At 43.6% G+C, this 72089-nt stretch overlaps 2 protein-coding genes across 2 annotated transcripts; both read right to left on the bottom strand.

Annotated features, from left to right (window-relative positions):
* Positions 1-49105: 49105 nt before the first annotated feature.
* On the bottom strand, positions 49106-53585 carry LOC125505982 (GDSL esterase/lipase At3g48460-like). The gene is made up of 2 exons (XM_087523949.1): positions 52941-53585; positions 49106-49729 (listed from the first exon to the last, which is right to left on the bottom strand). Exons 1-2 carry the CDS (start codon positions 53583-53585, stop codon positions 49208-49210), a joined length of 1167 nt encoding a protein of 388 aa, XP_087380075.1. The 3' UTR covers positions 49106-49207.
* Positions 53586-59486: 5901 nt separating this feature from the next.
* LOC125505980 (UDP-glycosyltransferase 83A1-like) lies at positions 59487-64748 on the bottom strand. Its single transcript, XM_048670874.2, has 3 exons — positions 64266-64748; positions 59939-60480; positions 59487-59861 (listed from the first exon to the last, which is right to left on the bottom strand). The coding sequence occupies exons 1-3, from the start codon at positions 64744-64746 to the stop codon at positions 59517-59519; spliced, it is 1368 nt and encodes a 455-aa protein (XP_048526831.2). The 5' UTR covers positions 64747-64748; the 3' UTR covers positions 59487-59516.
* Between the last annotated feature and the right edge of the window lie 7341 nt (positions 64749-72089).

Genomic DNA, 72089 nt, shown 5'->3' with positions numbered 1-72089 from the left:
GGGATAGTAAGAGTGGAGGAAGAGGCGAGCATGGAAGAAAAAGACGGGTCTGTACCCCTATATAAAGGCTGCAAATATCAAACGGCTCCTCTCGGGCCTCAAAAACTTGCTTGCTTCCAACGAATTGTATCCAAGCGACGGTTGGGTTACCCACATTCGGGTCGACAGGAATCCCCTAAAAAGGGAGGCACGATCTCCGTTTGGATAAAACACGCCAATAATGCCACGTCCTGGGATGTGGGGCGATGGGCCAACTAAAACGGTTCGCAAATAAAGGCCGGTCGTGGTGTTATATTACCAGAAAGTGGTCAGTGGGTTGAACCCATGAAATATATATTCTCTCCGCGGTTTTGTATGGTGTGAGACAGGTCCAGATACTATCATCGCATCCGAAGACTATTTTGAAGTTCAGATAAAAGGGAACCCGCCTTGCAATGCCGAAGACAATCTGCGCGTCGAACTCCTCATCATTGAAGCCAGATTCAGGGGCTACTGAGGGAGTCCTGAACTAAGGGGTCCTCGGGCGTCCGGCCTACTATCCATGGGCCGGACTGATGGGCTGTGAAGACATGAAGGCCGAAGACTATACCTGAGTCCGGATTGGACTCTCCTTGGCGTGGGAGGCAAGCTTGGCGACCGACTATGAAGATTCCTTCTTATGTAACCGACTCTATGTAAACCCTAGATCCCTCGGTGTCTATATAAGCCGGAGGGGATAGTCCGGAAAGGACACATTCATTACCATAGTCATATAGGCTAGGCTTCTAGGGTTTAGCCATCACGATCTCGCAGTAGATCAACTCTTGTAACACCCATATTCATCAATATCAATCAAGCAGGACGTAGCGTATTACCTCCATAGGGAGGGCCCGAACCTGGGTAAACATTGTGTCCCCTGTCTCCTGTTACCATCGATCCTAGACACACAGTTCGGGACCCCCTACCCGAGATCCGCTGGTTTTGACACCGACAGCCCCCCCTATAGATCTCATCTAGAGGGGCCGGCCCCCTTCCCCCTCCGCCCTATAAATAGAGGGGTGGAGGGAGGGCAGCAGCACCTCATCCAAGGTGCGGCCCTCCCCCTCTCCAACACCCCCTCCTCCTCCGTTGAGCTTGGCGAAGCCCTGCCGGAGAACTGTGAGCTCCACCACCACGCCGTCATGCTGCCGGAGCTCTTCCCCAGATCTCCTTCCCCCTTGTTGGATCAAGAAGGAGGAGACGTCCCCGGGCTGTACGTGTGTTGAATGCGGAGGCGTCGTTGTTCAGCGCTTAGATCGGAATCAACTGCGATATGAATCACTGCGAGTACGACTCCTTCACCTGCGTTCTTGTAACGCTTCCATTTCGCGATCTTCAAGGGTATGAAGATACACTCCCCTCTCTCTCATTGTTAGTCCCTACATAGATTGATCTTGGTGATGCGTAGAATTTTTTAAATTTCTGCAACGATCCCCAACAGTGGCATCATGAGCTAGGTCTATGCGTAGTTTCTATGCACGAGTAGAACACAAGATGTTGTGGGCGTCGATTTTGTCAATTTACTTGCCATTACTAGTCTTATCTTGATTCGGCGGCATCGTGGGATGAAGCGGCCCGGACAGACCTTACACGTACGCTTACGTGAGATAGGTTCCACCGACTGACATGCACTATTTGCATAAGGTGGCTAGCAGGTGTCTGTCTCTCCCACTTTAGTCAGATCGGATTCGATGAAAAGGGTCCTTATGAAGGGTAAATAGAAATTGGCATATCACATTGTGGATTTGGCGTAGGTAAGAAATGTTCTTGCTAGAAACCTATAGCAGCCACGTAAAACTTGCAACAACAATTAGAGGACGTCTAACTTGTTCTTGCAGCATATGCTGTGTGATGTGATATGGCCAAAAGGATGTGATGTATGAGATTGATCATGTTCTTGTAATAGGAATCACGATTTGCATGTCGATGAGTAGGACAACCGGAAGGAGCCATAGGAGTTGTCTTAATTTATTGTATGACCTGCGTGTCACTGAAAATGCCATGTAATTACTTTACTTTATTGCTAACCGTTAGCCATAGTAGTAGAAGTAATAGTTGGCGAGACAACTTCATGAAGACAAGATGATGGAGATCATGGTGTCATGCCGGTGACGATGATGATCATGGCGCCCCGAAGATGGAGATCAAAAGGAGCAAAATGATATTGGCCATATCATGTCACTATTTGATTGCATGTGATGTTTATCATGGTTTTACATCTTATTTGCTTAGAATGACGGTAGCTTAAATAAGATGATCCCTCGCAATAATTTCAAGAAAGTGTTCCCCCTAACTGTGCATCGTTGCTAAGGTCCGTTGTTCCGAAGCACAACATGATGATCGGGTGTGATAGGTTCTAACATTCACATACAACGGGTGTAAGCCAGATTTACACACGCAATACACTTAGGTTGACTTGACGAGCCTAGCATGTACAAAGATGGCCTCGGAACACAGAAGACCGAAAGGTCGAACATGATTCGTAAAGAAGGTACGATCAATATGAAGATGTTCACCGATGATGACTAGTCCGTCTCACGTGATGATCGGACACAGCCTAGTTGACTCGGATCATGTATCACTTAGATGACTAGAGGGATGTCTATCTGAGTGGGAGTTCATTAAATAATTTGATTAGATGAACTTAATTATCATGAACATAGTCTAAAAATCTTTGCAATATGTCTTGTAGATCAAATGGCCCACGCTAATGTTGCCCTCAACTTCAATGCATTCCTAGAGAAATCCAAGCTGAAAGATGATGGTAGCAACTACACGGACTGGGTCCGTAACCTGAGGATTATCCTCATAGCTGCCGAGAAAGCATATGTCCTTGAAGCATAGCTAGGTGACGCACCTGTTTTCCCAGCAACTCAAGACGTTATGAACGCCTAGTAGTCATGTAGTGATGATTACTCCCTAGTTCAGTGCGGCATGCTTTACAGCTTAGAACCGGGGCTCCAAAAGCGTTTTCAGCAGCATGGAGCATATGAGATGTTCCAAGAGCTGAAAATGGTTTTTCTAAGCTCATGCCTGGGTCGAGAGATATGAAGTCTCCGACAAGTTCTACAGTTGTAAGATGGAGGAGAATAGTTCTGTCAGCGAGCACATACTCAAAATGTCTGGGTTGCACAACCGCTTATCTCAGCTAGGAGTTAATTGATACGTCCATTTTGCATCATGCTTTTATATCGATATTTATTGCATTATGGGCTGTTATTTCACATTATGTCACAATACTTATGGCTATTCTCTCTTATTTTACAAGGTTTACATAAGGAGGAAGAATGCCGGCTGCTGGAATTCTGGGCTGGAAAAGGAGCAAATATTAGAGACCTATTATGCACAACTCCAAAAGTCCTGAAACTCCATGGAATACCTTATAATAAATAATGAAAAATCCTCGCCAAAGATGAAGACCAGGGGGCTCACACCCTGTCCACGAGGGTGGGGGGCGCCCCCCTAGGGCGCGCCCCCTACCTCGTGGGCCCCCCGGTGGCCCTCTGGTGGCCATCTTCTTCTATATGGAGTCTTTCGATGGGAAAAAATCAGAAGCAACCTTTCGGGACGAAACTCCACCGCCACGAGGCGGAACCTTGGTGGAACCAATCTAGGGCTCCGGCAGAGCTGTTCTGCCGGGGAAACTTCCCTCCCGAAGGGGGAAATTATCGCCATCGTCATCACCAACGCTCCTCTCATCAGGAGAGGGCAATCTCCATCAACATCTTCATCAGCACCATCTCATCTCAAAACCCTAGTTCATCTCTTGTATCCAATTCTTGTCTCCAAGTCCGGGATTGGTGCTAGTAGGTTGCTAGTAGTGTTAATTACTCCTTGTAGTTGATGCTAGTTGGTTTAATTGGTGGAAGATCATATGTTCAGATCCTTTATGCATATTATTACCCCTCTGATTATGAACATGAATATGCTTTGTGAGTAGTTACGTTTTTTCCTGAGGACAAGGGAGAAGTCTTGTTATTAGTAGTCATGTGAATTTGGTATTCGTTCGATATTTTGATGAAATGTATGTTGTGTAGCCTCTAGTGGTGTTATGTGAACGTCGACTACATAACACTTCACCATTATTTGGGCCTAGAGGAAGGCATTGGGAAGTAATAAGTAGATGATGGGTTGCTAGAGTGACAGAAGCTTAAACCCTAGTTTATGCGTTGCTTCGTAAGGGGCTGATTTGGATCCATATGTTTCATGCTATGGTTAGGTTTACCTTAATACTTTTGTTGTAGTTGCGGATGCTTGCAATAGAGGTTAATCATAAGTGGGATGCTTGTTCAAGTAAGAACAACACCCAAGCACCGGTCCACCCACATGTCAAATTATCAAAGTACCAAACGTGAATCATATGAACGTGATGAAAACTAGCTTGACGATATTCCCATGTGTCCTCGGTAGCGCTTTTCCTTATATAAGAGTTTGTCCAGGCTTGTCCTTTGCTAAAAAAAGGATTGGGCCACCTTGCTGCACTTTATTTACTTTTGTTACTTGTTGCTCGTTACAAATTATCTTATCACAAAACTATCTGTTACCACTTATTTCAGTACTTGCATAGAATACCTTGCTGAAAACCGCTTATCATTTCCTTCTGCTCCTCATTGGGTTCGACACTCTTACTTATCGAAAGGACTACGATAGATCCCCTATACTTGTGGGTCATCAAGACTCTTTTCTGATGCCGTTGCCGGGGAGTGAAGCGCCTTTGGTAGGTGGAATTTGGTAAGGAAAATTTTATATAGTGTGCTGAAACTTACTATCACTTGTTAGTATGGAAAATAATCCTCTGAGGGTCTTGTTCGGGGTATCTTCACCCCGACCAGTAGAGCAAAGAGTTGCTCCTCAACCTACTGAACCTATTGAAAATGAAATTCCTTATGAGTATCCTTTGCGTATGATAGAAAAACTGCTAGCTAATCCTTTTACAGGAGATGGAACAAAGCATCCTGATGAACACCTAATATATGTGGATGAAGTTTGTGGATTATTTAAGCTTGCAGGTATACTCGATGATGTTGCTAAGAAGAAGATCTTCCCTTTATCTTTGAAGGGAGACGCATTGACATGGTATAGGCTATGTGATGATACGAGATCATGGAACTATAGAAGATTGAAATTCGAATTCATCAAAAGTTTTACCCTATGCATCTTATTCATCGTGACCGCAATTATATATATAATTTTTGGGCTCGCGAAGGAGAAAGCATCGCTCAAGCTTGCGGGAGGCTTAAATCAATGTTATATTCATGCCCCAATCATGATCTCCCAAGAGAAACAATTCTTCAAAAAAATTATGCTCGGCTTTCTGAAAATAATCGCACCATGCTCGATACTTCTTGTGCTAGCTCTTTTATGATGAAGAATATTGGATTTAGATGGGATTTATTGGATAGAATTAAACGCAACTCTGAAGATTGGGATCTCGACAAAGGTAAGGAGTCAGGTATGACACCTAAGTTTGATTGTGTTAAATCTTTTATGGATACCGATATTTTTTGTAAGTTTAGCACTAAATATGGACTTGATTCTGAGATAGTAGCTTGTTCTGTGAATCTTTTGCTACTTATGTTGATCTCCCTAAGGAGAAGTGGTTTAAATATCATCCTCCCATAGAAGTAAAAGTAGCTGCACCTATTAAAGTTGAAGAAAAGACTGTCACTTATAATGATCCTATTGTTCCTACTTGTTATGTTGAGAAACCACCTTTCCCTGTTAGGATAAAGGATCATGCTAAAGCTTCAACTGTGGTTCGTAAAAGCAATATTAAAACGTATACACCTCCTGAGCAAGTTAAAGTAGAACCCAATATCGCTATTGTTAAAGATCTCTTGTCTGATAATATTGATGGGTATGTTATTCAGTTCTGTGGTGAAACTGCTAGAATTGCTAAACCTTGTGCTAAAGATAAAAATAGACCTGTGGTAGGCGTGCCTGTTATTTCTGTTAAAATAGGAGATCATTGTTATCATGGCTTATGTGATATGGGTGCTAGTGCTAGTGCAATACCTATTGACTTATACAAAGAAATTATGCATGACATTGCACCTATTGAGTTAGAAGAAATTGATTTTACTATTAAACTTGCTAATAGAGATACTATTTCACCAATGGGAATTGTTAGAGATATTGAAGTCTTGTGTGGGAAAACTAAATATCCTGCTGATTTTCTTGTTCTTGGTTCCCCACAAGATAGCTTTTGTCCCATTATATTTGGTAGACCCTTCTTGAATACTGTTAATGCTACCATAGATTGCAGAAAGGATGTTGTTACTGTCAGCTTAGATGGTATGACTCATGAGTTTAATTTCTCTAAATTTAGTAAACAACACTGTGAAGAAGAATTGCCTAGTAAGGATAAAATTATTGGTCTTGCTTCTATTGCCGTACCTCCTAGTGATCCTTTAGAACAATATTTGCTAGACCATGAGAATGATATGTTTATGAATGAAAGAAGGGAAATAGATGAAGTATTTTTAAACAGGAACCTATTCTGAAACACAATTTGCCTGTTGAAATCCTAGGGGATCCCCCTCCACCCAAGGGTGATCCCGTGTTTGAGCTTAAACCGTTGCCTGATAATCTAAAATATGCTTATCTTGATGAAAAGAAGATATATCCTGTTATTATTAGTGCTAACCTTTTAGAGCATGAAGAAGAAAGATTATTGAAAACTCTGAAGAAGCACCGTGCTGCTATTGGATATACTCTTGATGATCTTAAGGGCATTAGTCCCACTCTATGTCAACATAAAATAAATTTGGAAGCAGATGCCAAACCAGTTCGTGATCCTCAACGACGTCTGAATTCTAAAATGAAAGAAGTGGTAAGAAAAGAAATACTAAAGCTTCTGGAGGCAGGTATAATTTATCCCGTTGCTGATAGTTAGTGGGTAAGTCATGTTCATTGTGTCCCAAAGAAGGGAGGTATTACTGTTGTTCCTAATGATAAAGATGAATTGATTCCACAAAGAATTATTACAGGTTATAGGATGGTAATTGATTTCCGCAAATTAAATAAGGCTACTAAGAAAGATCATTACCCCTTACATTTTATCGATCAAATGCTAGAAAGATTACGCAAACATACACATTACTGCTTTCTAGATGGTTATTCTGGTTTCTCTCAAATACCTGTGTCGGCTAAAGATCAATCAAAGACTACTTTTACATGCCCTTTTGGTACTTTTGCTTATAGACGTATGCCTTTTTGTTTATGTAATGCACCTGCTACCTTTCAAAGATGCATGATGGCTATATTCTCAGACTTTTGTGAAAAGATTTGTGAGGTTTTCATGGACGACTTTTCCGTCTATGGATCTTCTTTTGATGATTGCTTGAGCAATCTTGATCGAGTTTTGCAGAGATGTGAAGAAACTAATCTTGTCTTGAATTGGGAAAAGTGCCACTTTATGGTTAATGAAGGTATTGTCTTGGGGCATAAAGTTTCTGAAAGAGGTATTGAAGTTGATAAAGCCAAGGTTGATGCTATTGAAAAGATGCCGTGTCCCAAGGACATCAAAGGTATAAGAAGTTTCCTTGGTCACGCCGGATTTTATAGGAGGTTCATTAAGGACTTCTCAAAAATTTCTCGGCCTCTGACTAATTTATTAAAAAAAGATATACCATTTGTCTTTGATGATGATTGTGTAGAAGCATTTGAAATACTTAAGAAAGCATTAGTCTCTGCACCTATTGTTCAGCCACCTAATTGGAATTTACCCTTTGAAATTATGTGTGATGCTAGCGATTATGCTGTAGGTGCTGTTCTAGGGCAAAGAGTTGATATGAAATTAAATGTTATCCATTATGCTAGTAAGACTCTAGACAATGCTCAAAGAAATTATGCTACTACTGAAAAAAGAACTTTTAGCAGTTGTATTTGCTTGTGATAAGTTCAGACCTTATATTGTTGATTCTAAAATAACTATCCACACTGATCATGCTGCTATTAAATATCTTATGGAGAAGAAAGATGCTAAACCTAGACTTATTAGATGGGTTCTCTTGCTACAAGAATTTTATTTGCATATTGTTGATAGAAGAGGAGCTGAGAACCCCGTTGCAGACAACTTATCTAGGTTAGAGAATGTTCTTGATGACCCACTACCTATTGATGATAGCTTTCCTGATGAACAATTAAATGTCATAAGTACTTCTTGTAGTACTCCTTGGTATGCTAAATATGCTAATTACATTGTTGCTAAATTCATACCACCTAGCTTCACATACCAACAAAAGAAAAAGGTCTTCTATGATTTGAGACATTACTTTTGGGATGACCCACATATTTATAAAGGAGTAGATGGTGTTATTAGACTTTGTGTACCTGAGCATGAACAGGAACAGATCCTACGCAAGTGCCACTCCGAAACTTATGGACACCACGCGGGAGATAGAACTGCACATAAGGTATTGCAATCCAGTTTTTATTGCCCTACTCTCTTCAAGGATGCCCGTAAGTTTGTCCTATCTTGTGATGAATGTCTAAGAATTGGTAATATTAGTAGACGTCAAGAAATGCCTATGAATTATTCACTTGTTATTGAACCATTTGATGTTTGGGGCTTTGATTATATGGGACCTTTTCCTGCCTCTAATGGATATACACATATTTTAGTTGCTGTTGATTACGTTACTAAGCGGGTAGAAGCTATTCCAACTAGTAGTGCTGATCATAACACTTCTATTAAAATGCTTAAAGAAGTTATTTTTCTGAGGTTTGGAGTCCCTAGATATTTAATGACTGATGGTGGTTCACATTTTATTCATGGTGCTTTCCGTAAAATGCTTGCTAAATATGACGTCAATCATAGAATTGCATCTCCGTATCACCCACAGTCTAGTGGTCAAGTAGAATTGAGTAATAGAGAACTTAAATTAATTTTGCAAAAGACTGTCAATAGGCCTAGAAAGAATTGGTCCAAGAAACTTGATGATGCATTCTGGGCCTATAGAACCGCATATAAAAATCCTATGGGTATGTCTCCGTATAAAATGGTATATGGAAAAGCATGTCACTTACCTCTCCAACTAGAACATAAGGCATATTGGGCTATTAAAGAGCTCAACTATGATTTCAAACTTGCCGGTGAAAAGAGGTTATTTGATATTAGCTCACTTGATGAATGGAGAACCCAAGCTTATGAAAATGCCAAGTTGTTTAAAGAAAAGGTTAAAAGATGGCATGACAAAAGGATACAAAAGCGTGAGTTTAATGTAGGTGATTATGTATTGCTATTCAACTCTCGTTTAATATTCTTTGCAGGAAAACTTCTCTCTAAATGGGAAGGCCCCTATGTTATCGAGGAGGTCTCTCGTTCCGGTGCCATAAGAATCAACAACATCAAAGGCACAAATCCGAAGGTGGTAAACGGTCAAAGAATTAAACATTATATCTCCCGTAATCCCATAAATATTGAAACCAATATTATTGAAACTGTAACCCCGGAGGAATACATAAGGGACACTTTCCAGAACGTTTCAGACTCCGAAAAGCAATAGGTATGTGGTACGGTAAGTAAACCGATTCCAAAACAGTTCTTAAGGCAATATTTCTCCGTTTTGGAATATTTAGAAAAATAGAAAATTAAGTAGTAGTCCGGGAAGGACACAGGGCCCCACGAGGGTGGAGGGCGCGCCCCCCTACCTCGTGAGCACCTCGTGTGCCTTCCGGACTCCGTTTTCTTGCATGATGCGTATTTTGGTCGGTAAAAATTCACTATATATTCTCCCGAAGGTTTTGACTCCCGTATCACGCAAATATCCTCTGTTCTTGTTTTGGGCTGTTCTCTGTCAGGGTTGTCAAGGCCAGGCATCATGTCGTCCCCCTCCTCCAACAACGGTGACAAAGATGCCTGGCTAATGAAGATAGACTTGAAGAGGGAAGAACCCATGGAGATCAACAAGGATGAAGGGATCAAGAAGGCCACGGAGAACCAAGCTCCGGCAACAGAAGACATCCTTCAACTTGATCACAAGTCTCCAAAGGTACATGTTGGGTTGGCGTATTTCAAGATTAGGATTTGTCACTCCAATTGTCGGAGAGGTATCTCTAGGCCCTCTCGGTAATGCACATCACTTAAGCCTTGCAAGCATTGCAACTAATGAGTTAGTTGCGAGGTGATGTATTACGGAATGAGTAAAGAGACTTGCCGGTAACAAGATTGAACTAGGTATTAAGATACCGACGATCGAATCTCGGGCAAGTAAGATACCGATGACAAAAGGAACAATGTATGTTGTTATGCGGTCTGACCGATAAAGATCTTCGTAGAATATGTAGGACCCAATATGAGCATCCAGGTTCCGCTATTGGTTATTGACCGGAGACGTGTCTCGGTCATGTCTACATTGTTCTCGAACCCGTAGGATCCGCACGCTTAAGGTTTCGATGACAATTATATTATGAGTTTATGAGTTTTGATGTACCTAAGGAGTTCGGAGTCCCGGATGAGATCGGGGACATGACGAGGAGTCTCGAAATGGTCGAGATGTAAAGATCGATATATTGGACGACTATATTCGGACATCGGAAAGGTTCCGAGTGGTTCGGGTATTTTTTGGAGTACCGGGGAGTTACGGGAATACGGGAGAAGAAGTATATGGGCCTTATTGGGCTTTAGGGGAGAGGGAGAGGCAGGCCGCGCGCCCCCCCATTGACTAGTCCGAATTGGACTGGGGAGAGGGGCGGCGCCCCCTCCTTCCTTCTCTTCCCTCTTCCCCTTCCTTGTCTCCTACTCCTACTACTTGGAAGGACTCCTAGTTGGACTAGGAAAGGGGGAATCCTACTCCCGGTGGGAGTAGGACTCCCCTAGGGCGCGCCATAGAGAGGGCCGGCCCTCCCCTCCTCCACTCCTTTATATACGGGGGCAGGGGGCACCCCATAGACACACAAGTTGATCCTCGTGATCGTTTTCTTAGTCGTGTGCGGTGCCCCCTTCCACCATACTCCTCGATAATATTGTAGTGGTGCTTAGGCGAAGCCCTGCGACGATAGAACATCAAGATCGTCACCACGCCATCATGTTGACGGAACTCTTCTCCGACACTTTGCTGGATCGGAGTCCGGGGATCGTCATCGAGCTGAACGTGTGCTAGAACTCGGAGGTGTCGTAGTTTTGGTGCTTGATCGGTCGGGCCGTGAAGACGTACGACTACATCAACCGCGTTGTCATGACGCTTCCGCTGTCGGTCTACGAGGGTACGTAGACAACACTCTCCCCTCTCGTTGCTATGCATCACCATGATCTTGCGTGTGCGTAGGAATTTTTTTGAAATTACTACGTTCCCCAACAGTGGCATCCGGGCCTAGGTTTTATGTGTTGATGTTATATGCACGAGTAGAACACAAGTGAGTTGTGGGCGATATAAGTCATACTGCTTACCAGCATGTCATACTTTGGTTCGGCGGTATTGTTGGATGAAGCGGCCCGGACCGACATTAAGCGTACGCTTACGCGAGACTGGTTCTACCGACGTGCTTTGCACACAGGTGGCTGGCGGGTGTCAGTTTCTCCAACTTTAGTTGAACCGAGTGTGGCTACGCCCGGTCCTTGCGAAGGTTAAAACAGCACCAACTTGACAAACTATCGTTGTGGTTTTGATGCGTAGGTAAGATTGGTTCTTGCTAAGCCCGTAGCAGCCACGTAAAACTTGCAACAACAAATAGAGGACGTCTAACTTATTTTTGCAGGGCATGTTGTGATGTGATATGGTCAAGACGTGATAAGATATAAGTTATTGTATGAGATGATCGTGTTTTGTTGAAGTTATCGGCAAATGGCAAAATCCTAATGGTTGTCTCTCTATTGCATAAGATGCAAGCGCCAAATAATTGCTTTACTTTATCGCTATGCGATAGCAATAGTTGCAAGAGCAATTGTTGGCGAGACGACCATGTGATGACACATTGATATAGATCAAGATGATGGAGATCATGGTGTCATGCTGGTGACGATAGAGATCATGACAGTACTTTGGAGAAGGAGATCAAAGGCGCAAGATGATCATGGCCATATCATGTCACATATTTTGATTGCATATGATGTTTATCTTTTATACATCTTATCTTGCTTTGATTGACGGTAGCATTTTAAGATGATCTCTCGCTAATTATCAAGAAGTGTTCTCCCTGAGTATGCACCGTTGTGAAAGTTCTTCGTGCTGAGACACCACGTGATGATCGGGTGTGATAGGCTCCACGTTCAAATACAACGGGTGCAAAACAGTTGCACACGCGGAATACTCAGGTTATACTTGACGAGCCAAGCATATACAGATATGGCCTCGGAACACAGAGACCGAAAGGTTGAGCGTGAATCATATAGTAGATATGATCAACATAGTGATGTTCACCAATGAAACTGCTCCATCTCACGTGATGATCGAACATGGTTTAGTTGATTTGGATCACGTGATCACTTAGAGGATTAGAGGGATGTCTATCTAAGTGGGAGTTCTTAAGTAATAGGATTAATTGAACTTAAATTTATCATGAACTTAGTCCTGGTAGTATTTTGCAAATTATGTTGTAGATCAATAGCTCGCGTTGTTACTTCCCTGTGTTTATTTTGAGATGTTCCTAGAGAAAATTGTGTTGAAAGATGTTAGTAGCAATGATGCGGATTGGATCCGTGATTTGAGGTTTATCCTCATTGCTGCACAGAAGAATTATGTCCTTGATGCGCCGCTAGGTGACAGACCTATTGTAGGAGCAGATGCTGACGTTATGAACGTTTGGCTAGCTCAATATGATGACTACTTGATAGTTTAGTGCACCATGCTTAAACGGCTTAGAATCGGGACTTCAAAGACGTTTTGAACGTCATGGACCATATGAGATGTTCCAGGAGTTGAAGTTAATATTTCAAGCAAGTACCCGAGTTGAGAGATGTGAAGTCTCCAACAAGTTCTATAGCTAAAAGATGGAGGAGAATCGCTCAACTAGTGAGCATGTGCTCAGATTGTCTGGGTACTACAATCGCTTGAATCAAGTGGGAGTTAATCTTCCAGATAAAATAGTGATTGACAGAATTCTCTAGTCACCATCACCAAGTTAGTAGAATTTCGTGATGAACTATGATATACAAGGGATAACGGAAACGATTCCCAAGCTCTTCATAATGCTGAAATTGATGAAGGTAGAAATCGAGAAAAACATCAAGTGTTGATGGTAGACAAGACCACTAGTTTCAAGAAAAGGGCAGAGGGAAGAAGGGGAACTTCAAGAAGAATAGCAAGCAAGTTGCTGCTCAAGTGAAGAAGCCCAAGTCTGGTCCTAAGCCTGAGACTAAGTGCTTCTACTACAAAGGGACTGGTCACTGGAAGCGGAACTACCCCAAGTGATTGGCGGATAAGAAGGATGGCAAAGTGAACATAAGTATATTTGATATACATGTTATTGATGTGTACTTTACTAGTGTTTATAGCACCCCCTCAGTATTAGATACTAGTTCAGTTGCTAAGATTAGTAACTCGAAACGGGAGTTGCAGAATAAACAGAGACTAGTTAAGGGTGAAGTGACGATGTGTGTTGGAAGTGGTTCCAAGATTGATATGATCATCATCGCACACTCCCTATACTTTCGGGATTAGTGTTGAACCTAAATAAATGTTATTTGGTGTTTGCGTTGAGCATGAATATGATTTGATCATGTTTATTGTAATACAGTTATTCATTTAAGTAAGAGAATAAATTTTTGTTCTGTTTACATGAATAAAACCTTATATGGTTACACACCCAATGAAAATGGTTCATTGGATCTCGATCGTAGTGATACACATATTCATAATATTGAAACCAAAAGATGCAAAGTTAATAATGATAGTGCAACTTATTTGTGGCACTGCCGTTTAGGTCATATTGGTGTAAAGCACATGAAGAAACTCCATGCTGATGGGATTTTGGAATCACTTGATTATGAATCACTTGGTGCTTGCGAACCATGCCTTATGGGCAAGATGACTAAAGACTCCATTCTCCGTAACAACGGAGTGAGCAACAGATTTGTTGGAAATCATACATACTGATGTATGTGGTCCGATGAATATTAAAGCTCGCGACAAGTATCATTATTTTCTGACCTTCACAGATGATTTAAGCAGATATGAGTATATCTACTTGATGAAACATAAGTCTAAAAAGTTCAAAGTATTTCAGAGTGGAGTGGAAAATCATCATGACAAGAAAATAAAGTTTCTACGATCTGATCGCAGAGACGAATATTTGAGTTACGAGTTTGGTCTTCAATTAAAACAATGTGGAATAGTTTCACAAACTCATGCCACCTGGAACACCACAGCGTAATGGTGTGTCCGAACGTCATAACCGTACTTTATTGGATATAGTACAATCTATGATGTTTCTTACCGATTTACCAATATCATTTTGGGATCATGCATTAGAGACAGCTGCATTCGCGTTAAAAAGGGTCACCATCTAAGTCCGTTGAGATGACACAATCTGAACTGTGGTTTGGCAAGAAACCAAAGTTGTTGTTTCTTAAAGTTTGGGATTGTGATGCTTATATGAAAAAGTTTCATCCTGATAAGCTCAAACCCAAATCGGAGAAATATGTCTTCATAGGATACCCAAAGGAGACTATTGGGTACACCTTCTATCACAGATCCGAAGGCAAGACATTCGTTGCTAAGAATGGATCCTTTCTAGAGAAGGAGTTTCTCTTGAAAGAAGTGAGTGGGAGGAAAGTAGAACTTGATAAGGTAATTGTACCTTCTCCCTTATTGGAAAGTAGTTCATCACAGAAATCTGTTCCTGTGACTACTACACCAATTAGTGAGGAAGCTAATGATGATGATCATGTAACTTCAAATCAAGTTACTACCAAACCTCGTAGGTAAACCAGAGTGAGATCCTCACCAGAGTGGTACGGTAATCCTGTTCTGGAAGTCATGTTACTTGACCATGACGAGACTACGAACTATGAGGAAGCGATGATGAGCCCAGATTCCGCGAAATGGCTTGAGGCCATGAAATCTGAGATGAGATCCATGTATGAGAACAAAGTATGGACTTTGGTTGACTTGCCTGATGTTCGGCAAGTCATTGAGATTAAATGGATCTTCAAGAGGAAGACGGACGCCGATAGTAGTATTACTATCTACAAAGCTAGATTTGTCGCAAAAGGTTTTTGACAAGTTCAAGGTGTTGACTACGATAAGAGTTTCTCACTCATATCTATGCTTAAGTCTGTCCGAATCGTGTTAGCAATTGCCGCATTTTATGAAATCTAGCAAATGGATAAACAAAACTGCATTCCTTAATGGATTTATTAAAGAAGAGTTGTATATGATGCAACCAGAAGTTTTTTTCAATCCTAAATGTGTTAACAAAATGTGCAAGCTCTAGTGATCCATCTATGGACTGGTGCAAGCATCTCAGAGTTGGAATATATGCTTTGATGAGTTGATCAGATCATATAGTTTTATACAGACTTGCGGTGAAGCATGTATTTACAAGAAAGTGAGTGGGAGCACTACAACATTTCTGATAAGTATATGTGAATGACATATTGTTGATCGGAAATAATGTAGAATTATTCTGCAAAGCATAAAGGAGTGTTTGAAAGGAGTTTTTTCAAAGAAAGACCTCGGTGAAGCTGCTTACATATTGAGCATCAAGATCTATAGAGATAGATCAAGACGCTTGATAAGTTTTTTCGATGAGTACATACCTTGACAATATTTTGAAGTAGTTCAAAAATGGAACGGTCAAATAAAGAGTTCTTGGTTGTGTTACAAGGTGTGAAATTGAGTAAGACTCAAAACCCGACCACGGCAGAAAATAGAAAGAGAATGAAAGTCATTCCCTATGCCTTGGCCATAGGTTCTATAAAGTATGCCATGTTGTGTACCAGACCTATTGTATACCCTACACTAATTTTGGCAAGGGAGTACAATAGTGATCTAGGATTAGATCACTGGACAACGGTCAAAATTATCCTTAGTGGAATAAGGATATGTTTATCGATTATGGAGGTGACAAAAGGTTCATCGTAAAAGGGTTACGTCGATACAAGTTTTGGCACTGATCTGGATGACTCTAAGTCATCATCTGGATACATATTGAAAGTGGGAGCAATTAGCTAAAGTAGCTCCGTGCAGAGCATTGTAGACATAGAAATTTGCAAAATACTTACGGATCTGAATATGAAACACCCGTTGACTAAAATTATCTCACAAACAAAACATGATCACACCTTAGTACTCTTTGGTGTTAATCACATAGCGATGTGAACTAGATTACTGACTCTAGTAAACCCTTTGGGTGTTGGTCACATGTGGATGTGAACTATGGGTGTTAACCACATAAAGATGTGAACTATTGATGTTAAATCACATGGCGATGTGAACTAGATTATTGACTCTAGTGCAAGTGGGAGACTGAAGGAAATATGCCCTAGAGGCAATAATAAAGTTATTATTTATTTCCTTATTTCATGATAAATGTTTAGTATTCATGCTAGAATTGTATTAACCGGAAACATAATACATGTGTGAATACATAGACAAACGGAGTGTCACTAGTATGCCTCTACTTGACTAGCTCGTTGATCAAAGATGGTTGTGTTTCCTAGCCATAGACAAAGAGTTGTCATTTGATTAACGGGATCACATCATTAGGAGAATGATGTGATTGACTTGACCCATTCCGTTAGCTTAGCACTTGATCGTTTAGTATGTTACTATTGCTTTCTTCATGACTTATACATGTTCCTATGACTATGAGATTATGCAACTCCCGTTTGCCGGAGGAACACTTTGTGTGCTACCAAACATCACAACGTAACTGGGTGATTATAAAGGAGCTCTACAGGTGTCTCCAAAGGTACATGTTGGGTTGGCGTATTTCGAGATTAGGATTTGTCACTCCAATTGTCGGAGAGGTATCTCTGGGCTCTCTCGGTAATGCACATCACTTAAGCCTTGCAAGCATTGCAACTAATGAGTTAGTTGCGAGGTGATGTATTACGGAATGAGTAAAGAGACTTGCCGGTAACGAGATTGAACTAGGTATTAAGATACCGACGATCGAATCTCGGCCAAGTAAGATACCGATGACAAAAGCAACAATGTATGTTGTTATGCGGTCTGACCGATAAAGATCTTCGTAGAATATGTAGGAGCCAATATGAGCATCCAAGTTCCGCTATTGGTTATTGACCGGAGACGTGTCTCGGTCATGTCTACATTGTTCTCGAACCCGTATGGTCCGCACGCTTAAGGTTTCGATGACAATTATATTATGAGTTTATGAGTTTTGATGTACCTAAGGAGTTCGGAGTCCCGGATGAGATCGGGGACATGACGAGGAGTCTCGAAATGGTCGAGACGTAAAGATCAATATATTGGACGACTATATTCGGACATCGGAAAGGTTCCGAGTGGTTTGGGTATTTTTCGGAGTATCGGGGAGTTACGGGAATACGGGAGAAGAAGTATATGGGCCTTATTGGGCTTTAGGGGAGAGGTAGGGGCAGGCTATGCGCCCCCCATTGACTAGTCAGAATTGGACTAGGGAGAGGGGCGGCGCCCCCTCCTTCCTTCTCTTCCCTCTTCCCCTTCCTTGTCTCCTACTCCTACTACTTGGAAGGACTCCTAGTTGGACTAGGAAAGGGGGAATCCTACTCCCGGTGGGAGTAGGACTCCCCTAGGGCGCGCCATAGAGAGGGTCGGCCCTCCCCTCCTCCCCTCCTTTATATACGGGGGCAGGGGGCACCCCATAGACACACAAGTTGATCCTCGTGATCGTTTTCTTAGCCGTGTGCGGTGCCCCCTTCCACCATACTCCTCGATAATATTGTAGCGGTGCTTAGGCGAAGCCCTGCAACGATAGAACATCAAGATCGTCACCACACCGTTGTGCTGACGAAACTCTTCCCCGACACTTTGCTGGATCGGAGTCCGGGGATCGTCATCGAGCTGAACGTGTGCTAGAACTCGGAGGTGTCATAGTTTCGGTGCTTGATCGGTCGGGCCGTGAAGACGTACGACTACATCAACCGCGTTGTCATGACGCTTCCGCTGTTGGTCTACGAGGGTATGTAGACAACACTCTCCCCTCTCATTGCTATGCATCACCATGATCTTGCGTGTGCATAGGAAATTTTTTGAAATTACTACGTTCCCCAACAAGGGACACTTTCCAAAACGTTTCAGACTCCGAAAAGCAATAGGTATGTGGTACGGTAAGTAAACTGATTCCAAAACAGTTTTTAAGGCAATATTTCTCTGTTTTGGAATATTTAGAAAAATAGAAAATTAAGTAGCAGTCCGGGAAGGACACGAGGGCCCCATGAGGGTGGAGGGCGCGCCCTACCCCCCCTGGGCGCGCCCCCCTACCTCGTGAGCACCTCATGTGCCTTTCGGACTCCGTTTTCTTGCACGATACGTATTTTGGTCAGTAAAAATTCACTATATATTCTCCCGAAGGTTTTGACTCCCGTATCACGCAAATATCCTCTGTTCTTGTTTTGGGCTGTTCTCTGTCAGGGTTGTCAAGGCCAGGCATCATGTCGTCCCCCTCCTCCAACAACGGTGACAAAGATGCCTGGCTAATGAAGATAGACCTGAAGAGGGAAGAACCCATGGAGATCAACAAGGATGAAGGGATCAAGAAGGCCACGGAGAACCAAGCTCCGGCAACAGAAGACATCCTTCAACTTGATCACAACCTTCTTACCCCAACTGAGATCGAAGCTTTCCAGATGATTGAGTTAACTCGTATTCAAAACAACTATCTCACAAGTGAAAATATTTTGTTGAAGGAGCATATCTTTGCACTCAAGGGCATTATTCGCAAGCTAGAGGACCTCTTACGCTCGATGTGCGATTATCCATCACCTCCATCTTCACCAACCAAGGAGATATAATAACATGGGTATGGGCACTCCCCTTGGCAAGAACCAAGCTTGGGGGAGGTGCCCTGGTATCGTATCACAATCACAACTCCTATCTTTACCATTTTCCTTAGTTCGATCCTATTAGTAGTATTTTGATCTAGTAGAATAAAGTTTATGGCATGATCTAGTTTTGAGTTTTGCCTTATGACTTCTCTATGTAATCGAGTCCGTGAGCTATATAATAAGGATTAGTGTTGAGTCAAGGGCTTGATTTTCTTGCTATGATCTTGGGTGAATAAAAGAAAAGAGAAAATGAATAAGAAGAAACAAAAATTCATATTGATCTTATTGATAGTAATGACTTCACATAGAAAGAGTGTGACGATTAAAAGTTGTTGGGAGTTGGCAGACATAGCTTTGGTCATCGTTGCAATTAATAGGAAGTAATAAGGAAAGAGAGGTTTCACATATAAATATACTATTATTGACATCTTTTATGATTGGGAGCACTCATCAAAATATGACATGCTAAAGAGTTGATGTTGGACAAGGAAGACAACGTAATGGGTTATGTTTTCTTATATCTGAGATAAAGTATGTTGTCATGGATCATCCAACATGTTGATCTTGCCTTTCCCCCTCATGCTAGCCAAATTCTCAGCACCAAGTAGAGATACTATTTGTGCTTCCAAATACCTTTAAAACCAGTTTTGCTATGAGAGTCCACCATATCTACCTATGGATTGAGTAAGATCCCTCAAGTAAGTTGTCATCGGTGCAAAGCAATACAAATTACTCTAAATATGAATGATTAGTGTGGGAGAAATAAACTTAATACGATCTTGTGATGTGGAAATAATAAAAGCGACGGACTGCATAATAAAGGTTCATATCACAAGGGGCAATATAAAGTGACGTTCTTTCGCATTAAGATTTTGTGCATCCAACCATAAAAGCGCATGGCAACCTCTGCTTCCCTCTGCGAAGGGCCTATATTTTATTATTATGCAAGTGTCATGGTGATCTTCACCTCTCCCTTTTTCATTTTATCCTTTGGCCAGCCCAGCATGTTGGAAAGAACTTGATATATATATATATATATATATATATATATATATATATCTAATTGGATGTAGGGGGCATGAGTTATTATTGCTGACATTACCCTCGAGGTAAAAGGTTGTGGGGCGAAACTATAAGCCCCTATCTTTCTCTGTGTCTGATTAAAACTCCGTAACCACAAGTATTGCGTGAGTGTTAGCAACTATGAAGGACTAGATGATAGTTGAGTATGTGGACTTGCTTTTTAGATCTGACATAGACTCTTTCTGATGTTATGATAAATTGCAATTGCTTCAATGACTGAGGTTATAGTTTGTTGGTTCTCAATAAGGTTTCTGATTCATACTTTTGCATTGTGAATAGATCATCACTTGAACATAAGTAATCATACGAAAATATCTATATATGTTGCTATTATGAGAATAATCATGATGCCTTCATGTCCGTATTTTATTTTTATCGACGCCTCTACCTCTAAACATGGGGACATATTTATTGTTATCGGCTTTCGCTTGAGGACAAGCGAGGTCAAAGCTTGGGGGAGTTGATATGTCCATTTTGCATCATGCTTTTATATCGATATTTATTGCATTATGGGCTGTTATTTCACATTATGTCACAATACTTATGGCTATTCTCTCTTATTTTACAAGGTTTACATAAGGAGGGAGAATGCCGGCAGCTGGAATTCTGGGCTGGAAAAGGAGCAAATATTAGAGACCTATTCTGCACAACTCCAAAAGTCCTGAAACTCCACGGAATACCTTATAATAAATAATGAAAAATCCTCGCCAAAGATGAAGACCAGGGGGCCCACACCCTATCCACGAGGGTGGGCCCCCCTAGGGCACGCCCCCTACCTCGTGGGCCCCCTGGTGGCCCTCTAATGGCCATCTTCTTCTATATGGATTCTTTCGATGGGAAAAAATCAGAAGCAACCTTTCGGGACGAAACTCCGCCGCCATGAGGCGGAACCTTGGCGGAACCAATCTAGGGCTCCGACAGAGGTGTTCTGCCGGGGAAACTTCCCTCCCGGAGGGGGAAATCATCGCCATCATCATCACCAACACTCCTCTCATCGGGAGAGGGCAATCTCCATCAACATCTTCATCAGCACCATCTCATCTCAAAACCCTAGTTCATCTCTTGTATCCAATTCTTGTCTCCAAGTCCGGGATTGGTGCTAGTAGGTTGCTAGTAGTGTTAATTACTCCTTGTAGTTGATGCTAGTTGGTTTAATTGGTGGAAGATCATATGTTCAGATCCTTTATGCATATTATTACCCCTCTGATTATGAACATGAATATGCTTTGTGAGTAGTTACGTTTGTTCCTGAGGACAAGGGAGAAGTCTTGTTATTAGTAGTCATGTGAATTTGGTATTCGTTTGATATTTTGATGAGATGTATGTTGTGTAGCCTCTAGTGGTGTTATGTGAACGTCGACTACATAACAATTCACCATTATTTGGGCCTAGAGGAAGGCATTGGGAAGTAATAAGTAGATGATGGGTTGCTAGAGTGACAGAAGCTTAAACCCTAGTTTATGCGTTGCTTCGTAAGGGGCTGATTTGGATCCATATGTTTCATGCTATGGTTAGGTTTACCTTAATACTTTTGTTGTAGTTGCGGATGCTTGCAATAGAGGTTAATCATAAGTGGGATGCTTGTTCAAGTAAGAACAGCACCCAAGCACCGGTCCACCCACATGTCAAATTATCAAAGTACCGAACGCGAATCATATGAACGTGATGAAGACTAGCTTGACGATATTCCCATGTGTCCTCAGGAGCGCTTTTCCTTATATAAGAGTTTGTCCAGGCTTGTCCTTTGCTACAAAAAGGATTGGGCCACCTTGCTGCACTTTATTTACTTTTGTTACTTGTTGCTCGTTACAAATTATCTTATCACAAAACTATCTGTTACCACTTATTTCAGTACTTGCAGAGAATACCTTGCTGAAAACCACTTATCATTTCCTTCTGATCCTCGTTGGGTTCGACATTCTTACTTATCGAAAGGACTATGATAGATCCCCTATACTTGTGGGTCATCATTAATCTCCCGGATGATTCGATCGTTGATAGAATCCTTCAGTCACTCCCACCTAGCTACAAGAGCTTTGTGATGAATTTCAATATGCAGGGGATGGAGAAAACCATTCCTGAGGTATATTCAATGCTGAAATCAGCAGAGGTGGAGATCAAAAAGGAACATCAAGTGTTGATGGTCAATAAAACCATGAGTTTCAAGAAAGGCAAGGGTAAGAAGAACTTCAAGAAGGACGGCAAAGGAGTTGCCGCGCCCGGTAAGCCAGTTGCCGAGAAGAAGCCAAAGCATGGACCCAAGCCTGGGACTGAGTGTTTCTATTGCAAGGGAAACGGTCACTGGAAGCGGAACTGCCCCAAGTACTTAGCGGATAAGAAGGCCGGCAATACCAAAGGTATATATGATATACATGTCATTGATGTGTACCTTACCAGCACTTGTAGTTGCTCCTGGGTATTTGATACCGGTGCGGTTGCTCACATTTGTAACTCGAAACAGGAGCTGCGGAATAAGCGGAGGCTGGCGAAGGATGAGGTGACGATGCGCGTCGGGAATGGTTCCAAGGTTGATGTGATCGCCGTCGGCACGCTACCTCTGCATTTACCTACGGGATTAGTTTTAAACCTAAATAATTGTTATTTAGTGCCAGATTTGAGCACAAACATTTTATCTGGATCTCGCTTAATGCAAGATGGCTACTCATTTATATAACGCCCTCGATGCGGCTATATCTCCCACGTGTTGAAGCACGACTTAGAGGCATAACCGCATTGAAAGCAATGTCGCATGTGAGGTAATCTTCACACAACCCATGTAATACATAAGGGAAAGAGATACATAGTTGGCTTACAATCGCCACTTCACACAAAACATGAATAAAGCATTGCATCATCCAAATACACTCAAGGTCTGACTACGGAACCAAAATAAAAGAAGACTACCCCAAATGCTACACAGATCCCCGATCGTCCCAACTGGGCTCCACTACCGATCAACTGGAAACGAAACAACACAAAGAACGAGATCTTCATCGAGCTCCTCCTTGAGCTTGGTTGCGTCACTGCACGATATCATCAGCACCTGCAAACTGGTTTCGAAAGTATCTGTGAGTCACGGGGACTCAGCAATCTCACACCCTCGCAATCAAGACTATTTAAGCTTATAGGAAGGTAAAGGTCTGAGGTAGAGCTGCAGCAAGCGACTAGCATATATGGTGGCTAACATACACAAATGAGAGCGAGAAGAGAGAGCAAAGGCACGGTCGAACAACTATGATCAAGAAGTGATCCTAGAACAACCTACGTCAGGCATAACTCCAACACTTTGTTCACTTCCCGGACCCCGCCGAGAAGATACCATCACGGCTACACACGCAGTTGATGTATTTTAATTAAGATAAACTTTAGGTTTTCTACAACCGGACATTAACAAATTCCCATCTGCCCATAACCGCGGGCACGGCTTTCGAAAGTTCAATCCCTGCAGGGGTGTCCCAACTTAGCCCATCACAGGCTCTCATGGTCAACGAAGGATATTCCTTCTCCCAAGACAATCCGATCAGACTCGGCATCCCGGTTACAAGACATCCTAGACAATGGTAAAACAAGTCCAGCAAGACCACCCGATGCGTCGACATCCCGATAGGAGCTGCACATATCTCGTTCTCAGGGCAACACCGGATAAGAAATCCGTACAACTAAAACCAGCCCTCGATTTTCCCCGAGGTGGCGCTGCAAGGGGCTCTAGTTTGGACCAACACTTAGACAAGCACTGGCCCGGGGGGTTAAAATAAAGATGACCCTTGGGCTGGCCTAACCCAAGGGAAAAAGAGGCTAGGTGGCGAATGGTAAAACCAAGGTTGGGCCTTGCTGGAGGAGTTTTATTCAAAGCGAACTGTCAAGGGGTTCCCATTATAACCCAACCGTGTAAGTAACGCAAAATCCGGGAACATAACACCGATATGACGGAAACTAGGGCGGCAAGAGTGGAACAAAACACCAGGCATAAGGCCGAGCCTTCCACCCTTTACCAAGTATATAGATGCATTAATTAAATAAGAGATATTGTGATATCCCAACAATAATCTATGTTCCAACATGGAACAAACTCCAATCTTCACCTGCAACTAACAATGCTATAAGAGGGGTTGAGCAAAGCGATAACATAGCCAAATAACGGTTTGCTAGGACAAGGTGGGTTAGAGTCTTGGCTTAACAATATGGGAGGCATGATAAGCAAGTGGTAGGTATCGCATCATAGGCATAGAAAAAGAGCGAGCAACTAGCAAGCAAAGATAGAAGTGATTTCGAGGGTATGGTCATCTTGCCTGAAATCCTGCAAGGAAGAAGAACGAGTCCACGAAGAAGACAAACGGACGTAGTCGAACGGGTCCTCACAAACGCGACGTTAACGGAACCAACCCGAAGAAGCAACACTGAAAAGAAGCACACAACATAGTAAACAACCAACACACGAACATGGTATAATATGCGGGATGCGATATGTGATGCATATGCATGATTTGGAAAGGATGATTGAACTTGGCCTCAACTTGGAAAACCAAGAGTTCCACTAGAAAGAGGAGTTGATTTCGGTTGAAATCGATATAAAGATCACCGGAATCGGATGCACGGTTTGGAAATGGTAAGCAAAACAAATATGGCACCAGTCTGCGATTAACAGCAAGTAGCCATCTAAATGCATCAAGATAAATATGCTACAGCACTCAAACATAGCAACAAAATACATGGCAGGGATCCACTCATGATGCTTGACAAAAGATGAACACTAAGCTACGGCTAATTCAATCAATAATAGGTTCAAACAAGCATGGCAAAAGTACAAAAGATAACAGGTTACAGACTTAGTGAAATTAACAGGATATCAGGAATTTATCAGCAGGAAGCAATGTTTAGAGCAAGATAAATACATGCTACAGGAACATATCATGGCAAAGCAAGGCATGGCATGAAGCTACTCTAAGCATATAACAAAAGTCCCTTTGTGACCATGAGCCAAAAGGGATCAGAAAATACAATTGCAAGCATGTGAACATAGCAAAAACATACACAGATTCAGACTTAGTGAAAAACTGGAGCATGGCAAAACAGTCAACGAGTAGCCATGTTTATGAGCTCGATGCACTCACTACAAAGCATGTCATGACAAACTAAGCATACACCCAGTAAGAATACATGGCATAGAAGCTAGAAATGGCAAGAACAACAACATAGCATGCATGGATCAATAACAACATCCTCGGCAAAATTGCTAAAGATGTTAACAATCTGCTAGGAACAATTTATAGCAAAAGTAGAACTCGATTGACTCAAGCTAGGGTGCTCCATAAATGCAAACAAAGACATGGATGGATAGAGAACCATAATATTAACAAAACATCCTTACTGATCATCCTCAAAAGAGGCACGGATCACTAGGAAACAACATGAACATATGGCATAAAAACAATAACAGGACAAGGACTTAGTGAAATTCTAAGTCCCTGAAATCAGCATCATTGAGTAAGCTACTTTGCATGCTTGTGCTAGTCACCACAAAGATCACAAAAATACATGGCATACACCCCTGTAAAGATGGCATGGCATATTTCAAAACACATGTAGAGCTCAGGGTCATAGCATGCACACATTAATCATGGCAAAAATGAGAAAATGCCATTTGCTAAAACAGATCTGACATAATCCTCACATAGCCCTCTTCCAACAGCATTTCGGGCATCAAGATGAGCTCAAATGAAAATGATGCAGTGAGATGATATGATGTACTCGTCGAGACGAACATTTTGATATGCTACACGCACGAATCGGAGCCACGATGATGAAGTTATGATGCGATGAATATGCTCAAAAAATACTGAAATCTAGGGGACTTAGTGAAATTTGGAACTCTCCGGGAAAAGTCAACCCGGGACGAAGCGATGCGGGACGGAGGGATCCGGATCTGGACGGAGGCCATTTGGATGGCCGAACTGGTGGATCTGGTCCACCCAACCAGATCCGGTCGGAATCTCGCCGGAGACTCGACGACGACGGCGGCAGAGGCCGGCGACATGGGCGACGGGGTCGCCGGAGATGGTGCTGGTGCTGGGCAGCGACGGAGGCGCAGCAACGGCGAAGGAAGTGCGGGGCGGCGCAATGGGAGGAGCTCCGGCGGCGGCTGCTCGTCGGTGCCGCTGACGGAGGCGGGGAGACGACGGCGGTGGAGGGTCCCGAGCGGCGGCGGCAGAAGGAAGAGAGCGCGCTCGGGGGGCGAGCTCGGCCGGGCGGCTCGGGTCACCGGCGGGAATCTGCAGGCGGCGGCGCGGCTGGACTTCGGCAAGGGCGCTCGGGCGCCGGCAAGAGATGACAGTGGCGAGGTGGCTCCGACGGAGCTCGCCGGCGGGAGGCCGAGCGCCGGTGCAAGGGTGGCGGGGCACAAGCGGGCTTCGGCAGCGGTGCAAGCGGGCTTCGGCGGCGGCGGCTTGGGCCCGTGCGGGCCCCGGATGGGCTCCGCGGGCCACGGCGGGAGGAGAGAGAGAGGCGGTGAGGTGGCGGCGCGTGATAGGCTGGCGGCGGCGGCGGGGTGATGTGGCGCGACGCCATTGGCCGGAGCGAGGTGGAGGGCGGACATGTCCGGCGGCGGGGATTTTTGTCCGGTGGCGCGAGGTAGAGGAAGGCTAGGGTTAGACCGCAAATTTCGGAGGGGATCACTTATTTATAGGTAGAGGGAGCTAGGAGAGTCCAAATGAGGTGCGGTTTTCGACCGCACGATCATGATCGAACGACCGAGATGATGGAGGGGGTTTAGGTGGGTTTTGGGCCACTTTGGAAGGGTGTTGGGCTGCAACACACACGAGGCCTTTTCGGTCCCTCGGTTAACCGTTGGAGTATCAAACGAAGTCCAAATGATACGAAACTTGACGTGTGGTCTACCGGTAGTAAACCAAGGCCGCATGGCAAGTCTCGGTCCAATGCGAAAAAGTTTAACACCCACACACGAAAAGAGGTAGAAAGGGACACCGGGTGACATAAGAGTGCCGGATTGCAAAACGGACAATGGGGAAAATGCTCGGATGCATGAGACGAACATGTATGCAAATGAAATGCACATGATGACATGATATGCAATGCATGACACGAAAGCAATGACAAGGCAACAACAGCGAATAACTGGAGGACACCTGGCACGTCGGTCTCGAGGTGTTACAATTTAAATCCGAGAATAATGGTTGTCCATTTATATGAGAGATATGTTTTATGGTCATGCCCTACTGGTCAATGGTTTATTCTTATTTAATCTCGAACGTGATGTGACATATATTCGTACTGTGAATGCCAAGAAGTGTAAGATTGATAATGATAGTCCCACATACTTGTGGCACTGCTGCCTTGGTCACATTGGTGTCAACCGCATGAAGAAACTCCATGCAGATGGACTTTTGGAGTCTCTTGATTATGAATCATTTGACACGTGCGAACCATGCCTCATGGGCAAAATGACCAAGACTCCGTTCTCCGGAACAATGGAGTGAGCAACCAACTTATTGGAAATCATACATACTGATGTGTGCGGTCCAATGAGCGTTGAGGCTCGCGGTGGCTATCATTATGTTCTCACCCTCACTGATGACTTGAGTAGATATGGGTATGTCTACTTAATTAAACACAAGTCTGAGACCTTTGAAAAGTTCAAGGAATTTCAGAATGAGGTTGAGAATCAACGTGACAGGAAAATAAAGTTCTTACGATCAGATCATGGAGGGGAATATTTGAGTCACGAATTTGGCACGCACTTGAGGAAATGTGGAATTGTTTCACAACTCACGCCGCCTGGAACACCTCAGTGTAATGGTGTGTCTGAACGTCGTAATTGCACTCTATTAGATATGGTGCAATCTATGATGTCTCTTACCGATCTACCGCTATCATTTTGGGGTTATGCTTTAGAGACTGCCGCATTCACTTTAAATAAGGCTCCGTCGAAATCCGTTGAGACGACACCGTATGAACTATGGTTTGGGAAGAAACCTAAGCTGTCATTTTGAAAGTTTGGGGATGTGATGCTTATGTCAAGAAACTTCAACCTGAAAATCTCGAACCCAAGTCGGAAAAATGCGTCTTCATAGGATACCCTAAGGAAACTATTGGGTATACCTTCTACCTCAGATCCGAAGGCAAGGTCTTTGTTGCCAAGAATGGATCCTTTCTGGAGAAAGAGTTTCTCTCGAAAGAAGTAAGTGGGAGGAAAGTAGAACTTGATGAGGTACTGCCTCTTGAACTGGAGGGTGGCGCAGCTCAGGAAGATGTTTCTATGGTGCCTACACCGACTAGAGAGGAAGTTAATGATGATGATCATGAAACTTCGGATCAAGTTGCTACTGAACTTCATAGGTCCACAAGGACACGTTCCGCACCAGAGTGGTACGGCAACCCTGTCCTAGAAATCATGTTGTTAGACAATGGTGAACCTTCGAACTATGAATAAGCGATGGCGGGCCCGGATTCCAACAAATGGCTTGAAGCCATGAAATCCGAGATAGGATCCATGTATCAAAACGAAGTTTGGACTTTGACTGACTTGCCCGATGATCGGCGAGCCATAGAAAATAAACGGATCTTTAAGAAGAAGACAGACATGGATGGTAATGTGACCATCTATAAGTCTCGGCTTGTTGCCAAGGGTTACCGACAAGTTCAAGGGGTTGACTACGATGAGACCTTCTCACCCGTAGCGAAGCTGAAGTCCGTCCGAATCATGTTAGCAATTGCTGCATTCTATGATTATGAGATATGGCAAATGGACGTCAAAATGGCATTCCTTAATGGTTTTCTTAAGGAAGAATTGTATATGATGCAGCCAAAAGGTTTTGTCGATCCTAAGAATGCTGACAAGGTATGCAAGCTCCAACGCTCAATCTATGGGCTGGTGCAAGCATCTCGGAGTTGGAACATTCGCTTTGATGAGATGATCAAAGTGTTTGGGTTTACGCAGATTTATGGAGAAGCCTGTGTTTACAAGAAAGTGAGTGGGAGCTCTGTAGCATTTCTCATATTATATGTGGATGACATACTATTGATGGGAAATGATATAGAACTCTTGGAAAGCATAAAGGCCTACTTGAATAAGTGTTTTTCAATGAAGGACCTTGGAGAAGCTGCTTATATATTAGGCATCAATATCTATAGAGATAGATCGAGACGCCTCATTGGTCTTTCACAAAGCACGTACCTTGACAAGATATTAAAGAAGTTCAATATGGATCAGTCCAAGAAGGGGTTCTTGCCTGTATTACAAGGTGTGAGATTGAGCACGGCTCAATGCCCGACCACGGCAGAAGATAGAGAAAAGATGAGTGTCATCCCCTATGCCTCGGCCATAGGGTCTATTATGTATGCCATGCTGTGTACCAGACCTGATGTAACCCTTGCCGTATGTTTGGTAGGAAGGTACCAAAGTAATCCCGGCATGGAACACTGGATAGCGGTCAAGAATATCCTGAAGTACCTGAAAAGGACTAAGGATATGTTTCTTGTTTATGGAGGTGACGAAGAGCTCATCGTAAAGGGTTACGTCGATGCTAGCTTCGACACAGATCTGGATGACTCCAAGTCACAAACCGGATACGTGTACATTTTGAATGGTGGGGCAGTCAGCTGGTGCAGTTGCAAGCAAAGCATCGTGGCGGGATCTACATGTGAAGTGGAGTACATGGCAACCTCAGAGGCAGCACATGAAGCAATCTGGATGAAGGAGTTCATTATCGACCTAGGAGTTATTCCCAATGCGTCGGGCCCGATGGCTCTCTTCTGTGACAACACTGGAGCTATTGCCCTGGCCAAGGAGCCCAGGTTTCACAAGAAGACCAGGCATATCAAGCGTAGCTTCAACTCCATTCGTGAAAATGTTCAAAATGGAGACATAGATATTTGTAAAGTGCATATGGACCTGAATGTAGCATATCTGTTGACCAAACCTCCTCCACGAGCAAAACATGATCAACACCAGAACTCTATGGGTGTTCGATTCATCACAATGTAACTAGATTATTGACTCTAAGGGAGACTGTTGGAAATATGCCCTAGAGGCAATAATAAAATGGTTATTATTATATTTCCTTGTTCATGATAATTGTCTATTGTTCATGCTATAATTGTGTTATCCGGAAATCGTAATACATGTGTGAATACATAGACCACAACATGTCCCTAGTGAGCCTCTAGTTGACTAGCTCGTTGATCAATAGATGGTTACGGTTTCCTGACCATGGACATTGGGTGTCATTGATAACGGGATCACATCATTAGGAGAATGATGTGATGGACAAGACCCAATCCTAAGCATAGCACAAGATCGTGTAGTTCGTCTGCTAAAGTTTTTCTAATGTCAAGTATCCTTTCCCTAGACCATGAGATTGTGCAACTCCCGGATACTGTAGGAACGCTTTGGGTGTGCCAAACGTCACAACGTAACTGGGTGGCTATAAAGGTGCACTACGGGTTGATACGTCTCCAACGTATCTATAATTTTTTATTGTTCCATGCTATTATATTATCAACCTTGGAAGTTTTATATGCATTTATATGCTAGTTTATATGATTTTGGGACTAACCTATTAACCTAGAGCCCAGTGCCAGTTTCTGTTTTTCCTTGTTTTAGAGTATCGCAGAAAAGGAAAATCAAACGGAGTCCAATTGACCTGAAACTTCACAGAACTTATTTTTGGAATGGAAGCAATCCAGGAGACTTGGAGTAGACATCAGGGGAGCTTCGAGGAAGCCACGAGGCAGGGAGGCGCGCCCTACCCCACTAGGCGCGCCTCGACCCTCGTGGGCCCCTCGTGGCTCACCTGACCGACTTCTTTCGCCTATATATGTCCATATACCCTAAAAATATTGGAGAGAAAAATAGATCGGGAATTCCGCCGCTAGAAGCCTCCGTAGCCACCGAAAACCAATCTAGACCCGTTTTGGCACCCTGTCGGAGGGGGGAATCCCTCTCCGGTGGCCATCTTCATCATCCCGACACTCTCCATGACGAGGAGGGAGTAGTTCTCCCTCAGGGCTGAGGGTATGTACCAGTAGCTATGTGTTTGATCTCTCTCTCTCTCGTGTTCTTGAGGTGATACGATCTTGATGTATCGTGAGCTTTGCTATTATAGTTGGATCTTATGATGTTTCTCCCCCTCTACTCTCTTGTAATGGATTGAGTTTTCCCTTTGAAGTTATCTTATCGGATTGAGTCTTTAAGGATTTGAGAACACTTGATGTATGTCTTGCATGTGCCTATCTGTGGTGACAATGGGATATCACGTGATTCACTTGATGTATGTTTTGGTGATCAACTTGTGTGTTCCGTTTGTGAACTTATGCATACGGGTTGGCACACATTTTCGTCTTGACTCTCCAGTAGAAACTTTGGGGCACTCTTTGAAGTTCTTTGTGTTGGTTGAATAGATGAATCTGAGATTGTGTGATGCATATCGTATAATCAAACCCACGGATACTTGAGGTGACATTGTAGTATCTAGGTGACATTAGGGTTTTGGTTGATTTGTGTCTTAAGGTGTTATTCTAGTACGAATTCTAGGATATATTGAACGGAAAGAATAGCTTCATGTTATTTTACTACGGAATCTTAAATAGATCGATCAGAAACGATAACTTTGAGGTGGTTTCGTACCCTACCATAATCTCTAGTACAGTAGATATTGCACCAATATGAATTTAGAATGAGTTCACAACAGTACCTAAGTGGTTTTCTTATTTTCTTATACTAACGGAGCTTACGAGTTTTCTGTTGAGTTTTGTGTTGTGAAGTTTTCAAGTTTTGGGTAAAGGTTCGATGGACTACGGAATAAGGAGTGGCAAGAGCCTAAGCTTGGGGATACCCAAGGCACCCCAAGGTAATATTCAAGGACAACCAAGAGCCTAAGCTTGGGGATGCACTGGATGGCATCCCCTCTTTCGTCTTCGTTCATCGGTAACTTTACTTGGAGCTATATTTTTATTCACCACATGATATGTGTTTTGCTTGGAGCGTCATTTTATTTTCTTTTGTTTTGATTTCTGTTTGAATAATATCCCAAGATCTGAAATTCTTAAATGTTAGAGAGTCTTCATGTAGTTACATAATTATTCGACTACTCATTGATCTTCACTTATATTATTCTGAGTAGTTTGTCATTTGCTCTAGTGCTTCACTTATATCCTTTTAGAGCACGGCAGTGGTTTTATTTTATAGAAATAGATGTACTCTCATGCTTCACTTATATTATTTTGAGAGTCTTTTAGAACAGCATGGTAATTTGCTTTGGTTATGAAACTAGTCCTAATATGATGGGCATGCAAGATGGGTATAATAAAAACTATCATATAGAGTGCATTGAATACTATGAGAAGTTTGATACTTGATGATTGTTTTGAGATATGAAGATGGTGATATTAGAGTCATGCTAGTTGAGTAGTTGTGATTTTGAGAGATACTTGTGTTAAAGTTTGTGATTCCCATAGCATGCACGTATGGTGAACCGTTATGTGATGAAGTTGGAGCATGATTTATTTTTTGATTGTCTTCGTTATGAGTGGCAGTCGGGGACGAGCGATGGTCTTTTCCTACCAATCTACCCCCCTAGGAGCATGCGCGTAGTATTTCGTTTCGATAACTAATAGATTTTTGCAATAAGTATGTGAGTATTTTATGACTAATGTTGAGTCCATGGATTATACGCACTCTCACCCTTCCACCATTGCTAGCCTCTCTAGTACTGCTCAACTTTTGCCGGTACCATAAACCCACCATATATCTTCCTCAAAACAGCCACCATACCTACCTATTATGTCATTTCCATAGCCATTCCGAGATATATTGCCATGCAACTTTCCGCCGTTCCTTATCATGACACGCTTCATCACTGTCATATTGCTTGCATGATCATGTACTTGACATCGTATTTGTGGCAAAGCCACCATTCATAATTCTTTCATACATGTCACTCATGAATCATTGCACATCCCGGTACACCGCCGGAGGCATTCATATAGAGTCATATTTCATTCTAAGTATTGAGTTGTAATTCTTGAGTTGTAAGTAAATAAAAGTGTGATGATCATCATTATTAGAGCATTGTCCCAGTGAGGAAAGGATGATCGAGACTATGATTCCCCCACAAGTCGGGATGAGACTCCGGACGAACACTTTAAAAAAGAGAAAAAAGAGGCCATAAAAAAGAGAAGGCCCAAAAAACAAAAAAAACAAAAAATGAGAGAAAAAGACAGAAGGGGCAATGCTACTATCCTTTTACCACACTTGTGCTTCAAAGTAGCACCATGATCTTCATGATAGAGAGTCTCCTATGTTGTCACTTTCATATACTAGTGGAAATCTTTCATTATAGAACTTGGCTTGTATATTCCAATGATGGGCTTCCTCAAAATGCCCTAGGTCTTCGTGAGCAAGCGAGTTGGATGTACACCCACTTAGTTTCTTTTTGAGCTTTCATACACTTGTAGCTCTAGTGCATTCGTTGCATGGCAATCCCTACTCACTCACATTGATATCTATTGATGGGCATCTCCATAGCCCGTTGATACGCCTAGTTGATGTGAGACTACCTTCTCCTTTTTGTCTTCTCCACAACCACCATTCTATTCCACCTATAGTTCTATGTCCATGGCTCACGCTCATGTATTGCGTGAAGATTGAAAAAGTTTGAGAACATCAAAAGTATGAAACAATTTCTTGGCTTGTCATCGGGGTTGTTCATGATTTAAATATTTTGTGTGGTGAAGATAGAGCATAGCCAGACTATATGATTTTGTAGGGATATCTTTCTTTGGCCATATTATTTTGAGAAGACATGATTACTTTGTTAGTATGCTTTAACTATTATTATTTTTATGTCAATATTAAACTTTTGTCTTGAATCTTATGGATCTGAATATTCTTGCCACAATAAAAAGAATTACATGGATAAATATGTTAGGTAGCATTCCACATCAAAAATTCTGTTTTTATCATTTACCTACTCTAGGACGAGCAGGAATTAAGCTTGGGGATGCTTGATACGTCTCCAACGTATCTACAATTTTTTATTGTTCCATGCTATTATATTATCAACCTTGGATGTTTTATATGCATTTATATGCTATTTTATATGATTTTTGGGACTAACCTATTAACCTAGAGCCCAGTGTCAGTGTCAGTTTCTGTTTTTTCCTTGTTTTAGAGTATCGCAGAAAAGGAAAATCAAACGGAGTCCAATTGACCTGAAACTTCACGGAACTTATTTTTGGAACAGAAGCAAACCAGGAGACTTGGAGTAGACGTCAGGGGAGCTTCGAGGAAGCCACGAGGCAGGGAGGCCTGCCCTACCCCCTGGGCACGCCCCCACCCTCGTGGGCCCCTCGTGGCTCACCTGACCGACTTCTTTCACCTATATATGTCCATATACCCTAAAAACATCGGAGAGAAGAATAGATCGGGAGTTCCGTCGCTAGAAGCCTTCGTAGCCACTGAAAACCAATCTAGACCCGTTCCGACACCCTGCCGGAGGGGGGAATCCCTCTTCGGTGGCCATCTTCATCATCCCGGCGCTCTCCATGACGAGGAGGGAGTAGTTCTCCCTCGGGGCTGAGGGTATGTACCAGTAGCTATGTGTTTGACCTCTCTCTCTCTCTCGTGTTCTTGAGGTGATACGATCTTGATGTATCACGAGTTTTGCTATCATTGTTGGATTTTATGATGTTTCCCCCCCTCTACTCTCCTGTAATGGATTGAGTTTTCCCTTTGAAGTTATCTTATCGGATTGAGTCTTTAAGGATTTGAGAACACTTGATGTATGTCTTGCATGTGCTTATCTGTGGTGGCAATGGGATATCATGTGATTCACTTGATGTATATTTTGGTGATCAATTTGCGGGTTCCGTTTGTGAACTTATGCATAGGGGTTGCCACAAGTTTTCGTCTTGACTCTCCGGTAGAAACTTTGGGGCACTCTTTGAAGTTCTTTGTGTTGGCTGAATATATGAATATGAGATTGTGTGATGCATATCGTATCATCAAACCCACGGATACTTGAGGTGACATTGGAGTATCTAGGTGACATTAGGGTTTTGGTTGATTTGTGTCTTAAGGTGTTATTCTACTACGAACTCTAGGATAGATTGAACAGAAAGAATAGCTTCATGTTATTTTACTATGGACTCTTGAATAGATCGATCAGAAAGGATAACTTTGAGGTGGTTTCATACCCTACCATAATCTCTTCGTTTGTTCTCTGCTATTAGTGACTTTGGAGTGACTCTTTGTTGCATGTTGAGGGATAGTTATATGATCCAATTATGTTATTATTGTTGACAGAACTTACACTAGTGAAAGTATGAACCCTAGGCCTTGTTTCAACACATTGCAATACCATTTGCGCTCACGTTTATCATTAGTTACCTTACTGTTTTTATATTTTCAGATTACAAAAACCTTTATCTACCATCCATATTGCACTTGTATCACCATCTCTTCGCCGAACTAGTGCACCTATACAATTTACCATTGTATTGGGTGTGTTGGGGACACAAGAGACTCTTTGTTATTTGGTTGCAGGGTTGTTTGAGAGAGGCCATCTTCATCCTACGCCTCCCACGGATTGATAAACCTTAGGTCATCCACTTGAGGAAAATTTGCTACTGTCTTACGAACCTCTGCACTTGGAGGCCCAACAACGTCTACAAGAAGAAGGTTGTGTAGTAGACATCACGGATATCTCCGTAAGTGTCTGTTAGGTTGGCACGAATCGAGACTAGGATTTGTCACTTCGTATGACGGATAGGTATATCTGGGCCCACTCGGTAATGCATCATCATAATGAGCTCAATGTGTCTAAGCAGTTAGTCATGGGATCATGCATTACGGAACGAGTAAAGTGACTTGCCGGTAACGAGATTGAACGAGGTATTGGGATACCGACGATCGAATCTCGGGCAAGTAACGTAATGATTGACAAAGGGAAATGTATACAGGGTTAATTGAATCCTTGACATCGTGGTTCATCCGATGAGATCATCATGGAACATGTCGGAGCCGACATGGGTATACAGATCCCGCTATTGGTTATTGGCTAGAGAGATGTCTCGGTCATGTCTACATGGTTCCCGAACCCGTAGGGTCTACACACTTAAGGTTCGGTGATGCTAGAGTTGTTATGGGAATTAGTATGTGGTTACCGAATGTTGTTCGGAGTCCCGGATTAGATCCCGGACGTCACGAGGAGTTCCAGAATGGTCCGGAGATAAATATGCTACAGCACTCAAACATAGCAACAAAATACATGGCAGGGATCCACTCATGATGCTTGACAAAAGATGAACACTAAGCTACGGCTAATTCAATCAATAACAGGTTCAAACAAGCATGGCAAAAGTACAAAAGATAACAGGTTACAGACTTAGTGAAATTAACAGGATATCAGGAATTTATCAGCAGGAAGCAATGTTTAGAGCAAGATAAATACATGCTACAGGAACATATCATGGCAAAGCAAGGCATGGCATGAAGCTACTCTAAGCATATAACAAAAGTCCCTTTGTGACCATGAGCCAAAAGGGATCAGAAAATACAATTGCAAGCATGTGAACATAGCAAAAACATACACAGATTCAGACTTAGTGAAAAACTGGAGCATGGCAAAACAGTCAACGAGTAGCCATGTTTATGAGCTCGATGCACTCACTACAAAGCATGTCATGACAAACTAAGCATACACCCAGTAAGAAGACATGGCATAGAAGCTAGAAATGGCAAGAACAACAACATAGCATGCATGGATCAATAACAACATCCTTGGCAAAATCGCTAAAGATGTTAACAATCTGCCAGGAACAATTTATAGCAAAAGTAGAGCTCGATTGACTCAAGCTAGGGTGCTCCATAAATGCAAACAAAGACATGGATGGATAGAGCACCATAATATTAACAAAACATCCTTACTGATCATCCTCAAAAGAGGCACGGATCACTAGGAAACAACATGAACATATGGCATAAAAACAATAACAGGACAAGGACTTAGTGAAATTCTAAGTCCCTGAAATCAGCATCATTGAGTAAGCTACTTTGCATGCTTGTGCTAGTCACCACAAAGATCACAAAAATACATGGCATACACCCCTGTAAAGATGGCATGGCATATTTCAAAACACATGTAGAGCTCAGGGTCATAGCATGCACACATTAATCATGGCAAAAATGACAAAATGTCATTTGCTAAAACAGATCTGACATAATCCTCACATAGCCCTCTTCCAACAGCATTTCGGGCATCAAGATGAGCTCAAATGAAAATGATGCAGTGAGATGATATGATGTACTCGTCGAGACGAACATTTTGATATGCTACACGCACGAATCGGAGCCACGATGATGAAGTTATGATGCGATGAATATGCTCAAAAAATACTGAAATCTAGGGGACTTAGTGAAATTTGGAACTCTCCGGGAAAAGTCAACCCGGGACGAAGCGATGCGGGATGGAGGGATCCGGATCTGGACGGAGGCCATTTGGATGGCCGAACTGGTGGATCTGGTCCACCCAACCAGATCCGGTCGGAATCTCGCCGGAGACTCGATGACGACGGCGGCAGAGGCCGGCGACATGGGCGACGGGGTCGCCGGAGATGGTGCTGGTGCTGGGCAGCGACGGAGGCGCAGCAACGGCGAAGGAAGTGCGGGGCGGCGCAATGGGAGGAGCTCCGGCGGCGGCTGCTCGTCGGTGCCGCTGACGGAGGCGGGGAGACGACGACGGTGGAGGGTCCCGAGCGGCGGCGGCAGAAGGAAGAGAGCGCGCTCGGGGGGCGAGCTCGGCCGGGCGGCTCGGGTCACCGGCGGGAATCTGCGGGCGGCGGCGCGGCTGGACTTCGGCAAGGGCGCTCGGGCGCCGGCAAGAGATGACAGTGGCGAGGTGGCTCCGGCGGAGCTCGCCGGCGGGAGGCCGAGCGCCGGTGCAAGGGTGGCGGGGCACGAGCGGGCTTCGGCAGCGGTGCAAGCGGGCTTCGGCGGCGGCGGCTTGGGCCCGTGCGGGCCCCGGATGGGCTCCGCGGGCCGCGGCGGGAGGAGAGAGAGAGGCGGTGAGGTGGCGGCGCGCGATAGGCTGGCGGCGGCGGCGGGGTGATGTGGCGCGACGCCATTGGCCGGAGCGAGGTGGAGGGCGGACATGTCCGGCGGCGGGGATTTTTGTCCGGTGGCGCGAGGTAGAGGAAGGCAAGGGTTAGACCGCAAATTTCGGAGGGGATCACTTATTTATAGGTAGAGGGAGCTAGGAGAGTCCAAATGAGGTGCGGTTTTCGGCCGCACGATCGTGATCGAACAACCGAGATGATGGAGGGGGTTTAGGTGGGTTTTGGGCCACTTTGGAAGGGTGTTGGGCTGCAACACACACGAGGCCTTTTCGGTCCCTCGGTTAACCGTTGGAGTATCAAACGAAGTCCAAATGATACGAAACTTGACGTGTGGTCTACCGGTAGTAAACCAAGGCCGCATGGCAAGTCTCGGTCCAATGAGAAAAATTTTAACACCCACACACGAAAAGAGGTAGAAAGGGACACCGGGTGACATAGGAGCGCCGGATTGCAAAACGGACAATGGGGAAAATGCTCGGATGCATGAGACGAACATGTATGCAAATGAAATGCACATGATGACATGATATGCAATGCATGACACGCAAGCAATGACAAGGCAACAACAGCGAATAACTGGAGGACACCTGGCACGTCGGTCTCGAGGTGTTACAATTTAAATCCGAGAATAATGGTTGTCCATTTATATGAGAGATATGTTTTATGGTCATGCCCTACTGGTCAATGGTTTATTCTTGTTTAATCTCGAACATGATGTGACATATATTCGTACTGTGAATGCCAAGAAGTGTAAGATTGATAATGATAGTCCCACATACTTGTGGCACTGCTGCCTTGGTCACATTGGTGTCAACCGCATGAAGAAACTCCATGCAGATGGACTTTTGGAGTCTCTTGATTATGAATCATTTGACACATGCGAACCATGCCTCATGGGCAAAATGACCAAGACTCCGTTCTCCGGAACAATGGAGCGAGCAACCAACTTATTGGAAATCATACATACTGATGTGTGCGGTCCAATGAGCGTTGAGGCTCGCGGTGGCTATCATTATGTTCTCACCCTCACTGATGACTTGAGTAGATATGGGTATGTCTACTTAATTAAACACAAGTCTGAGACCTTTGAAAAGTTCAAGGAATTTCAGAATGAGGTTGAGAATCAACGTGACAGGAAAATAAAGTTCTTACGATCAGATCATGGAGGGGAATATTTGAGTCACGAATTTGGCACGCACTTGAGGAAATGTGGAATTGTTTCACAACTCACGCCGCCTGGAACACCTCAGCGTAATGGTGTGTCTGAACGTCGTAATCGCACTCTATTAGATATGGTGCAATCTATGATGTCTCTTACCGATCTACCGCTATCATTTTGGGGTTATGCTTTAGAGACTGCCGCATTCACTTTAAATAAGGCTCCGTCGAAATCCGTTGAGACGACACCGTATGAACTATGGTTTGGGAAGAAACCTAAGCTGTCATTTTTGAAAGTTTGGGGATGTGATGCTTATGTCAAGAAACTTCAACCTGAAAATCTCGAACCCAAGTCGGAAAAATGCGTCTTCATAGGATACCCTAAGGAAACTATTGGGTATACCTTCTACCTCAGATCCGAAGGCAAGGTCTTTGTTGCCAAGAATGGATCCTTTCTGGAGAAAGAGTTTCTCTCGAAAGAAGTAAGTGGGAGGAAAGTAGAACTTGATGAGGTACTGCCTCTTGAACTGGAGGGTGGCGCAGCTCAGGAAGATGTTTCTATGGTGCCTACACCGACTAGAGAGGAAGTTAATGATGATGATCATGAAACTTCGGATCAAGTTGCTACTGAACTTCATAGGTCCACAAGGACACGTTCCGCACCAGAGTGGTACGGCAACCCTGTCCTAGAAATCATGTTGTTAGACAATGGTGAACCTTTGAACTATGAATAAGCGATGGCGGGCCCGGATTCCAACAAATGGCTTGAAGCCATGAAATCCGAGATAGGATCCATGTATCAAAACGAAGTTTGGACTTTGACTGACTTGCCCGATGATCGGCGAGCCATAGAAAATAAACGGATCTTTAAGAAGAAGACAGACATGGATGGTAATGTGACCATCTATAAGTCTCGGCTTGTTGCCAAGGGTTACCGACAAGTTCAAGGGGTTGACTACGATGAGACCTTCTCACCCGTAGCGAAGCTGAAGTCCGTCCGAATCATGTTAGCAATTGTTGCATTCTATGATTATGAGATATGGTAAATGGACGTCAAAATGGCATTCCTTAATGGTTTTCTTAAGGAAGAATTGTATATGATGCAGCCGAAAGGTTTTGTCGATCCTAAGAATGCTGACAAGGTATGCAAGCTCCAACGCTCAATCTATGGGCTGGTGCAAGCATCTCGGAGTTGGAACATTCGCTTTGATGAGATGATCAAAGCGTTTGGGTTTACGCAGATTTATGGAGAAGCCTGTGTTTACAAGAAAGTGAGTGGGAGCTCTGTAGCATTTCTCATATTATATGTGGATGACATACTATTGATGGGAAATTATATAGAACTCTTGGAAAGCATAAAGGCCTACTTGAATAAGTGTTTTTCAATGAAGGACCTTGGAGAAGCTGCTTATATATTAGGCATCAATATCTATAGAGATAGATCGAGACGCCTCATTGGTCTTTCACAAAGCACGTACCTTGACAAGATATTAAAGAAGTTCAATATGGATCAGTCCAAGAAGGGGTTCTTGCCTGTATTACAAGGTGTGAGATTGAGCACGGCTCAATGCCCGACCACGGCAGAAGATAGAGAAAAGATGAGTGTCATCCCCTATGCCTCGGCCATAGGGTCTATTATGTATGCCATGCTGTGTACCAGACCTGATGTAACCCTTGCCGTATGTTTGGTAGGAAGGTACCAAAGTAATCCCGGCATGGAACACTGGATAGCGGTCAAGAATATCCTGAAGTACCTGAAAAGGACTAAGGATATGTTTCTCGTTTATGGAGGTGACGAAGAGCTCATCGTAAAGGGTTACGTCGATGCTAGCTTCGACACAGATCTGGATGACTCCAAGTCACAAACCGGATACGTGTACATTTTGAATGGTGGGGCAGTCAGCTGGTGCAGTTGCAAGCAAAGCATCGTGGCGGGATCTACATGTGAAGTGGAGTACATGGCAACCTCGGAGGCAGCACATGAAGCAATCTGGATGAAGGAGTTCATTATCGACCTAGGAGTTATTCCCAATGCGTCGGGCCCGATGGCTCTCTTCTGTGACAACACTGGAGCTATTGCCCTGGCCAAGGAGCCCAGGTTTCACAAGAAGACCAGGCATATCAAGCGTAGCTTCAACTCCATTCGTGAAAATGCTCAAAATGGAGACATAGATATTTGTAAAGTGCATACGGACCTGAATGTGGCATATCTGTTGACCAAACCTCCTCCACGAGCAAAACATGATCAACACCAGAACTCTATGGGTGTTCGATTCATCACAATGTAACTAGATTATTGACTCTAGTGCAGGTGGGAGACTGTTGGAAATATGCCCTAGAGGCAATAATAAAATGGTTATTATTATATTTCCTTGTTCATGATAATTGTCTATTGTTCATGCTATAATTGTGTTATCCGGAAATCGTAATACATGTGTGAATACATAGACCACAACATGTCCCTAGTGAGCCTCTAGTTGACTAGCTCGTTGATCAATAGATGGTTACGTTTCCTGACCATGGACATTGGATGTCATTGATAACGGGATCACATCATTAGGAGAATGATGTGATGGACAAGACCCAATCCTAAGCATAGCACAAGATCGTGTAGTTCGTCTGCTAAAGCTTTTCTAATGTCAAGTATCCTTTCCCTAGACCATGAGATTGTGCAACTCCCGGATACTGTAGGAACGCTTTGGGTGTGCCAAACGTCACAACGTAACTGGGTGGCTATAAAGGTGCACTACGGGTTGATACGTCTCCAACGTATCTATAATTTTTTATTGTTCCATGCTATTATATTATCAACCTTGGAAGTTTTATATGCATTTATATGCTAGTTTATATGATTTTGGGACTAACCTATTAACCTAGAGCCCGGTGCCAGTTTCTGTTTTTCCTTGTTTTAGAGTATCGCAGAAAAGGAAAATCAAACGGAGTCCAATTGACCTGAAACTTCACGGAACTTATTTTTGGAATGGAAGCAATCCAGGAGACTTGGAGTAGACGTCAGGGGAGCTTCGAGGAAGCCACGAGGCAGGGAGGCGTGCCCTACCCCACTAGGCGCGCCTCGACCCTCGTGGGCCCCTCGTGGCTCACCTGACCGACTTCTTTCGCCTATATATGTCCATATACCCTAAAAATATCGGAGAGAAAATAGATCGGGAATTCCGCCGCCAGAAGCCTCCGTAGCCACCGAAAACCAATCTAGACCCGTTTTGGCACCCTGCCAGAGGGGGGAATCCCTCTCTGGTGGCCATCTTCATCATCCCGACACTCTCCATGACGAGGAGGGAGTAGTTCTCCCTCAAGGCTGAGGGTATGTACCAGTAGCTATGTGTTTGATCTCTCTCTCTCTCGTGTTCTTGAGGTGATACGATCTTGATGTATCGTGAGCTTTGCTATTATAGTTGGATCTTATGATGTTTCTCCCCCTCTACTCTCTTGTAATGGATTGAGTTTTCCCTTTGAAGTTATCTTATCGGATTGAGTCTTTAAGGATTTGAGAACACTTGATGTATGTCTTGCATGTGCCTATCTGTGGTGACAATGGGATATCACGTGATTCACTTGATGTATGTTTTGGTGATCAACTTGTGTGTTCCGTTTGTGAACTTACGCATAGGGGTTGGCACACATTTTCTTCTTGACTCTCCAGTAGAAACTTTGGGGCACTCTTTGAAGTTCTTTGTGTTGGTTGAATAGATGAATCTGAGATTGCGTGATGCATATCGTATAATCAAACCCACGGATACTTGAGGTGACATTGTAGTATCTAGGTGACATTAGGGTTTTGGTTGATTTGTGTCTTAAGGTGTTATTCTAGTACGAATTCTAGGATAGATTGAACGGAAAGAATAGCTTCATGTTATTTTACTACGGAATCTTAAATAGATCGATCAGAAACGATAACTTTGAGGTGGTTTCGTACCCTACCATAATCTCTAGTACAGTAGATATTGCACCAATATGAATTTAGAATGAGTTCACAACAGTACCTAAGTGGTTTTTTTATTTTCTTATACTAACGGAGCTTACGAGTTTTCTGTTGAGTTTTGTGTTGTGAAGTTTTCAAGTTTTGGGTAAAGGTTCGATGGACTACGGAATAAGGAGTGGCAAGAGCCTAAGCTTGGGGATACCCAAGGCACCCCAAGGTAATATTCAAGGACAACCAAGAGCCTAAGCTTGGGGATGCACTGGATGGCATCCCCTCTTTCGTCTGCGTTCATCGGTAACTTTACTTGGAGCTATATTTTTATTCACCACATGATATGTGTTTTGCTTGGAGCGTCATTTTATTTTCTTTTGTTTTGATTTCTGTTTGAATAATATCCCAAGATCTGAAATTCTTAAATGTTAGAGAGTCTTCATGTAGATACATGATTATTCGACTACTAATTGATCTTCACTTATATTATTCTGAGTAGTTTGTCATTTGCTCTAGTGCTTCACTTATATCCTTTTAGAGCACGGCAGTGGTTTTATTTTATAGAAATACCTGAACTCTCATGCTTCACTTATATTATCTTGAGAGTCTTTTAGAACAGCATGGTAATTTGCTTTGGTTATGAAACTAGTCCTAATATGATGGGCATGCAAGATGGGTATAATAAAAACTATCATATAGAGTGCATTGAATACTATGAGAAGTTTGATACTTGATGATTGTTTTGAGATATGAAGATGGTGATATTAGAGTCATGCTAGTTGAGTAGTTGTGATTTTGAGAGATACTTGTGTTAAAGTTTGTGATTCCCATAGCATGCACGTATGGTGAACCGTTATGTGATGAAGTTGGAGCATGATTTATTTTTTGATTGTCTTCGTTATGAGTGGCAGTCGGGGACGAGTGATGGTCTTTTCCTACCAATCTACCCCCCTAGGAGCATGCGCGTAGTATTTCGTTTCGATAACTAATAGATTTTTGCAATAAGTATGTGAGTTCTTTATGACTAATGTTGAGTCCATGGATTATATGCACTCTCACCCTTCCACCATTGCTAGCCTCTCTAGTACTGCTCAACTTTTGCCGGTACCATAAACCCACCATATATCTTCCTCAAAACAGCCACCATACCTACCTATTATGTCATTTCCATAGCCATTCCGAGATATATTGCCATGCAACTTTCCGCCGTTCCGTTATCATGACACGCTTCATCACTGTCATATTGCTTGCATGATCATGTACTTGACATCGTATTTGTGGCAAAGCCACCGTTCATAATTCTTTCATACATGTCACTCATGAATCGTTGCACATCCCGGTACACCGCCGGAGGCATTCATATAGAGTCATATTTCGTTCTAAGTATTGAGTTGTAATTCTTGAGTTGTAAGTAAATAAAAGTGTGATGATCATCATTATTAGAGCATTGTCCCAGTGAGGAAAGGATGATCGAGACTATGATTCCCCCACAAGTCGGGATGAGACTCCGGACGAACACTTTAAAAAAGAGAAAAAAGAGGCCATAAAAAAGAGAAGGCCCAAAAAACAAAAAAAACAAAAAATGAGAGAAAAAGACAGAAGGGGCAATGCTACTATCCTTTTACCACACTTGTGCTTCAAAGTAGCACCATGATCTTCATGATAGAGAGTCTCCTATGTTGTCACTTTCATATACTAGTGGAAATCTTTCATTATAGAACTTGGCTTGTATATTCCAATGATGGGCTTCCTCAAAATGCCCTAGGTCTTCGTGAGCAAGCGAGTTGGATGTACACCCACTTAGTTTCTTTTTGAGCTTTCATACACTTGTAGCTCTAGTGCATTCGTTGCATGGCAATCCCTACTCACTCACATTGATATCTATTGATGGGCATCTCCATAGCCCGTTGATACGCCTAGTTGATGTGAGACTACCTTCTCCTTTTTGTCTTCTCCACAACCACCATTCTATTCCACCTATAGTTCTATGTCCATGGCTCACGCTCATGTATTGCGTGAAGATTGAAAAAGTTTGAGAACATCAAAAGTATGAAACAATTTCTTGGCTTGTCATCGGGGTTGTTCATGATTTAAATATTTTGTGTGGTGAAGATAGAGCATAGCCAGACTATATGATTTTGTAGGGATATCTTTCTTTGGCCATATTATTTTGAGAAGACATGATTACTTTGTTAGTATGCTTTAAGTATTATTATTTTTATGTCAATATTAAACTTTTGTCTTGAATCTTATGGATCTGAATATTCTTGCCACAATAAAAAGAATTACATGGATAAATATGTTAGGTAGCATTCCACATCAAAAATTCTGTTTTTATCATTTACCTACTCGAGGACGAGCAGGAATTAAGCTTGGGGATGCTTGATACGTCTCCAACGTATCTACAATTTTTTATTGTTCCATGCTATTATATTATCAACCTTGGATGTTTTATATGCATTTATATGCTATTTTATATGATTTTTGGGACTAACCTATTAACCTAGAGCCCAGTGTCAGTGTCAGTTTCTGTTTTTTCCTTGTTTTAGAGTATCGCAGAAAAGGAAAATCAAACGGAGTCCAATTGACCTGAAACTTCATGGAACTTATTTTTGGAACAGAAGCAATCCAGGAGACTTGGAGTAGACGTCAGGGGAGCTTCGAGGAAGCCACGAGGCAGGGAGGCCTGCCCTACCCCCTGGGCACGCCCCCACCCTCGTGGGCCCCTCGTGGCTCACCTGACCGACTTCTTTCGCCTATATATGTCCATATACCCTAAAAACATCGGAGAGAAGAATAGATCGGGAGTTCCGCCGCTAGAAGCCTTCGTAGCCACTGAAAACCAATCTAGACCCGTTCCGGCACCCTACCGGAGGGGGGAATCCCTCTTCGGTGGCCATCTTCATCATCCCGGCGCTCTCCATGACGAGGAGGGAGTAGTTCTCCCTCGGGGCTGAGGGTATGTACCAGTAGCTATGTGTTTGACCTCTCTCTCTCTCGTGTTCTTGAGGTGATACGATCTTGATGTATCACGAGTTTTGCTATCATTGTTGGATTTTATGATGTTTCCCCCCCCCCTCTACTCTCCTGTAATGGATTGAGTTTTCCCTTTGAAGTTATCTTATCGGATTGAGTCTTTAAGGATTTGAGAACACTTGATGTATGTCTTGCATGTGCTTATCTGTGGTGGCAATGGGATATCATGTGATTCACTTGATGTATATTTTGGTGATCAATTTGCGGGTTCCGTTTGTGAACTTATGCATAGGGGTTGGCACAAGTTTTCATCTTGACTCTCCGGTAGAAACTTTGGAGCACTCTTTGAAGTTCTTTGTGTTGGCTGAATATATGAATATGAGATTGTGTGATGCATATCGTATCATCAAACCCACGGATACTTGAGGTGACATTGGAGTATCTAGGTGACATTAGGGTTTTGGTTGATTTGTGTCTTAAGGTGTTATTCTACTACGAACTCTAGGATAGATTGAACGGAAAGAATAGCTTCATGTTATTTTACTACGGACTCTTGAATAGATCGATCAGAAAGGATAACTTTGAGGTGGTTTCATACCCTACCATAATCTCTTCGTTTGTTCTCTGCTATTAGTGACTTTGGAGTGACTCTTTGTTGCATGTTGAGGGATAGTTATATGATCCAATTATGTTATTATTGTTGACAGAACTTACACTAGTGAAAGTATGAACCCTAGGCCTTGTTTCAACGCATTGCAATACCGTTTGCGCTCACGTTTATCATTAGTTACCTTACTGTTTTTATATTTTCAGATTACAAAAACCTTTATCTACCATCCATATTGCACTTGTATCACCATCTCTTCGCCGAACTAGTGCACCTATACAATTTACCATTGTATTGGGTGTGTTGGGGACACAAGAGACTCTTTGTTATTTGGTTGCAGGGTTGTTTGGGAGAGGCCATCTTCATCCTACGCCTCTCACGGATTGATAAATTTTAGGTCATCCACTTGAGGGAAATTTAATATTGTCCTACAAACCTCTGCACTTGGAGGCCCAACAACATCTACAAGAAGAAGGATGTGTAGTAGGCATCACAGAGTCGACATCCCTCCCTTTATGGCCATAATTTTTAGAGGGCACTTCGAATCTAGCATGTGAGCCTCCATATGTGGAGGTTGTCCAAGTTGATATAGTGCACCCTCCATCTACCAAAATATTGGAACTAGGACATTAAGGACTAACACTCCCTTCTGCCACCGTCCACATGCCTACGCCGCCTTCTTTTGGTGCCACCTCCAAAAGCCCAGACCGTCGCGGTTTGACCCTTGTCACCTTCGCAGAGCTGTTCCCGGACCTGCACGCTTCACTACAGCCCCCACGCTTTCACCCTACGATCTGGACACACCACCCCTTCCACCGTGCGACCTCAAGGTGTTCGATGGCTTGCCGAGAGGTAAATTTCCCCAACCATTTCTTGTAGAATTCGTTTAGGGGCTCATAGTCATGCAGATGCACATAGGATTTGCATTACGTGTGGATGGATCTAATGGTGGAGCTAATGTTTTTTGATGATTCGTTCTCGGATTTGAGCTATGTGTCTGAGAGCGAAAATTAGCAAACTGTAGAAGACAAGGCAAAAATAAGGATCACACCCCTGCATCTCCCGTTGGGTCGAAAGCAACATATGACAAAACTTTTGTGTGACACTATGATTCAAGTGGTCATATAATGACACCATGCAAGGTTTCAATTTTCTTCCGACAGTGTTTAATATATTTTTATAATACAAAAGGCATTTTAAAAACATATGTGTGTGCATATGTGTCAATTATCACACACTATTGTTTGAATTTTAAAATTTAGTTCATCAAACAGGACACAAAACAAGTTTGCTAGAAAGAAAAAATGGGACACAAACGACCAATCAATGGATCTCACTCTCTGTCTTAACACTTCTGGACCGGGCTGAGAGATGCAGACGGACCGTGTCATGCTTAGATATATGGGCCGATAGAAAGGCCCAAGCAACTACAGATCTCAGGTTCTTCCAGTAGATAAAACTGCCGGAAGGCCAGAGTAGATAGCACATTTGACAGCTGAGATCAGCTAAATCATTTAAACGAACGGTCACCAACGTCTATGTCGTGTGAGGGCTGGGATTTTAAGGTGTCTTGGTTTCGTTGTTCTGCTAATGTTGTACATAAATTAGCTAGAGTCGGAGTAGGTGATGAACTTTGTCAGGTGTGGTTGGGGATCATCCCAGACTGTGGGCTTGATGTAATCTCGGATGAGATTCCAAACGCTTATGATTAAATAAATGCGGCCACATTGATCCTTAAAAAAAAGAGCTGGGATTAGCCTCAGTTTTATGATAATTTGGCTCAGTTTTGTAGGTGGAGCTTTGCTACACCTACATAAAATAATTGCAATTTTTTATTAGTGGGAATGGGGCCCCATCCTGGTAAGGTAATTTTCGTAAGTTAGTTTTGTGGGTGTAGGATTTTCGCTGTAGGTGAGGTCTGAGGTGCATTCATTAGGTGATGATGTTATCTCAAAGAAAATGTGAGGTGCATTCATCTCATCATTATTATGACGTGGTCAGTGATTGTTCATGAAAGGCCTGTTCAGCTCCACTCTGCTCCACGGCTTCGCTCCGAGAGCGGACGGAGCGTAGTTTAAAGTTTTGGAGCGGGCAAACAGCGGCTCCGCAGATTCTTGGAGCCGGTGGATCCCCGAACGGGGCCGAAGTTCCTCCGTGTCTTGTTGGAAGAAATCTGAATTGGCCATTTTAACATGAAATTCTAGGATACTCTTGTTTAACACTCTGTTCGTCACCATAGCGTCAAGTTATACATCTGTATGATATACTAAAACGCACAGGATTCAGTCGAGGTACTAGGGATCACAATTCAACCGAATTACAATGGCTATCAGACTGGTGCATGCTAAGCTGATGATGACGATGACGTTGGCGCTCACTTGCCCTGGTCTTTCCTGGCGGCCAGCAGGGAGCCGAAGGTGGGCCGGCAGTACGCCCCGGTGGCGTCGTGGAAGAACATGCCGGCGACGACCTTGTACATGGCCTCGGTCATGTGCACCCCGTCCCAGTTGACGTACCTGGCGGGCTGGGCGCAGGCGGTGGCGACCTCCGGCGAGCCGCAGGTGGCGAAGATCTCAAAGTTGTAGGCGCCGCCGCCTGTGCCGCAGCAGGCCTTGAAGGGCTCCGCGAAGCCGTACCTGGCCGGGCTGCGCACCACGGCGAGGTGCGCGGCGTGATAGTCGGCGTAGGCGATGATGGCGTCCGGGTGGCTACGCCGGAGCCGGTGGAGCGCCGCCTGGAGGTGGTGGTTGTGGTCGAGGCTCTGCTGGTTGACGGACGCCACGCAGCTGAGGTTGTCCCGGTCCCCCGACCGCGACAGCGTCATCGTCAACGGCAAGCATCCCGTCAGCGGCATCCCCTGCACCACCACATACCTGGCCCCTCTGTTCAGCAGCCCCTGCGTTTTTTTCATGTTTCTTTCTTAGTCACGCACCGATAAATCATTCTGGTGGTTGAGATAATTTTGCGCTTAATTTGTTCATAGAATAAGTATTTGTTTTCTAAAGATTCAAGTTTCACAAATTTGAAGTTTATAGAGAAAATCATCTATATTTACAGTACCAAATATATTTCATGATGGATCTAACGGTATTTATTTGGTATTCTAGATGTTGATACTTTTGTTATAAAAAATTGATCAAAATTTATAAAGTTTGACTAAAAAAATCTAAACATGCTATATAATGGGATAGATGGATTATTTCTCATATGACTAAACCATTTCTAGGCCACCACCATAACTTTTCAATACAAACACACCATTTGTTTAAATACGAAAAAAACCATTGGATGATTAGTAATATTTGTGTCCAATGTTTTGGGTGGCCCATCCTTGCTTCTCCCATATCCGACTGGTTATTCTCCCTTCACCGGGCAGTGGTGATTGTGATGTGGTGGTGCGGTGCCTTCAGGCTCGTTGGTGGTGTGTCAGTGCGTATAGTGGTGTGTTTGCCTCGGGTTCCATCGCTTCGGCGGTCGGTTGGGGACTTTGTGCCCTTTGTATCTGGTTTTCGCTCAGTTTTTCCAATTAATCAGACAACTTCCTTTTCCTATATAAAAATGCAGAAACCTCTATCCCTCTTTATATGTGTTAATTGAAAAACGAATGTGTAAATACAAAAGAGATGGAAATGAAACACTTTGACCTAGGTCGTCGACTCAATGGGGGAGTAACGAAGACCCATTTGCTATTTGTCTCATCCAAATGGAAACTCTTAATTACTATCGTGCACCCGCTAAATGTTAGGTGGGTGTACATGTATGACTCATATATTGTGGCATATCAGGCTAGTTAATTGTTGCTAGTTAGTTTGCCTTGTGCCTAAAAGTTGTTTATTATTTTAGCATTTTTCTAGTTTAGTTGTTTTGATACTTGTTTACTTTACGCATTCCTCGTTAGATTATCTTACCATTTACTCCCTCCTTTCCGGTTTATAGGACTTATCTCAAAATTTTGGTTTTTCCATTTTATAAGGTTCAATTTGGTTGTTCCCCATCACATGTTCAGACTTCAAGGTGCATTAAATCATTGCATGCAAGTATTAAGAGAAAACTGATCAATGCATGCACTTTATGCATGCATGCATTGCAATTAATGCATTTGTAAACATAATTTTTTGAGGAAAACAAGAGCATTAATTGGGTGCTTTTGTAAACTACAAAAAAAATTCCACCACTCATCATCTAACTTGGTTGGTGAGATTTTTAAATTGAGCCTTATAAACCGGAAAGGAGGGAGTACATGACTTGATAGAAGATATCTCATGTACACAACTATAGACCATGCCAACTCTAGTTATGGCAGGAATGCCCAACCTTAGCTCCTATGTTCCATAAATACCTTGAAATACTTTTGTAATAAGTATTGCGGTGATATGTGCCATTGCAGGCATCAAGTTGTAACGCTCCGGTCACATTCATTGGTTCCTGGCTGTTACGCCTGGCCTGATTTAGACTGACCTCACAGACAAACACTTAGCCACCAACGTCATCACAACACAGTCGGCGCCATAGTAGTCGAGGACAATCGGTTACATGCCACCACTCTTTACATATTGTTTCAACCCGTAGCAACACACGAGTATTTAGCTATTGATAATAAATGAACACTTGTATGGAGGCTAAAGAATGATTTCTTTTTGTAGGTGCAGATGGGATGCTACTTTGGACAATTGAACTTTATAAATGATATTATTTGATATGTGATCTGCATGCTGTCATATTCATAGTTGGTGCTTAGATAATTTTTACTGAACTACCAAAGCATCTTATATTTAGGAACTAAGGAGGTACAATATAATGGATAAATTGTCAAGACCTGCTTACAACAGACGTGAGGTGTCGCACGAACCAATTAGTGCAGTTATTATGACCCGAAACTTGCACTCTGTGCTTGGCTCAGTTACCCCTTCCATATTTACCCGCTGCACACAGGAGAGCGCCCACTTTTTTGGAGCTAAGACTATCTCTAGCAGATTTTATGTATCGCCTCGTCCTGCAAAATAACCGTTGTTTTACAGAATCGGTACAAAAAATCATCATGGCCAAGTCCTGTAAAACGGCCCGTCCCATCAGTTTTTTTATGGGGAGTTGTATATTTCGTCCGCCGTCCATCATACTCCCAAGATTTCTCCCTCTTTTTACAGTTTCATCTATCTCTCACGTGGCTTGGCGGGAGGAAAATTTTAGCCCCAACCGTTTCCGTTGCAGCTAGCGATGCCGCCTCCCAAACTCGATTCTGGCCAAATAGAGAAGCCACCGCATCTCGCCGCTGCCACCGGTGCCCCGCCAACCTCGATTCCGGCCGTAGGCGCGGCAGTAGCAGCTCGGCCGCCCACGAGTTCACCCCCGTGCAGGACATGAGATCCAATTATAATTTAGCGGGCGCTTTTAGGGGGTTTTATGCAATTTTGTCGGGATCATGAGAGATATTTATAGAATCTAACCGGAACAAAAGTCATACTATAAAAATGTAAAAAAACGTTTTGCTGTATCCTGTAAATCAATTTTGTGGTATAGATTTTAAGGGATGTGCTAGAGATGCTCTAAGGCCGAGTCAAACTTTATAAACTTTGACCAAATTTATACAAAAAAATATTAATATCCATAATACCAAATCAATGCCATTAGAATCATGATTTTATATATTTTCATATCATACATATTTGGTATCAAACTTTATATATAACAAAGCTAATATACTGAGTAAAAAAAACGGACGGGGTGTATCAACCTTACCGAGATAAGAGGGGGGTGAAGCTCTGAGCACCCGTTGTGCTCAGTACTGTAACTACTAGCCGCATTTCATTTTCAACAGCTACTCACGCTGTGCTAAGTACCATAACTATTAGCTGCATTTCATTTTCAATAGCTACTCACTGTGCTAAGTACTATAACTATTAGCTGCATTTCATTTTATCAGCTACTTATCGAGAATAGTCCTGAAATTGGGAGTCTAGCTATCAATGAGATCTAGCCAAAGCTAGTTGCTTCCTGTAACTTCCGTCAGACGTGCATGCATCAGCACCCATGCCCATGCATTTGTGAAGTGCTAGTGAGTACTGAGTAGTGACATCGAAGAAACGCAAAACTAGAGCAACACAGTGTACCTCGAGGAAGGTGGTGATCCTATCGATGGCCATGCTCCGGATGCGCTCTGACGGGAGGGCGTCGGGGGCCATGAAATTGTACCCGTAGTCGTTGGCGCCGATCTCGCCCACCCAGAACAACGCATCGCCGACGCCCCCGTCCTTGCCGCCGCCGCTGGCCCGCCGCGCCTTGAAGTGCGCGTCGAACCAGCCGAGCTGCGTCATGATGGACTGCGGCGTGATGTTGGCGCTGAGGTTCTGCCTGACGAAGAACTCGTGCTCGATGGCCGTCGCGCCGGCCACCGCAAAGTTGACGCCAGAGTAGCTGGCTTTGGTGGTGTTGGCGTTGCGGGAGAGGGTAGAGAGGTAAGGCGGGAGGAAGGAGGGGAGGGCAAGGAAGTCGGTGGCGAGGAAGTCGACGACGAGGCGGCCGTCGGAGTAGCGGTTGGTGGGGCGGTGGAAGAAGGTGGCGCCGTACGGTGAGTGGGACACGCCGAAGGAGTATGGCCCCGTTGTGGAGTGCGTGTTGCCCGTGTCCGTCAACGAGTCGCCGAAGGCGTACAGCGTCCGGAACGGCCCCGGCGAGGATGGCGCCGCGGCCGCGACGGAGACGACGGTCACGGTGACGACGAGGAGGAGGCGGCGAGCGGCGGAGGACACGGCCATGGCGAGCTGGATGCCGCTCAACTAGCTTGCTCCTTGCTGCAGCCTGTGCCGCCGGCGTTTGTTTCTCTGTTGCGTTTCGGTGCGGCGTGTCCGTGTCCGTGCGGCGGTTTTTAACTTTTTATAGTTGGTTCAGGCCCGCCGGCACAACGGGCTGGGCCAGACCGGGCTAATACGTCATAGAGGCCCCGCTCGGGCCTCCTACGTTATTTCACTTGCATGGTGTATTACTCCCGGGAGCAACTAGTTAATGAGCGCTTCTATCTTCTAAAAAAAAAGTTAACGAGCGTTTCTTGAGGGCCTCGCAACGATCAGCGCCACTTGAAGCGCTTTTAACCATTCGTCAGTGTCGCGCTCTGAGCGCTCCCACCGAATTTCGGCTTTTTAAACGGGGTTTTTTGAATTTTTTCAACGTTTTGGTTTTTCCATTGGTCTTTCTCAGCTTTTCAATCAAAAAAAAATTAGAAAAAAGTCTATTTTACTCCCCTCAACAAAGTCGATGGTTCACATAACCCCCCGAAGTCTAAAATGATTCACTTAACTCCTTAATAAAACCAATACCGATCAATACTCGCCCAAAATGGATTTGCCGGGTGGTTTTGCTAAATTGACTCGGTCAAGGCTGATTTGTTCACCGTGGAGTCTCCTCCGTCCTTGTGCAGCCTTGGCCTCTTTGGAAGGCGATGCACACAACATGGCCACCGGCAGCGACAGGCGCGGGGAGCCAGGGGCTGGCGGCGGCGACCTGTATGCCGGCTGGGGCTGAATAAGGAGTGCTCCGAGTCGACCTCAACGTAACGAAAGCTCGCCATGGTGGGCAGGAATCACAGCCTCCTTTTTCCTTCCTCCGGTGTGCACGTTAGTGATGTCTGGCTGCACAGCGTACTGCTCTTCATAGGATTCTTCCTCCTGGAGGACCACGGTGGCCGGTCCCAATGGTGGCTCGGTCAGGGACCGTGTCCACCCTAACCTCCCAGCACGGCGGATTGGCCACCATGCTCCGGATCCACGAGCCTCTGGCCTGACCTTCACTCAACCGGAATTGCCACGGCTGGCCAAACACCACCACACCTCGTCCTGGTTCCTCACTGCCTGCTCCGGATCCCAGCAGCGCGCTAGCGGTTGTGCGAACTGGATACAGTGGCCAGGTCGTTACATGAGAGATGCAGCCTGCTAGCGAGCAGCCCAGACTCCCCATCACCTCGCGCCACCAGCCGTCGCCGCCATCCTGCTCCATCCCCGGCCGAATCTCTTGCACCCAGCCGTGCCTCCTAACCTGTATCCGGGCAAGCACCTTCCTGAGACTCGCCCCACCTCGGCTATGCCTCCGGCACGGACAGAGGAGGCTGTCGGGAGCCGATGCATCCAGGACGGACTTGAGGGCCAGCAGAGGTTCATGTTTGTTACGTGCACGACGAGCGCCGGCGGAGAGAGAGATGGAGAGGGAGAGGGAGAGGGAGGGGAGAGGGAGAGGGAGAGAGAGAGAGGGCGAGAGAGAAAGGGAGAGGGAGAGAGAGAGAGAGAGTCAAGAGGCAACAACGGCGGCGGCGGGTCACGGGAACAGCAGCGGCGGTGACGCCGGACAAACCTGCATCGCCCCCCTCCCTCCCCTCCATTGGTCAACAAACCTCTTTGACCCAGTCCACGTCAGCAAACCACCTGAGAAACCCACTAACAACGATTTTTGAACGGTATTGGTTAGATTAGGGGGTTAAGTGAATCAAAAGAAAGATGAGGGGGTTATGCGAACAACCCACTTTCTTCAAGGGAGTAAAATGGACTTTTTCCAAAAAATTACGCAAAAGACACTTTTTTTTTTGTTTCCTTTCGCAGAGTCACGGTTTTGCTTCCACGAGAGGCACGGTTTTGCTTTCGCGAGAGTCACGGCTGTGCCTCTCGAAAACGAAAAAAATGTGTTTTCTGTTTTTTTCTTTCGCGAGAGTTATGGTTTTGTTTCTCCGAGAGGCACGGGTGTGCTTTCACGAGAGTCACGGCCGCGCCTCTCAGAAACAAAAAAAACGCGTTTTATATTTTTTTTCTTTCGCGAGAGTCACGGTTTTGCTTCCGCGAGAGGCATAGTTGTGCTTTCGTGAGAGTCACGACTGTGCCTCTCGAAAAGGAAAAAAACGTGTTTTCTGTTTTTTTTTATTTCATGAGAGTCACGGTTTTGCTTCCGCGAGAGGCATGATTGTGCTTTCATGAGAGTCACGGCCGTGCCTCTCGGAAAGGAAAAAAACGTGTTTTCTGTTTTTTCTTTCTTTCACAAGAGTCACGGTTTTGCTTACACGAGAATCACGGCCGTGCCTCCTCGGAAATAAAAAAAAACGCGTTTTCTTTTCTTTTTTCTTCTTCCGCGAGAGTCGCGGTTTTGCTTCCACGAGAGGCATGGTTGTGATTTCGTGAGAGGCACGGGCGTGCCTCTTTCGGAAAAAAAAACCCGTGATCCCGCTTCGGTTTTTTCGTCTGGTTTTTTTCATGAAAAAAAGTTCGTCAAAACTTATCAACATGCGATCTAGTTTTGAAGATCTCAACGTGAGGAATCCAACGGTGAAAGCGGTTCGAGATTTGGACCCACTGTTTAAGAGATAAAACGTTTGAATAAACGAATCTACGAAAAAAGAGAAAACTCCCCGGTTGCGATAAGTGACGCGCTGCATGTGCGTCACTTACCGCAACCAAAAAAATGTAGTGATCTTTACATCAAGTACTCCTCAATTAGTGATTGCGACTACTCCTTGCCACAGAGATTGACCTGCAGGTGCCAGCAAGACAATCTTTTTATCCCCCTTCCACAGAGATTGACCTGCAGGTGCCGGCAAGACAATCTGTGCTGCACGATGCTCCATTTCGGTTGGGAAAATAAGTTATGTGGAACACACAGGTTGTAAGTAGTAGGTGGTGGTACTAGAGACCATCTCCTTCTAAATGACGGGCGCAGCGGAGAGTGGCGTCGCCTGCAAGCCCAGTAACCACGTGGTCTCTTCAAGTTCATATCACGCAGAAGTCATGCGTGTTTATTTCCTCTAATTTTGAAAATAACTATAAATATGCATATTATGAAAAAAAATTGGTTCACTGTTTTTAAAGTGTTCAACACACATTAAAAAAATGTAAATGCAGTGTCTGCTCGACTTTTGAAAAGAAAAATCTACCATTTCAAAAAATGCAGAAACATTTCAAAAAAATCAGGTGTTTTAGAAAAAATGTATGTTACATTTAAAAAATATTATATAATGTAAAAAAAATGGTCCCTACCATTCAAAAAAATATGCAGGCTCCATTTAGAAAATTTATCATTCATTTCGAACAAAATGTTTGCGAATGAAAAAACAATTTATCCCATGTTAAAAAACACATAATTCAAGAAAACAAATCGCATTATACAAACAAATTGTTTCAACATGCATTGGAAAAATATTTAACACATATTCGTAAAATATTCAAAAACAAGTAGTAAAAAATTAAATCATGTATTAAAAATATTAAATGTATATAAAAAATGTTTTAGATGTATACGAAAAATGTACAATGTATATGAGAAAACTAGAAAACAAAACATATATTTACAAAAAATGTTAGTCATGTATTTGAAAGTGTTAAATGTATACAAAACTATACAATGTGTATGAAAAATTTAGAAATCTGTTACAAAAAGGAAAACGAAAAGGAAAAAATGGTGAAAAGCAAATAAAGAAACGAAGAAAATCGATAAAGAAACAAAGAAAACCGAAGAAAAGATAAAAGAGAAAAAACGATACAAAACCGCACCTCAACATGTCCCTTACCGGGCCGGCCCACAGGTAGCGAGCGGTGTCGATGCCAGAGGCGTGACACATTAGGAGGGCAACGTATAGGTCTTGCGCTAAATAACTACAAAAATTATATACTCTATTCGTTTGGGCCTTTTTCTTTAGCTGGATCCAACCTACTCAATTTTAGTTTTGCCCCTGTTCCGTTAAATGGTTGTTCACTTTTGCCTTCCACACCATTTCTATCATGTCCAAGCCATTTAGCAAATGCCCCTGGCTAAGGCAAATGATTTTATGTGGTTATGTCTTTACGTTGCAGGTATTACAATGCAGTTCCTATGCACAAAACGATTATTTTGGAAAGTGGTTGCCTGTACATGCATAACCACTTATCTACTAATGGTGTTATGGACAGGTCGGACTTGCTTTATTTCAAGAAGGCGAATGGGGTCTTTGACTTGTTCCAGTATTTCAAAATGGACCCACACTGTCAAGGAAGCCCATTTGCCTCCTACTGCTCTCGCCACCGCAAGGGTGCGCCGCTAGGCAAAACCAGCACAACGCCGCCGGTGGTAGGAGGTCTTCTCATGGTTTCGTGCCTTGTGGGGTGGCCTGGTATGACGGGAGGATCAACTGTTGTGCATGCTGGCGCAAGACCTGCAAGTGGACGACCAAGCAGCATTCGCATTGGATGTTCAAGATTTGACGCGGTTGTGCGGTGTTGCTGCAGGTTCGCGCGTTAGCGGCGGTTCTAGGCTAGCCGCTAAGATCCCGTGACTTGGTAACCTTCGGCGGCAACTCGTCCTGGCCTAATCATCATAGGAGGGCGCGGAGACATGATCATGGGCGGTAACAGACTTTAGGAAGTCGCTGTGTCTTGGTCGGGGCGACTAGGGCGGCAGCGTTGCCCCAGTTTAGGAATAATATCCTCCCTGTCATTTCCTCGTTTCAGCAATGCGCTTAGCGTCGGTGGAGGGCGTGTAGAGGTGTTTCTTCGGCTTATCTTCCTGGATACGGACGGTTTTGATCTCTGGTGGATCCGTATGGATTTGGCCGACACTTGTGGTCTTTAGAGTACTTGCAGGCTCTTTTGGGTGTTTTCTTTTCCGGGGTGGCAATTTTCTACGCACATAACAGTCGCCAACGTCTTCTGGTCTACATCAATGACTTTTCAACCACTGCTTCTACAAGCTCCTTGTTTCAAACAAAGTTGTTCCGTCAAGATGAAGGCCTAGAGGCAGCAACAAGGTTTGCTCATGACGCGTTGTCGATGGTTACAAGAGGAAGAAGACTTTGACAACCCTAAAGATTTGGAGTTGCGATGCATAAAATATGGCCTTAGGACTTCCCAAAAAGGCCATGAATAGATTATAGCTTAATGAAGAGCGGCTATTTGGCTCCTCAGCTCATCTACTCCCACCATGAACAGTAAAATCAGAATAAATACTAGAAAAATTCAAAACAAAATCCAAATGTTTGTTGCATGAAAGAAAGATGCTTCAGTGCGTAAGCTCCATGCCAAATTTCAGCTAGTTTGAACATCTGAGTGTCTCTCAGCAAAAAAGAGAAATTTAGGGTCTATGGAACAATTTACAGGTTGGACCCTTTTTTTGTAAGAGCTACTCAGATGTCCGAACAAGCTGAAAGTTGGCATGGCCCTCACCCACTGAAAAAGCTTCCATACAAAAATAATTTGGATTTTTTTTAAAATTTAAAGTTTACTGTTCACTGGATGCAGATGAGCCCAGACTTAGAAATGGATTGCGCATAATCTTGCTAAATGTGGTTATAGAATTAAAACTTATTTTCGTTAGTTGGGAGTGTACCATCCCGCGTCACAGCTGGTGTTGTTGAGGATTGTAGAATCTCAGATGCTTACATATATGCATATACACTTACCCCGCCTCATTCCTTTCATGCTGATTTTGGGCTTCATAACCTACTTTGTACTGCAAATTGTTCGTACAGTTAGCAGGTTAAAATCGTTCAAAAATTTCTTTACAGATTAAGATGTGTACGCTAAGGAACCACGTGCATACTTTGTTTGGTGAGCAATCATAATCTGGGAGGATGTACGCAAGGGAAGCACGCCAGAAAGCGTGCACGACATAAAAAAAGAGAAAAGAAAGAGTCGAAAAATGTTTCTTCGGCCGTCTCAGACAGTAACGAGTGAAATGCAGCTAGCTCACTCGTTTAGGAGGGTAACAAATCTCTGGAAATTCTCATACGAGGACCCGCCCTCGCCGATGCTCCTACGCGCTGCATTCCTGAGCATCCCTACCCTCTCCGCGATTCCCTCGTCGCCGATGACCTGCTCAAGTTTGCTCTTCACCTCCTCCTTCGTCACGACTCCATCTCCGAGCGTCACGGCCAAGCCGGTCCTCCAGATGTCGCAGATGTAGCTCCGGTTCGTGAACTGGTCGGCGAAGTAGGGCCAGCACAGGATCGGCACGCCGTTCCTCACCCCTTCCATCGTCGAGTTCCACCCGCAGTGCGACACGAAGCACGCCACCGCGGGATGCGCCAGAACCTGCATGTTGACATGGATGAGAACCTGGAGCTTGCAATGAGCGCTGACAGACGCACATTTCTTGGTAATGTACGCACCTGCTGCTGGGGGCACCAGCTGACGATCATGCCCTTGCCGGCGACGCGGCTCTGGAACTCGTCGAACCATGCCTTGCCGAGGCCGTCGGAGGTGAAGTCCGGGCGCACCACCCACAGGAACGGCCGGCCGGTGAGCTCCAGCCCCTCGGCGAGCTCTCTGAACTGCCGCGGGTCGAAGATGGTGAAGCTGCCGAACGCCACGTACACGACGGAGCCTTCGGACTGCGAGCCGAGCCACTCCAAGCAGCTGATGTCTTCCGGCCAGAACTGCCCGACAGGCTTCCGGAGCTCCTGGTCGGCAAACAGCGGGCCGATGGGCAATATCTCCGGGAACATTTCAAACGTCGTTGTCTCGGCGTCGTGGAACGAGTTGCACACGACGATCTCGGCGAGGTTGGTCGCTTGGGCGTTGTCGGTGACCACGAGCTTGAAGATCAGCTGCTGCCCCTCGGTTGGACCGTCGATGTACCACGGCAGGCGCGACATGCAGATCGTCGGCATCTTGGGGGCGATCTCATATATTCCCTCCTGCTTTGCCACGCCTGCAATGCACTTATTTGTCATCATGTGTGCTTCAAGGGAAAATCGCAAAGCTGATTGATATGCAATCTGCAGAGACGATGCACATATGACTTCTGCTGCAGAGTTATATTGTTATCGTTGGTGGTTAGTTTGATATGTCATATCAAGACAAATATCTGATTTAAAGTGAAATTTCCTCTGATTTTAGCTATATGCAAGTCACCTGAATTTTCAATTTGGGTCAGTCACTTTGTTGGCATACTACCTGTGCCATTAACTTATTCCTTCTTAGGAAACTTCCTTTGGCAAAAACATTGACCGTTAGATGCTTATTATTGAATATTATAACATAGTGCAAATTTCGTGTAAATTTTGTGCAAATTTGGTCATTGTTTGTTTTAGTTTGTTATTTTATTTTTCCTTAAAGGGTAATACCATGCCACTAATTCATTCTTCCCTATATAACTTATTTTTTATTTTGTTTTATTTTCTTAGTATTAGTGTAAGGGAAAAAAGAATGCTAAAAAAGAAGAAGAAGAAAGTGCCTTTGGATCTAGATCGGGTGGTGGAGAGTGGTGGAGAAAATTTGACTGAACACCCAAAAAATAAGCACCTATCAAATAATAGCTCCCATAACATGGATATATATTTACTCAATTTTTATGCAATGTGTGTCCGATTCATACCGATGTGTTAAAATTGCACTACGATACCCTTATTTTTGCACGTTAGAAAACAATGCAATTTCTATGCCAATCATGTGCAATTTTTTTGTCATTTTTTGTTTTATTTGTTTTTACATTTTATTTCTTCTTTTGTGCAATGCAATATCATGCCGCTAACCATGGCCAACCCTTCCAACCCAAGTTTTCAGAAGGTCTTTTCCACCATAGTCACCCCAGGCAATCTCGTCGACAGCTAGAGGAATGGGGATCCATCCCTTCCGTTTTTCTTATCTTTATAAGGGTTTTGGTTTTCTAGCAGCATCGGGGAGGTGCTGGCGGTGACAACGTATTGGAATGAGATCTCTCCGCCATTTCCCTACACCGGCGACGTCTAATCCTACACCAACCATGGTGTTGTCAAATATGCTGGCTCTCTTCGGATCTTTAGATCTTGGCAACTAGTGTAGCAATCTAGGAATGTTGTTGGTTGGATCATAGTGCGCCGACTTCGATATCTTCTTTCAATTTGTTAAGCAACATGATCTGGTTTCTTGAACCCTCTTGACAGGTGGAGAAGGAGTGTAAGCATGTGTTTGTGTGGTCTGATGCCCCAATCGATGTGTGTTCAACAGTTTTTAGATCTCGTTTCAAGCGGTGAGTAGCTATTTCGGTCTTCAAAGCATGGTATGATGAGGCCGTTTGCAGGTGTCCCTTTTCTTTACCATCGGTTCAATACAATTTTGAATTTTCGATGGGTGGTGTATAATCCAAGAAAGAAGATGAAGAGTATGACTATCAATGTAATTTTATTTTTTACTGGTTGTTTTGTGTCTAGTTGTCTTTCCATTGAACTGACAACTTTTTTTTGACAATTATCAGACCTAAGATGCCGTTTAGTGTCTTTTTCTCAAATAATTTTTTTTGCCAAAATATTTTTTTGTTTTAAGTACTCCTTCCGTTTTAAAATTTCTGAAGTTTTAGATTTGTCCTAAACTAAACCTATTTAAGTTCGACCAAATATATGAAAAAAATACCAACTTCTACAACAGAAAATTAGTTTCATTGGATTTAGCATAATATATATTTTAAACTATATATGTTCCATGTATTATATATTTGGAAAGTTTTCACCAAACTTGGTCGAATTTTACGAAAGTTTGACTTGGCACAAATGTAGAACTTTTAATATTTTGAAACGGAGGAATATGTATATAATAAATAATCGAAACTTTTATTTTATGATATATAAATATAAACAATGGAAACTAGGCAGTAGAAGGATAGATATTTGGTACCCTTGTCATCGATGAAGCCATCCTCTATCATCTTGGGAATGCTGGACCACATCTTGAAACATGAATATTGGATTGATAATATGAGAATCAAAACGGGGAATGTCATAGTTGTAAATGTGGAGCGGCCGCTCTACATTGGCATGAATGCGCGCACTTGCCGCTCTGCGCGAACGCGCGTGGGTGAGGGAGGGTTTCGTGTGGACTAGGATGGTCAAAAGCGGGCGTGGGTGTTGTCCGGACGCCCGCAAAGCCCGCACGTTTGTCTTTGGTTTACGGGGAAAAGTGCGTCCGGACCACCATGCGGACCGATACAAGCTCGCGTTGGATCGCACAACAAGTCCGAACCACACGGTCCACACGGTTGCGCGCGGCTTGAGCGTCAACGTTGGAAATGCCATAACGTATTTTGTATTCCAAACGGTTCGTACAGTTAGCAGGTTAAAATCGTTCGGATTTTTCTTCTTCTACAGATTAAGAAGTGTACGCTAGGGAACCACTATACTTGGTGAGCCATCATAATCTGGGAAGATATATACGCAAGGGAAACGCGTCAGAAAGCGTGCACAATGTATAACAAATAAAAAGAGAAACACGAAAAATGTTTCTCAGTATACAGTAAAATGAGCTCACTCGTTCAGGAGGGTAACAAATCTCTGGAAATTCTTATAAAAAGAGAAACACGAAAAATGTTTTTTCATACACCTTTTTGCAATTCATTGATGTATGTATATATGGATGTCGTATGTATATGTATATATGCAGATGTATGTATGATCCATGGATATGTATGCATTGATGTATGATTTTTTTTCATAGAATTTTTTTGTTAATTTATGTATGTATATATATATATATATATATATATATGCATATTTAGAAGAAAAAAATGTGTTGCAAAAGTTACATTTAAGGTTAGTTGATTTAGTGCATTTTAGGTTATTAGTTCTACTGTTAGTGCATTTTAGGATACTAGATTCTAGGTTAGTGGATCAGAGAGGAAAAGGTAAAATAATGAAAAGGAAGAAAACAGGAAGAAGGAAGAAGAAGAAAAAGAAGGAGAGTAAAAGGAAAATAAGAAGAGGAAGAAGGAGAAGAAGAAGGAGAAGAAGGAGAGGAAGAAGTGGAGAAATAAATAAGAAAAGGAAAAAAAATAAAAAAAGACCTCGTTTCAAGCGGTGGGTGGCTATTTCGATTTTCAAAGCATGGCATGGTGAGGCCGTTTGTAGGTGTTCCTTTTCTTGGCCATCAGTTCAATACAATTTTGAATTTTCGATGGCCGGTGTATAATCGAAGAAAGAAGATGAAGAGTATGATTTTCAATGTAATTTTATTTTTTACTGGTTGTTTTGCGTCTAGTTGTCTTTCCATTGAACTGACAACTTTTTTTGACAATTATTAGATTTAAGATGCCCTTTAGTGTCTTTCTCAAATGATTTTTTAGATCTTTTACAATAGTTTGAAAAAAAATCCCAAAATATTTTTTTAGGTTTAATACTCCTTCCATTTTAAAATACCTGAAGTTTTAGATTTGTCCTAAACTAATAAACTTATTTAAGTTCGACCAAATATATGAAAAAAATACCAACTTCTACAACAGAAAATTAGTTTCATTGGATTTAGCATAATATATATTTTAAACTATATATGTTCCATGTATTATATATTAGGAAAGTTTTTAGCAAACTTGGTGGAATTTTACTAAAGTTTGACTTGGGACAAATGTAGAACTTTTAATATTTTGAAACGGAGGAGTATGTATATAATAAAGAATCGAAACTTTTCTTTTATGATATATATAAATATAAACAATGGAAACTAGGCAGTAGAAGGATAGATATTTGGTACCCTTGTCATCGATGAAGCCATCCTCTATCATCTTGGGAATGCTGGACCAAATCCCGAGACTCGCCGCGGCCGCGGGCCAGACGGCAGCCACCCGGACGCTGAGGTTCTTGGCACCCTGGTAGCAGAACCCTAGGTTGACGTCGGCGAGGAGCCACTTGACCTTCTCCCCGGACGCCTCCGTCCCCCTGATGAGGTCCTCCACGTAGCCCGGCACGTACCGCGTGATGGCGCCCACGAACTTGCAGAGGTCCCTGCGGTCGTCGCCTTCGGCCATGCCGTCCGGTATGGAGACGAGGCGGATGCCGCACAGCGCGTCGCCGGTGGTGCCGGTGTCGAGGAGGAGCGCGTGGATGAGCTCGGTGCAGACGAAGGTAACCTGGAAGCCGTGGTCGACGAGGCGGTGCGACAGCTCCATGAACGGCGTGACGTGGCCCTGCGCCGGGAACGGCAGCACCATGACGTGAGGCGCGGCGCCGGCCATGCTGGTCGACTCACTGCTGGGGTTGATTTCCGAAGCTAGCTGCGCCGTCGGCGTAGACGCTGCGTCGCTGCCTTCTGCCAATATTGGACAAGCAGCGTACGGAGAGAAAGAGAGACGGACAGATACTGATAAGCGCGCGTTGCTTTGGCAGTTGCGCCCGTCGCCGCACTAAACGATCTCGTCGTTTTCTCTCTGCCCTCTGGTACGACTACGATCGGCGAGACCGGCTGCCGGCTGTCGCCGGCGCTGCCGGCTCGCGTTTCTGTTGGCCGCGCGCGATGATGGACACGAGGAGTGAGAGTGACAAGTGGGGGGTCGGCCCGGTGGGGTGATTCTTCTTATTGGGCCTTTCGAGTGAGGAGTCTTTTTTTTTAACTTGTGGCACATTTTATTCAAATTAAATAATGGTTACATCTCTAACAAGGGCATCTAGAATACTGTGTGGAGGATCATTATCCCACGCAATTACAGAATTTGAATCAAAAGATTTTCTAGTTAGCTCATGTGCCACAGTGTTTGCCTCTCTAGGACAATATGCATAGGATACCAGACCGATCCTGTGAGCAAGGATGAAACAGTCACTCAAAATAGCAGAATAGGGGCTCAGTATTTCCATCTCTCTCCATTGCATGCTGATGTGACTTCCAAGCAATCCGATTCAAACATGATATTTGAGCATCCCAGCTGATCTGCCAAGGCCAAGCCGTTCAATATAGCCATTGCTTCGGCAGTAGGGGCATCTCGCACTTAACTAAAGAGTGTCGTTGAGCCTGCAAGTGCTTGCCCATGGTGATCCCGAAGAATAGCCGCAGTTGCTCCCCTTCCATTGTCCATGAAACATGCATCAACATTCACCTTATACTTGTTATGTTCTGGTTTTGCCCACTTAACTTGAGGAACATCAGCAGCCTTCTTTGCTCCAGCAAAGTTAATCGTTATTGCATATATGGAGAGGGCAGATTTTGGTGGGCTCGCCACCCCTTCGCCCTTCACCAACTGCCTCCGTTGCCACCATATATACCAAGCCCCCACAAATATGGACTCATGTATGCCACTCTGAGTTAGTTGCACAAGATGCTGTTGTTTATCTCTAAGGATATTCTCGAGGATGATACTGCCAGATCGGTCCTGTTCTGCTGCCACTTCAACTATTTCATGAACTCCCATAGCCCGCCAAACAGCTCTAGCTCGGTCACAAGTGAACATAAGATGCTTCAAATCTTCAGCTGCATTTCTACAAACCGGACATTGTCCCGAGACGGGAATATGTCGGTTTGCGAGTAATGCCATACCCGGTATCATCCCATGTAGCACCTTCCAGCCAAAATTTTCCACTTTGCTAGGAACATTCAGCTTCCAGAGAATCTCCCAAACAGGATTGGAAGATGATGGTCCGTCCTCTTCTCTTCTTATTCTGCCCCCGAACTGGTGAGCCCATTCTGTATAGTACGCGGATCGGACAGAGAAAGAGAAGGATTGTGTTTTATGCCAAGCTATGAAATCCTCTGTCAGATTTGTGCTCAGGGGTATCCTCAAAATTCTCTCAACATCAATAGATATAAAATTATCACGTAAAAGTGCTTCATCCCAAGTTCTTGTCTAAGGGTCAATCAGTTCGTCAACAGTTTGCAGCATACACATTCATTTCAGTGAGATAACTTTTCTTGATGGGCTACATGGGATCCAATGGTCTTCCCATATGTTAATGCTACTACCAGATGCAACTCGCCAAATATGCCCCCTTTTGAAGGTCTGCAACCCAGCCACTGTACTTTGCCATGTAAATGGTGACCCCTTTTTAGGTCCTGCTTTTAGAAGGTTCCCATCAGGACAGTACTTTGCTCGAAGCACTCTAGCACATAAGCTATCCGGATTGGAAATAAATCTCCAACTTTGCTTTGCTAGCATCACTAAGTTAAAAGCACGTAGATCTCTAAACCCCATGCCGCCATCTCTCTTGGGCAGGGTCGGGCCCATAGTGGTGCAAAAAGTGCGGCCCGCACAGGGCCCAAAAATTTGGGGGGCCCCAATTTTTTTACAAAGGCCTAGTACTAAAAAAAACTTATGCGCTTTGGGCTGCTGGGTGCTGTAGTGGTCTGGACTGCTGGAGTCGAAGCAACGAGGGCATCGAGGATCGAGCCATCGAGCGACCAGCGCTGAAACGGGATCGGGGATCGATCTCCTCCTCCTCTTCCAGTCCTCCTACTCGTCTCGATCGCTACAGCCTGCAGGAAAGGACCTTTGATCCAAGGTGTTCACTTCGCCTGTGTTGGAGTCTGATCCCTCGGTCCTTGGATCGACGATCGATCCAAGGTGTTCTGGAGTCTGATCCCTCGGTCGAAGGTGTTCTATCCTGGAGTCTGATCCCTCGCCCCTCGGTCCCTGGATCGATTGGATCACAGGGCAACTGGCCGCTGCAGGTGAATACAAGGACCTCCACTCCTCCAGACTCATAAACACATCCCCTACATGTAGATTGAGCTCCGCCGTCGTAGATCAGGGATATGGAAGTTAGATTTGATATAGCTTTTGTTGCCTCAAGTATTTCTGATGGTAAATTTCAAATATCTCCCCAGAATATATCAGAAAATATCCCATGTTTTCTTTAATTACTAGCATACCCGCATATAGTTTGTATGTGATACTTCCAAGTGCTATACCATTGTAACAAGTATAAAGACAGTTACTCTTTTTTCCTAGACACAGTTGTATACATCATATTATGGTTTATATATAGGCTCATGAGCCTAGCAGTTTGCTTTTTATTTTATTATTATTCAAATGTAAAAGACATAAATATGATTTAGCCTCTAAATATTAGTCTCTTACATATTTCTAGTGCTATACTACATCCAAATATTGCAATGCCTTTTCTTGGACAGTGCACATGTTAGCTCAAACTTGAATGTGTTCACTAGTTGTATGCCTCTTTGAGCCAATATATTCAAATTGTACTTCTTATATAGGTATTAACTTCGGTTTCTACTCATAAAGAATACTAAAAGAATGAGGATGTTCAAATAAATAGCAACCAGGAGTTGGATAGGTATGACTTTTTATATTTTCAATTGTTATGTAAGACATTATATTATATACATTACAATTTTTTTCTGCGAGATATATATACTATAATTTCTTGTTAGTTCTTTTTTTTAAGATAGGGCCCCATTTTTTAGTTTCGCACAGGACCCCGGATTTTGTCGGCCCGGCCCTGCTCTTGGGGATACACATCTTCCACCATGCCCACTACCAATGCATCTTGTTCTTTTCCTCTATATCACCCCACCAAAAACCAGAAATAGCATCAGTAATTTCCTTGCAAATTTTCTGAAGGAAATATGCCCTAGAGGCAATAATAATGTTATTATTTTATTTCCTTATATCATGATAAATGTTTATTATTCATGCTAGAATTGTATTATCCGGAAACATAATACTTGTGTGAATAGATAGACAAACCAAACGTCACTAGTATGCCTCTACTTGACTAGCTCGTTAATCGAAGATGGTTATGTTTCCTAACCATAGACATGTGTTGTCATTTGATTAATGGGATCACATCATTAGGAGAATGATGTGATTGACATGACCCATTCCATTAGCTTAGCACCCGATCGTTTAGTATGTTGCTATTGCTTTCTTCATGACTTATACATGTTCCTATGACTATGAGATTATGCAACTCCCGTTTACCGGAGGAACACTTTGTGTGCTACCAAACGTCACAACGTAACTGGGTGATTATAAAGGAGCTCTACAGGTGTCTCCAAAGGTGAATGTAGGGTTGGCGTATTTCGAGATTAGGATTTGTCACTCCGATTGTCGGAGAGGTATCTCTGGGCCCTCTCGGTAATGCACATCACATAAGCCTTGCAAGCATTACAACTAATGAGTTAGTTGCAAGATGATGTATTACGAAACGAGTAAAGAGACTTACCGGTAACGATATTGAACTAGGTATTGAGATACCGACGATCGAATCTCGGGCAAGTAACATACTGATGACAAAGGGAACAACGTATGTTGTTATGCGGTCTGACCGATAAAGATCTTCGTAGAATATGTAGGAGCCAATATGAGCATCCAGGTTCCGCTATTGGTTATTGACCGGAGACGTGTCTCGGTCATGTCTACATTGTTCTCGAACCCGTAGGGTCCGCACGCTTAAGGTTTTGATGACAGTTATATTATAAGTTTATGAGTTTTGATGTACCGAAGTTAGTTCGGAGTCCCGGATGTGATCACGGACATGACGAGGAGTCTCGAAATGGTGGAGACATAAAGATTGATATATTGGACGGCTATATTCGGACACCGGAAGTGTTCCGGGTGATTTCGGAGAAAACCGGAGAGCCGGAGGGTTACCGGAACCCCCCCGGGAGAAGGAATGGGCCATATGGGCCTTAGTGGAGAGAGAGAGGGGCAGCCAGGGTGGGCCGCGCGCCTCCTCCCCCTGGTCCGAATTGGACTAGGAGAGGGGGGCGGCGCCCCCCCCCCCTTTCCTTCTCCCTGGCGCGCCATAGGGGTCGGCCGGCCTCCTCCCCTTGATCCTTTATATACGGGGGCAGGGGGCACCCCTAGACACACAAGTTGATCCACGTGATCATATTCTTAGCCGTGTGCGGTGCCCCCTTCCACCATAATCCTCGATAACATTGTAGTGGTGCTTAGGCGAAGCCCTGCGATGGTAGTACATCAAGATCGTCACCATGCCGTTGTGCTGACGGAACTCTTCCCCGACACTTTGCCGGATCGGAGTCCGGGGTTCGTCATCGAGCTGAACGTGTGCTAGAACTCGGAGGTGCCGTAGTTTCGGTGCTTGATCGGTCGGGCCGTGAAGACGTACGACTACATCAATCGCGTTGTGCTAACGCTTCCGCTGTCGGTCTACAAGGGTACGTAGATCACACTCTCCCCTCTCGTTGCTATGCATCACCATGATCTTGCGTGTGCGTAGGAAAATTTTGGAAATTACTACGTTCCCCAACAGTGGTATCAGAGCCTAGGTTTTATGTATTGATGTTATATGCACGAGTAGAACACAAGTGAGTTGTGGGCGATATAAGTCATACTGCCTACCAGCATGTCATACTTTGGTCCGGCGGTATTGTTGGACGAAGCGGCCTGGACCGACATTACGCGTACGCTTACGCGAGACCGGTTCTCCCGACGTGCTTTGTACAAAGGTGGCTAGCGGGTGTCAGTTTCTCCAACTTTAGTTGAACCGAGTGTGGCTACGCCCGGTCCTTGCGAAGGTTAAAACAGCACCAACTTGACAAACTATCGTTGTGGTTTTGATGTGTAGGTAAGATTGGTTCTTGCTTAAGCCCGTAGCAGCCACGTAAAACTTGCAACAACAAAGTAGAGGACGTCTAACTTGTTTTTGCAGGGCATGTTGTGATGTGATATGGTCAAGACATGATGCTGAATTTTATTGTATGAGATGATCATGTTTTGTAACCAAGTTATCGGCAACTGGCAAGAGCCATATGGTTGTCGCTTTATTGTATGCAATGCAATTGCGCTGTAATGCTTTACTTTATCACTAAACGGTAGCGATAGTCGTGGAAGCATAATATTGGCGAGACGACAACGATGCTACGATGGTGATCAAGGTGTCGCGCCGGTGACGATGGTGATCACGACAGTGCTTCGAAGATGGAGATCACAAGCACAAGATGATGATGGCCATATCATATCACTTATATTGATTGCATGTGATGTTTATCTTTTATGCATCTTATCTTGCTTTGATTGACGGTAGCATTTTAAGATGATCTCTCACTAATTATCAAGAAGTGTTCTCCCTGAGTATGCACCGTTGCGAAAGTTCTTCGTGCTGAGACACCACGTGATGATCGGGTGTGATAGGCTCTATGTTCAAATACAACGGGTGCAAAACAGTTGCACACGCGGAATACTCAGGTTATACTTGACGAGCCAAGCATATACAGATATGGCCTCGGAACACGGAGACCGAAAGGTCGAGCGTGAATCATATAGTAGATATGATCAACATAGTGATGTTCACCAATGAAACTACTCCATCTCACGTGATGATCGGACATGGTTTAGTTGATTTGGATCACGTAATCACTTAGAGGATTAGAGGGATGTCTATCTAAGTGGGAGTTCTTTAGTAATATGATTAACTGAACCTAAATTTATCATGAACTTAGTACCTGATAGTATCTTGCTTGTTTGTGTTTGATTGTAGATAGATGGCCCGTGCTGTTGTTCCGTTGAATTTTAATGCGTTCCTTAAGAAAGCAAATTTAAAGATGATGGTAGCAATTACACGGACTGGGTCCGTAACTTGAGGATTATCCTCATTGCTGCATAGAAGAATTACGTCCTGGAAGCACCGCTGGGTGCCAGGCCTGCTGCTGGAGCAACACCAGATGTTATGAACGTCTGGTAGAGCAAAGCTGATGACTAATCGATAGTTCAGTGTGCCATGCTTTACGGCTTAGAATCGGGACTTCAACGACGTTTTAAACGTCATGGAGCATATGAGATGTTCCAGGAGTTGAAGTTAATATTTCAAGCAAATGCCCGGATTGAGAGATATGAAGTCTCCAATAAGTTCTATAGCTGCAAGATGGAGGAGAACAGTTCTGTCAGTGAGCATATAGTCAAAATGTCTGGGTATAATAATCACTTGATTCAATTGGGAGTTAATCTACCAGATGATTGCGTCATTGACAGAATTCTCCAATCACTGCCACCAAGCTACAAGAGCTTCGTGATGAACTATAATATGCAAGGGATGAATAAGACTATTCCCGAGCTCTTCGCAATGCTGAAAGCTGCGGAGGTAGAAATCAAGAAGGAGCATCAAGTGTTGATGGTCAATAATACCACTAGTTTCAAGAAAAAGGGCAAAGGGAAGAAGAAGGGGAACTTCAAAAAGAACAGCAAGCAAGTTGCTACTCAAGAGAAGAAACCCAAACCTGGACCTAAGCCTAAAACAGAGTGCTTCTACTGCAAGCAGACTGGTCACTGGAAGCGGAACTGCCCCAAGTATTTGTTGGAAATATGCCCTAGAGGCAATAATAAAAGCATTATTATTATATTTCCTTGTTCATGATAATTGTCTTTATTCATGCTATAATTGTATTATCCAGAAATCGTAATACATGTGTGAATAATAGACACCAACATGTCCCTAGTAAGCCTCTAGTTGACTAGCTCGTTGATCAACGGATAGTCATGGTTTCCTGACTATGGACATTGGATGTCAGTGATAACGAGATCACATCATTAGGAGAATGATGTGATGGACAAGACCCAATCCTAAACATAGCACAAGATCGTATAGTTTGTTTGCTAGAGTTTTCCAA

Source organism: Triticum urartu, chromosome 5A (assembly GCF_056163025.1).
Source record: "Triticum urartu cultivar PI428250 chromosome 5A, HENAU_Tu73, whole genome shotgun sequence".
NCBI classification, from domain to species: domain Eukaryota; kingdom Viridiplantae; phylum Streptophyta; class Magnoliopsida; order Poales; family Poaceae; genus Triticum; species Triticum urartu.
Note: the sequence above shows the minus strand (reverse complement) of the source record. Positions and strands in the feature narration are given on the sequence as shown.

What these genes read in the sequence shown, in the direction of transcription:
- LOC125505982 (XM_087523949.1), bottom strand. Translation starts at nt 53,585, where the DNA reads ATGGCCGTGTCCTCCGCCGCTCGCCGCCTCCTCCTCGTCGTCACCGTG. An exon ending in GGATCACCACCTTCCTCGAG is followed by an intron (nt 49,730 to 52,940) that starts GTACACTGTGTT and finishes AAAAAAACGCAG; the next exon opens with GGGCTGCTGAACAGAGGGGC.
- LOC125505980 (XM_048670874.2), bottom strand. Translation starts at nt 64,746, where the DNA reads ATGGCCGGCGCCGCGCCTCACGTCATGGTGCTGCCGTTCCCGGCGCAG. An exon ending in TGGCTTCATCGATGACAAGG is followed by an intron (nt 60,481 to 64,265) that starts GTACCAAATATC and finishes AGTGCATTGCAG; the next exon opens with GCGTGGCAAAGCAGGAGGGA. An exon ending in GCTGGTGCCCCCAGCAGCAG is followed by an intron (nt 59,862 to 59,938) that starts GTGCGTACATTA and finishes GTCAACATGCAG; the next exon opens with GTTCTGGCGCATCCCGCGGT.